The sequence below is a fragment of the Chlorocebus sabaeus genome, chromosome 2, assembly GCF_047675955.1.
Source record: "Chlorocebus sabaeus isolate Y175 chromosome 2, mChlSab1.0.hap1, whole genome shotgun sequence".
In the NCBI taxonomy this organism is placed as follows: domain Eukaryota; kingdom Metazoa; phylum Chordata; class Mammalia; order Primates; family Cercopithecidae; genus Chlorocebus; species Chlorocebus sabaeus.
The window spans coordinates 41512330-41584418 of record NC_132905.1 but is presented as its reverse complement, the minus strand read 5'-3'; the positions used below and the strand labels follow the sequence as shown (position 1 = coordinate 41584418).

At 41.4% G+C, this 72089-nt stretch overlaps 1 protein-coding gene, 1 long non-coding RNA gene and 3 pseudogenes across 2 annotated transcripts; 3 read left to right on the top strand and 2 right to left on the bottom strand.

Annotated features, from left to right (window-relative positions):
• The first annotated feature begins 23245 nt into the window (after positions 1–23245).
• On the top strand, positions 23246–43968 carry LOC119622839 (uncharacterized). Its single transcript, XR_005239375.2, has 2 exons — positions 23246–23654; positions 43919–43968. It is a non-coding gene; the product is annotated as an uncharacterized lncRNA (long non-coding RNA).
• Positions 24396–25232, top strand: LOC119623775 (complex I assembly factor TMEM126B, mitochondrial pseudogene; annotated as a pseudogene).
• Positions 32525–38709, bottom strand: LOC140709390 (mediator of RNA polymerase II transcription subunit 28 pseudogene; annotated as a pseudogene).
• On the bottom strand, positions 38809–41413 carry LOC119623791 (uncharacterized). Its single transcript, XM_037996436.2, is given in 2 exon segments — positions 38809–40807; positions 40809–41413. Coding segments are annotated over 2 exon segments (1782 nt in total). The 3' UTR covers positions 38809–39630.
• A 27269-nt stretch (positions 43969–71237) lies between the features above and the next one.
• LOC140709393 (large ribosomal subunit protein P2 pseudogene) overlaps positions 71238–72089 on the top strand; it is a 10604-nt pseudogene continuing 9752 nt past the window's right edge.

The window sequence follows — 72089 nt, the reverse complement described above, 5'->3', positions numbered from 1 at the left end:
CTAGAGAAGGGCTATGCTCTCAGGAAAGGTCGGTCTCGTGCTTCCTCTGTCCCTGAAGTGGTCAGAGAACATGCATTTGGACCTTCATCCAGGAAAGTTTATGTCCTTCCCACTCAGGGTGTGGCCCCCAGCAGCTGTAGGAATGCAGACTCTCAGGCCCGCCCCGACCTGCCCTGGGACCTGCACTTTAACCAGACCCAGGTAATTCACGCACAGGCTGAAGCTTGACAGACTCGGGAGAGGGCTTTGGACAGGCGTCGCTCAGCGTGGCTCCTTCACTCAGCTTCTTTCCCCTAGAGCACATCAGGAGCCTGGACCTCACTGTCAAACCTCCACCTCAGCAGTGAGGATGACAAACTGTCTGCTGCCTCCTTCGTTCTTTGTTCTGAGTTCAGAGTCCCTGCATCTTCTGGTCTGCACGGGCACTGGGATCATCAGCTGCCTTCCCACAGATGGGACAGTCTTCTCCAGGTGACAGCAGCCTTCCTGAGCCTGTCCAAGGAAAGCACGCTCTGACTCTGCTCCTGTGACTTGAGGCCAGGTCCTTTTCAGTGGCACTGGCACAGCTGTCATCTGATACTTTGCTCTCTTTCTCCCCCGCGGCACAGAACCTGCCAGCTTGGGCACAATGAGGCCAGGAGTGTTTCCCCAAGTCCACACGGTGACGCACTCATTCAGAAAGTCAAAATGATGGTCTTTTGGAACAAAAAGATGCAAGGCCAGATTAATTCACGAGTCACAGAGTTGAAGTCAAAGAGCTGGGCTCTGCCTGGCTATAATGTGTGGGACTCGTGGGGCCCTGACTTTCTAGTGAGTGCTATGAGTTTTCAGAGATGGGGACAGGTACTCAGTGCTCCCAAACCATTTTTCTTTCCGTGAGATGAGTGTTCCATGGAATACACTTTAAGGGATGTGTGCAGTGATTAGTGATTGCAGCCAAATGTATTCAGAACAGGCTCAGCTCTTTATACAACAAGCTGACTGCTTCAGTGATTACGACCACAGTGTACACCAGCACCTCAGACGCACGCTTCTGCAATCAGGATCACCCGCAGGACTTTATGAAAAATACTGACCCCAGAAGTTTTGATATGATTGGTTTTAGGTGGGACCTCTGCAGCAATGTGTTTAAAAAACACCAGGCTGAGGATGCGGGCTCTGGCTGCGGGCAGGGCCTAGGAGAGCAATGCGAACCTGGCCACTTGCTGCCTTTCACCTGCCCCTGTTTGTCTTCTGCTCTATTTCTTTAGGGCTCACAAAGTAAGCACTCTCTGTAGAATGATTGGGGGGTTTCTTTTTTACTAAGACAGTAATGGCAGGTCATTCATAATACTCATGTCATGCTTTTATTCCTTATTTAAAGTCTGTCTTCATTTTGTGGTTCGTGGAAAACATATTCTCCTCTTGGGTCTCAGCATGATGCTGGATGTTGCTTGGGAACAACATTAGATGTGTTAACCATGTCATCCCTGAGACAGAAGATCGATGCCTGCCACTGCACAGGCCTAAGAAGCCAACTATGTACCAGGAGGCCTGAGTTCCATTCCTGTTTCTTGCATTTCACACAAGGTGACTTTTTAAAGCATTCAGCAAATTCAAGGTCACCTAAGATTTGCACTCAGAGGACTATCAAGGGCTTGGGTGCTCACACAGAGTTTGGCTTCATTCCTATCTTTAACACATAGGAAATGTATCTTGGAGTTCTCCTCTGATAGTTTCACTTATTTCTTAGATGAATCGACCGAATATTAATTATAATTATGTGCCTACTGTGTGCGAGCTCTGGGCTAAGATCTGGAGACCCGGATAGGAGTTGACTTCTCTGTTCCTCAGGGAGTCTGTGGCTGCTCGCTGCACAGCTCCCTGGTGGTGGCAGCCAGCTGGCCTTCGACCATCACAGCCATCACCTTCACGGCAGAGTCCCCTGCAGGTCAGGCTGAGATTCCCTGTGTGGGACTCTGGCTGAGACGGCTCCCCTGCATGAATTCCCCACTCACTTGCTGCTCCTCCCTAGGAGGAATCTCTTTGCAAATCACTTGTTCATGGCTCCCACATCAGTGTCTGCTTCTGGGAAATGTGACCTAAGACAACTGTGTCCAGCAAGACAGAAAATACACACACACACACATACACACACACACACACACACACACACAAATAATGGCATTTAAATGGAAATCGGGAGGGTGATAAGAAGCCAGCCAAGTGGAGGGCAAGAGAAAGAACATTCTAGGCAGAAGGAAGGGCTGCAAGGACCCCCGAGACAGGAAAGCCCATGGAGTGGTTGAGAAGTTGAAAGAGGGGCTGAGACTCAGGGCTGTGAGGCAGGGGAAGGAGAAGGTGGGAGCTGGGGCTCCGGGAGGTCCCCTGCAGAGAGTCTGGGTTTACTGAGCTGTTGGGTGATCTGCTGCCCAGGGGCATTTTTAAAGGGCTAAAGCAAAGTATTAGAGGAAGAGATGCAACAATGGACTAATCTGTCCCAGTGACTTGCTTTTTCCTCTATTTTCTAGAAGAAACGCATTCCATAGCATCTACCACACTGAGAAACACCCAAACATCACCCAGCTTGGGCCAGAAGAATACTACATGCTTTTCTGGGAGAATGGCCGTCTGCTGGGACCTCAAGTTACAGATGCCCCGTCCCCCCGTCCCCCATGGCGTCCCAGCACCCTCCACCACCAGGCCTCCTTGAAGCACCACTGTTATCTTGGCTGAATGAGTCCTGAAGCTGTATTTTACAGTCTCGGCCTGTGTGTGTCATGTCTTATGTAAGGTTATAGGACTCCAAGCTATACATTCCATTTCTAAAGAAACTTCTTGTATTGTAACTGATGAGTGTTCCTTCCTTCACATATTCTTGTTTCAGGGTGGCAGAGACTTCCGCCATATCCCCGGTGGTTCTCACCTTTCCAAAAATGGGATTTCTAATTACTTGTCCCCTAACATATGACATCACTGAAGCTGGCTTACTTTTTGTCTACACATGAATTTGAGGTGCAATGAAAACTTACTGAAGATTCAGATGAACCGATCAAGGGGGTGTTTTTTAATGAACACCAGTGAACAACAGCAGGTACCTTTTTCTCTAAATATTTATTATTTAAGCTGGGCAGAGGCTGTTTTCATTAACACAGTCTCGTGTTCTTCCGGTGTCTGGTGCATGGGACACAATGCAGGCTTCATTATCCAGGAGGAAAACATCTTTTCTTCTGGGATCTTCAGCCAGCTGCAAGTTCCAGGACAGCACAGTAGCAGCTTTTCCTCTTTCCTCGACTTGTGAATGAGAACACATTCTTCGCTACAGATGAGCCCAGGCAAGAATCATTCAGCACGCTTTGCACAGTGGGGGCCTCCTTCTCACCTCCTTCCGCTGCTGCTTCTTCCAGATGAATCAGAGTGCCAGCCACATGTACCGTTTGTACCAAGAGCACCAAAGATCGATGTGCTTGTTCTTCATCCATAAGGACAGACTATCCTCACCCTTCTAATCATTTTTACAGCCACAACATCTCCAACAAACGATATGCCTCTTTGTATTATTTTGGAAATCTACCTTTTAACAACACAGCATGCTGAGAATCAGTACAGCCGCATGGCCTGTAACCTGTTACAGTTTCTTTCTACGTATGAGAGCTTGTGATGCACCACAAACTACCAATGGTTCAGACGTGGATTCTTATGTTTTTAGGAAATACTGTGAAACTGTTTGCTAGAGAAAAAAGAACAAAGATATTGGTTGAAATAAAGGCTGGGCTCATCTCTGGATGTTAATGATGCACTCTGCCCGCTGTGTAGCATGATTAATACATATCTGAACTGTATTGTAATACAAAGACTGTTTCTCTGTACTCTTTTAAATCAACACATTGTCATCACCAATACCTTGAATTCAAATAATGTGTTTCTTCTATTTAATTTTAATGTTTATCATCACTTTTTTCCTTATAATATTATGGTATGATAAGTAGGAGACGCTGTTTTTATCTACATTGGTCAGGTTGAAAGGAATTCTCAAGGCCTTGTTACTGAAATGCTAGAGGTTTGGTCACAGTCCTGCTGCTGGCTGCACAGAAAGTCCATCACTGAGACATGACGACTTCCAGGGAGAAGGCTTTAACTGGGTGTTGTAGCCACAGAGATGGGAGATCAGCCTCCAATCTGTCTCCCCAACCAACTAAAATTACAGATTTCTCCAGGTGCAGTGGCTCATGCCTGTAATCCCGGTACTTGGGGGAGGCCAAGACAGAAAGATCACTTGAGCCCAAAAGTGTGAGATCAGCCTGAGTAACACAGACCCTGTTTCTACAAAAAACAAACACAAAAATTAACTGGGCGTGGTGGTGAGCACCTGTAGTCTGAGCTACTCAGAAGGCTGTGGTGGAAGGACTGCTTGAGCCTGGGAGGTCAAGGCTTAAGTGAGCCAAGATTGTGCCACTGCACTCCAGCCTGGGTGACAGGGCAAGACCCTGTCTCTAAATAAATAAATTTAATTAGGAGTTTATATAACAGGAAAGAAATCTAACCATATGTGGGAAAACAAGAATTAGGGAGGGATAAGGACAAGGGGCTGGTCAACAGGCAGCATGTGGTCATTTAGGCAATTGTGATGGGTAAGGGGTCTCGTGTCTCATCCTCCAGATGTGATTTGGTGAGTTTCAGTTCCTGATGCTCTTTGGGAGGCCTGATGGTTGATTTCCTGAGAAAGGAACTCAGATAAGACAAACGTAACTTTCTCAAGTTTTAGGGTTGGGAGGATCAATTTCTCTTTATTCAAAGAAACCATAAATATCAGTTCTATGGGACAATTGGGCCAGTTTCAGCCTCAAGGCTAATCACTGCAGAAATAGACTTTAGACACATATTAGAGAGTTACCAAAGTGCTGAAGACAGAGGCAGGCCCATCAAGAGAGATGTTTTAATAAGCCCATGAGCACATCTACATTACAGGGCATTCTGAAGAATCCTTTCTATTGGTACTGGATTTTGTTTCAGTGAGTACTACTTGAGACAAGGGGGCCTTCAGCCAAGTTTGGGACAACTTTATTAAACTACAATTTCATTTAGAATCAACATTTTACTACTACTTGTTCAAAACCGAGTGTGGAAGAGGTTCATGAATTATCAGCCTCTTAACTACTCCTCAAACTACATTTGTCACAATGACCCATGTCAGAAGGTATTTCCCTCATAGCTCCATGTAAATACAGAAAGCTGGATTTCATTATAATAATTGTAGCCTTACAGTAACAAAAGATGACGATTCTTTGGCCATTGTTCCCTTTATTAAGGCAGCCACAGATGAAACAGATCTCTATTCACCCACAATTTTCCCTAGTGGCACGGAAGCCACATCAAGAGATATGATCAGCACAAGTCTGAAAGCTTTAAAAGATTTTCTTTTCTCAGCACACACATTTGGATAGATGCCCGCACCCCTTTTCTTATCACGTTGTTTTAGAGGAAAATGAAGAATGATCCCCTTGGATTATTATCTGGGAGATTCTTTCCTTCTCACAGAATGACTACATTTCACACCCCAATGCCTTTTATTGACACACAAAAGATGAGATATCTAAGATAATAATGTAAAGACACTGATTTTTATTTTTTGAGAAACATGCCTTGAGTGACACATTTAAATGAGTTATTAGTATTTTTGATATAGAAAATTAAAACATTAGATGCCATGCTACTATTCGAATCATGCTCATATTTTTTATTTTATTTTTGAAAATTGTAAGTATTTGGCATGCCCTCAATAGTGGCAAATACTTGCTTCATGAAGGAAATTCAGTTTCTAGGATCAGCCAAAGTTCTTCATGCTGGTGGCTCTTCACAGAATAAGGTGGTTGCTGCAATTTGAGCAGCACCAAACAAGATGCAACTATAAGGAGGCGAAACTGATTCCTTTTTGTGAGTGATCTACACACAGAACTGGAAGAATCTGGAATATTTAAATGCATTTATCTATTTAGGGACTGCTCCAAGGGAGGGAAATGAGTAATTTAATCTTCTAATGCCATGACTAAATATATATCATATTATTGAAAGATAATTAATTTGATTAAAATTCTCAACCTAACCACAAGCCATGTGTGGGCATCAACACATTCTTTGTCCATATTTACTGCATGTTGGGAAATGCACGTCCAGTGCTTCAGATAGTATTCTGGCACGGCTTCTGCTAGGGCAGTCAGGAGGCAGGCCGATCTCGTGCCCAGGAAACAAGTGGACAAAACTGTCAAACACAGCCATAGCCAGGCTCTCAAACTGACCAGGAGCCAACAATATATTGAAAGGTGTTATTTATTAAAAACTGCTAAATTTTGAGTAGTAACAGTGGGAGTCTGTGGTGTTCTTGCCCTGGGCTGCTCCAAGTCATTCACCAGCTTGGTCCATGAAGTGCTTCTACTAGAAGAATGGGGTTAGCCATGGAAACTAGGAACATCACTGCTGGAAAGAGTTGAGTTGCTTGACAGCAGAGGGTGGAAAACCATGCCCAGCTGCCAGTGGAGGTGCTTCTAGCTCTCCTAGTCTAAGGCTATAACTCTGGTTGGGTCAAATGGCAAACCAGAGGACAACCAGGAATTTAACGGAGAGCTCCTGGAAATGAGGGAAGCATAGAGGGGCTGGGTAAGCTCTCCTCACATCCCGAGTGGACCCGGTAGCAACGGAAATGCACAGAGGGGGCAGAAGAAAGCCAGACAGGATCAGGGGCTGGAGCAGACTGGAAAATTGCCTGAACCTTGAATGCACTGTCCAAACCACACATGGAGCTATCGGCAGATGGAGAAACCTTATCTGCTTGAGGTATCTGAGCCCAGCCTCTACCCAATAATTACCTGACTGACCTCTAAGTGATGCAGACCCCGGAGTGAATCCCAGGAAGTCAGGCTTAACAATAAAAAAAAGAGTTAAAAAAAAAAAAAAAAAGAAAAGAAAAGCTGAAGAGAGACGTCAGTGACTGAACGCTGCAGAGGAGAAAGACTCTGCATATTTAGTCCAGATAAGTCACTAGAAAAACTAAAACAAGACACCCAAAACAACAGTTTCTTTTTGTTATTTTTTGTTTTTGTTTTTGTTTTGTTTTTTTAGGAAACACCAAGTAACAATCATAACCTTAGGGGTAAAAATCAGAATCCTATGTTGCTATCCTGTATCATTCAAGTTGTCTAGTTTAGTTTTCATTCACAACAAAAATTACTAGCCAGGTATAGAAACAGGAAAGCATGATCCATACCCAGTTTTGTTTTTGTTTTTGTTTTTGTTTTTAAAAAAGCAGTCAATAGAAACTATCTTGGAGTAGGGAGCACAGTTGAAAATCAGTCAATAGAAACGATCTCGGAGTAGGGGGCACAGTTGTTGGATTTAGTAAAAAAAAAAAAAGACTTCAATGCAACAGTGACAAATATGTTCACAGACTAAAGAAATCTGTATTTAATAATAAAAGGAAAAGGTGATGACAATGACTCAATGTAAGAAAAGGCATAGAACCCATAAGAAGTCACTGGATGGAAATGAACATACAATATGAAACAAAAAGTCACAAGAGGGTCTCAACGGCAGATTTGTTATGACCAAGGGAACTACACATTTGAAAGATCAATTATCCAAGCTGAAGAACAGAAAGAAAAACGTTAAGGGAAAAGGAACAGAATCTCAAATATCTGTGGGAAAATATCAAGCATAACAATGTATTTGCAATGGGAGTTTGAAAAGGAGAGGAGAGTCCAGCCTGGCCAACATAGTGAAAGCCTGTCTCTACTAAGAAAATACAAAAATTAGCTGAGCATGGTGGCATGTGCCTGTAGTCCCAGCTACTCGGGAGGCTGAGGCAGGAGAATTATTTGAATGCAGGAGGCGGAGGATGCAGTGAGCCGAGATCGCACAAATGCACTCTAGCCTGGGTGACAGAGCGAGACTGCATTAAAAACAAAACAAAACAAAAACAACAAAAAAAAACAAAACAAACAAAAACCAAAGGAGGAGAGGAGACAAATGTTTTTTTAAAAAGTTGAAGAAATAATGGCCGAAAACTTCCCAAATATAAAGAAAAAAGTTGTAGATTCAAGCTTAGTGAACTTCAAATAGGAAAAGACCAACATCAAGACAGGGCAATTACATTATTGAAAAACAGGGAAAATCTTGAAAGCAAGAGAAAAAAACCACAGAAGACTCATCCTGAACAGGAAATCAAGACAACTGATGTCTGATTTATATGAAACAATGGAGGTTAGAAGACAACAGAGTGACATGTTACAAGTGAAAAAAACTTCCAAACAAGAATTCGATATCCAACAAAACTACCTCTCCAAAAATGAGAGCAAAAGAAAGACATTCCCAGGTAAATAAAGGCTGAATGAATTTGTTCCTATCAGACCTGTCTTATAAGAAACAGTGAAAGAAGTCTTCAGGCTGGAAGTAGATGACGTAGATGGCAATTTGAATTCACAGGAAGAGATGGAGAGCCCTGGGAACAGTAAATATGAGTGAGGGTAACTATGTAATACTGTATAAATATATTTTTATTCTCCTGTGATCCTGAGAGGTTGGTTTATTGCTTGTTTAAGGATTATAGATCTTTCTTCCTTTTTATTTGTAAACATTTATGGAGTACATGTGCAGTTTTATGCCATGCATAAATTGCATAGTGGTCAGGTCAGGGCTTTTTAGAATATCCATCACTCAAATTACATACCTTGTACGCATTAACCAATTTATCTTCACCCTCCCCACTTCTACTCTCTCACCCTTCTGACTTTCCTTATCTATCATTTCATTCTCTACATCCATATGAACACATTTTTTAGCACCCACTTATGAGGTGAACATGTGATGTTTGTCTTCCTGTGCCTGGCTTGTTTCATTCAAGATAACAGCCTCAAGTTGAATCCATGTTGCTGCAACTGACATAATTTCATTCTTTTTTAAGGATGAAGAATATTACATTGTATATATATACCACATTTTTAAATCCAATTATCCATTAATAGACACATTGATTGTGAAGTGTCACTATTCACAACAGTGCTATTGTGAATAGTGCTGCAATAAACATATGAGTGCAAGTATCATTTTGATATTGATTTCTGATATTGCTGGATCAAATGGTAGTTCTATCTTTAGTTCTTTGAGACATCTCCAAACTGTTTTTCCCTGTTATAATTTTTAAAAGACATACTTGTATAAATTAACAGTTGTTTAACACTACTGTTGGATTTATAACATGCCTATGAAATATATACACGACAGTATGAGCAAAAAATGGGGACAATCGGGCTGTACTGGAGTGTGGTTTCTATATTTTACCGGAATGAAGTTAGCACTACCTTGAAGTAACCTGGATAAATTTAGATGCTTATTGTAATTTGCAGAGACAATACTAAGGAAATAACAATACAGTTAAAAAGCAACAGAGAAACTAAGATGGTATTCTAAACATATTTACTTAACATACAAAAACAGAAGTAAGAAGAAATACAGAAACAATAACAATTACTAAGCCAGGATACATGCAGAAAACAAGAATCAAAATGGCTGACATTATTCCAATCATATCGAAATTACGGTTAATGCCAATGGGCTAAATACTCCAATCAAAAGACAGAGAGTGTAAAGTTTATTTCAAAAACGTGATTCAGGTATGTCCCTTCTATTTGAGACAAACTTTAAATTCAGAAACAAAAATCAATTGTAAGCAAAAGGATAGGAGAAGATATATCACAAAAACAATAATAGTTAAGATTGAATGACTATCTTAATATCAGACAAGACAGTTTAAGACAAAAAATATTATTAGACACAAAGAGGGACATGAAACCTACTCAATAGTCCAGCAGATTATTTTTTTGGATAAACATAGAAACTGACACTTCTGGTCTTAAAGATTGAAACTTAAAATTGTTTTATCTGAGTTCCTTCCTCAGAAAAGTGTCCCCAGGCCTCTCAAAAAGTATCAAAGAACTGAAACTCATCAAATCACTGCATCCAGACAATGAAACACCAAGGCCCTCATTCATCATGATTGCTTCCTTGTCCCTCCAGAGTTCCTGTTTTCCTACACATTGTTACACTTCCTCCCTGCTACATAAACCCCTGACTTCAGTCAGCAGGGAGATGGATTTGAGACTGAGCTCCCATATCCTTGGCTGCAGCACCTGATTAAAGCCCTCTTCCTTGGCAATAATCATCTCAGTGATTGGCTTTCTGTGACGGGAGCAGCAGGTTCTAGATGGAATCCTTGGTGTTTCAGTGACAGAAGCTTTACAATAAAATGGCCAACAGTTCAGCAAAATATAACAATTATAAAGGTATGCACACTTAACAACGGAGCCCCAAAACACATGAAGTAAACACTGACAAAAGAAAGAAATAGGCAATTCCCTAAAAGTAAGTATTTCTGATACTTTATACAAGGAGGAAGCAGATTTAGAGAGGCCAAATAACTCATCTAATATCTCATAGTAAGAATGCAAGCCCGGATTTGAACTCAGTCCCATGAATTCAAAGCCCATAATCTTTCTATAGCATGTGAAGTCATTTCTTCTTGGGTCTCTGCACTTGGTTCTCCTTCATCACTTCAGGCAGCATAAGATGCTGAGCGTCTACCAATTGCTATTTTTTTCTTCCTTTGTCTTTATTAAGGTAAATAGTATGTATATAATTTACCATCTTTACCATTTTAAGTGTCAAGTTCAGTGTAATAAATACATTTATATAATTTTTTCCATTTATCTTCCTACTTGCCTGTCTTCTTCCCAGTCTTTGGTAACAACCAATCTAATCTGTATCTTACTCATATGTAAGAGCTTTAGAGAACATGTGATATTTGTCTTTCTGTGCTTGGCTTATTTTGCTTGACATAATGCCTCTAGTTCCATCCATATTACTATAAATAACAGGATTTCATTGTTTTTATGGCTGAATAATTTTTTATTGTGTATATTTACCACATTTTCTTTATTCATCTGTTGATGAGCACTTAAGTTGATTCTGTATTAGGGCTATTTTGAATAGTGCTACAGCAAACGTGGGAGAGCAGATAGCTCTTTGGTGTGTTTATTTCCTTTTTCTTTCTTTTTAAAAATATGCCCAGTAGTGGAATTGCTGGGTCATATGATAGCTCTGTTTTTACTTTTTCGGGGAACTTCCATACTGTTCTTCATTGTAGCTGTACTAATTTACATTCTCACCAACAGTGTATGGGGGTTCCCTTTTCTCTACCTCATTGCCAGAATTTGTTATTGTCTATCTTTTTGATGCAGACTACTTTAATTGGGGTGAGACTGATGATATTGCATTGTGGTTTTGATTTGAATTTCTCTAATGATTAGTAATATTGAGTATAACTTCATATACCTGTTGACCACTTGTACATTATCTTTTTGTATGTCTTTGTATGTCAAAATGTCATTTTGTATGTCTTCTTTTGGGATGTGTCTGTTAAGATCTTTTGTCTGTTTTTAATCTTTTTACTTTTTTAAAAAAATTTTTTTAGATACAGGGCCTCACTCTGTCACCCAGAGTGGAATGTAGTGGCTCAATTATAGATCACTATAACCTCAAATTCTTGGGCCCAAGTGATCCTACTGCCTCAGTCTCCTGACTAGCTAGGACTTCATTTTTGCTTTGGTTGCCTGTGTGTTTTGAGGTCATATACAAAATTCTTTGCCCAGACCAATGTCCTGGAGCATTTCCTCAATGTTTTCTTCTGGTACTTTCATCATTCCAGGTCTTAGATTTCAGTCTTGAATCCATTTTGATTTGATTTTCATGTATGCTGAGAGATAGGGGTCTTGTTTCATTCTTCTGTAAGATAGTTACCCAGTTTTCCCAGCATCATTTACTGAAAATACTGTTTTTTTTTAATTGTATGGTCTTGGCACCTTTATCAAAGATGAGTTGGTTGTAAATATGTGGTTATATATCTGAGTGCTCTATTTTGTTCCATTGATCTACATGTCTGTTTTTATGTGAGTACCGTGCTGTTTTAGTTACTATAGCTTTGTAGTAAGTTTTGAATTCTGGTAGTGTGATGCCTCCAGGTTCGTTGTTGTTGCCAGGATTGCTTTGGCTATTTGGTATCTTTTGTGGTTCTATATAAACTTTAGAATTTTTTTCCTATTTCTGTGAAGAATATCATTGGTATTTTGAGAGGGATTGCATTAAATGTGTACATTGCTTTGAGTAGTATTGTCATTTTAACAATATTAGTTCCTCCAAACCATGAGCATGGAATATCTTTTCATTTTTGTCTTCTTCTATTTCTTTCATCAGAATTTTATCGTATTCCTTTGTTCTTTGTATGGACCCTTCCTCCCTCCCTCCCACCCTCCCTCCCTCCCTTCCTTCCTTCCTTCCTTCCTTCTTTCCTTCCTTCCTTTCTTTTTTTTTTTTTTTTTTTTTTTGATGGAGTCTCGCTCTGTTGCCAGGCTGGAGTACAGTGTCGCGATCTCAGCTCACTGCAACCTCCACCTCCCAGGTTCAAGCGATTCTCCTGCCTCAGCCTCCTGAGCAGCTGGGACTATAGGTGCATGCCACCATGCATGCCCAGCTCATTTTTTTTTTTTTTTTTGTATTTTTAGTAGAGGCGGGGGTTTCACCATGTTGGCCAGGATGGTCTCGAACTCCAGACCTTGTGATCCACCCACCTCCACCTCCCAAAGTGCTGGGATTACAGGTGTGAGCCACCGTGCCCGGCCTAGTATAGATATTTCTTCTCTGGTTAGATTGATTCCTAGGTGTCTTATATATTTTGTAACTATTGTAAATGGGATTGCTTTCTTTCTTTTGTTTTTTCTTTGAGATGGAGTTTTGATCTTGCTGCCCAGACTGGAGTGCAGTGGCCCGATTTCAGCTCACTACAACCTACGACTCCCGAGTTCAAGCCATTCTCCTGCCTCAGCCTCCCGAGTAGCTGGAATTACAGGCATGTGCCACCATGCCTGGCTAATTTAGTATTTTTAGTAGAGACGGGGTTTCTCCATGTCGGTGAGGCTGGTCCCGAACTCCTGACCTCAGGTGATTTGCCCGCTTTGGCCTCCCAAAGTGCTGGGATTACAGGCATGAGCCACCATGCCCGGCCCTGCTTTCTTGATTTCTTTTTCAGATCAGTCACTGTTGACATATATAAATGCTCCTGATTTTTGTATGTTGTTATGTACCCTGCCACTTTACTAAATTCATTTATCAATTCTAATAGTGTTCTTGGTGGAGTCTTTAGGTTTTTGTAATTATAAGATCACGTCATCTGGAAACAAGGCTAGTTTGACTTCTTCCTTTCCTATTTGGATGCCCTTCATTTCTTCTCTTGCCTAATTTCTCTGGCCAGGACTTCTGGTATTATGCTGAATAATAGCAGTGAAAGTAGGCATCCTTGTCTTGTTATAGCCTTTAGAGGAGGGGCGTTCAATTTATCTGTGTTGAGTATGCTATTAGCTATGGGTTTGTCATACATGGCCTTTATTATTTTGAGGTAGTTTCTCCTATACCCATTTTGATGAGTTTTTTTTTTTAATCATATAGGATGTTGAGTTTTATCAAATACTTTTTTGGCATCTATTGAAGTAATGGTTTTTGTTATTGACTCTGTTAATGTGATTGTATCATGTTTGTTGGTTTGCATATGTTGAACCATCTTTGTATCCCTGGAACAAATTCCACTTGATCATGGGGAATGACTTTTTCAATGTGTTGTTGAATTTTGTTTGCTGGTATTTTGTTGAGGATTTTTAAATTATGTTTATCATTGATACTGGCATGTAGTTTTCCTTTTTTGGTTGTGTCCTCCTCTCATTTTGGTATTGGGGTAACTTACGCTGGCCTTGTAGAATGAGTTTGGAAGTATTCCTTCCTCTTCGGTTTTTTTGAGGCGTTTGAGTAGGATTGGTATTAGTTCTTTAATGGTACAATTCAGCAGTAAATCCATCAGGTTCAAGGCTTTTCTTTGATGGGAGACTTTTTATTATGGCTTGGATCTTATTGGTTTGTTGAGGTTTTCTATTTCTTCATGGTTGAATCTTGGTAGGTTTTATAGGTTCAGGACTTTATCCATTTCTCTTAGGTTTTGAAATTTGTCGTATAGTTGTTCATAATAGTGTTGTAGTCTCAGCAATGCACGAAGATGTAACAGTCTCTTCTTGTCTGAGATAACACCTGGAGTTCTTTGTCCTACCTCCAAGGTGATTAAGGAGTGCAGACACAAAGGTGAGGTTAGAGCAAACGTTTAATAAGCGAAAGAAGAAAGCTATTTGCCAGCAGAGGGGGGGGCTCAAGTGAGGTGCCCACTATGAGGCTGGGCTCCCAGGTTTTATGGACTGGGAAGGGGAAGGAATGTGCTTAGTTCCTGGGCTGTCTTGGAGAACATGTGACTCAGCTTGGCCCAGGGACCCTGGCTGCGACCAGTCAGGAGCTGAAATGATGATTCATAGCTGCTGCTCAGCTTGGCCCAGGACCTATCAGAAGCTGAACTGAAAGCTTGGCCCAGGACCTTAGCCTGGGACCAATCAGGAGTTGAAGTGATAATTCATAGAAGCCGGACTTACAGTCCAAATAAAGGAAAATAGAGTGCCCACTAGAAACCACCAGAGCCCACTGTGCCCATGCCCACAAAAGGAGAAGGAACTTTTCCTGAGAACCTGCTGAGTATACAAAGGACAAAGGCATTTCTATGCCAGGCCTTGTTCTCTTATCTGAGTGAGCTGGAGGTTTGTGCAAGCTTCTTTCCAAAAGGGCCAGAGGTTTTACTATCTGTGCCACCATGGGCATGTCTCTAGGCACAGCACCCTGTGTTAGTTCCCTTATCAGCCTAAATTTTTTCTCAGGCTGCTTTTTTGCTTTTTTTCTTTCTTTCTTTCTTTCTTTCTTTTTTTTTTTTTTTTTTTTTTTTTTTTTTTTTTTTTTGAGAGGGAGTCTTGCTCTGTCGCCAGGCTGGAGTGCAGTGGCCCGATCTCAACTCACTGCAACCTCTGCCTCCCAGGTTCAAGCGGTTCTCCTGCCTCAGCCTCCAGAGTAGCTGGGATTCCAGATGCACGCCACCACGCCCAGCTAATTTTTGTATTTTAATAGAGACGGGGTTTCACCATGTTGGCCAGGATGGTCTCGATTTCTTGACCACGTGATCCACCCGCCTCCTCCTCCCAAAGTGCTGGGATTACAGGCGTGAGCCACTGCTGGCCTCTCAGGCTGCTTTTTATGTTATGTGAGAATGAGGCACTGACCCATGGGCCAGGGGCTCTCTGGCACCCTTCCCTTGTTATCTATCTAAGGCAAGCTAAATAACTCCTTTCAAATAGTATCTAATAATCCTTTCTAAAGTCTCAGTTGTTGTATCTCCTTTCTCATTTCTGATTTTATTTATTTGGATCTTCTCTTTTTCTCTTAGTCTAGATAAAGGTTTGTTGATTTTGTTTATCTTTTCAAAAAACAAGGTCAGGCACAGTGGCTCAGGCCTGTAATCCCAGCATTTTGGGAGGTTGAGATGGGCAGATTAATTGAGCTCATGAGTTCAAGACCAGCCTGGACAACATGGTGAAACCCCATCTCTATAAAAAAATGCAAAAATTAGCTGAGTGTAGAGGCACACACCTGTAGTCACAGCAATTTGGTGGGAGGATGGCTTGAGTTTGGGAGGTGGAGGTTGCATTGAGCAGGGATGGTGCCACTGCACTCCAGCCTGGGCAATAGAGTGAGATCCTGTCTAAAAAACAAAAAACAAAAACAAAAACAAAACAAAACAAAAAACAAACTATCTTTTCATTTTTTTGATTTCTTTTCATTTATTTCTGCTCTGATCTTTATTGTTTCTTTCCTTCAACTAACTTTGGGTTTGGTTTGTTCTTGCTTTTCTAGTTTCTTGAGGTGTATCGTGAGGTTGTTTTATTTGTTTTTCCTCTTTTTTGATATAGGCATTAGTTGCTATAAACTCCCCTCTTAGTATTGCTTTTCCTGTATCCCATAGACTTTGGTATGCCATATTTCCATGTTCATTTGTTTCAAGAAATTTTAAAATTTCCTTTTTCTAGGCCAGGTGTGGTGACTCACGCCTGTAATCTCAGTGCTTTGGGAGGCCAAGGTAGGTGGATCTCTTGAGTCCAGGATTTCGAGACCTGCCTGGACAACATGGCAAAAAACAGTCTTTACAAAAATAAAAATAAAAAATTAGCCAAGTGTGGTGGCGCATGCCTGTGGTCCCAGCTACTCAGGAGGCTAAGGCAGGGAGATCACTTGAGCCTGAGAGTTTGAGGCTGCAGTGAGCAGTGATCACATCACTGTACTCCAGCCTGGGCAATGGAGCAGGACCCTGTCTCAAAAGAGAAAAAAAAAATTTCTTCTTTTATTTTTTTCTTAAGAGATGATCTTGCTATGTTGCCTATTCTGTGTTGCCTGGGCATAGCTCATTACTGATCAGCATGCAAGTTTTGACCTGCTCTGTTTCCAATTTGGGTCACTTCCCAGTCTCTTTGGGCAACTTGATGATCCCCTGCTCCCAGGAGGTCGCTGTATTGATGCTGAACTTAGTGTGGACACTTAATTGACATACCACACTATAGCCCAGAACTCCTAGATACAAGTGATCCTCCAGCCTCAGCCTCTTGAGTAACTTGTACAAAGGCATGTACCACTGCACCTGGCTCACTCTTAATTTTTTCTTTGACCCATTGGTCATTCAGGAGCATGTTGCTTAATGTCCATGTGTTTGTGTATTTTTCTGAGATTCCTCTTGTTATTGATTTCTGTAGTTTTATTCCATTTTGGTCAGAAAATATACTTGATATGATTTCTATTTTTTCAAATAAAAGTCAGACTTGTTTATTTTTAATAGACATCAGACTCGATACAGACTTGGTTTGTGGCTTAAGGTATGGTCTACTCTGGAGAATGTTCTATGTGCTGGTAAAATTGCTGCATTTGATAGCAGTTGGGTGAAACTTTTTTTTTTGGTCACCCAGGCTGGAGTGCAATGGCATGATCTCAGCTCACTGCAACCTTTGCCTCCTGGGTTCAAGCAATTCTCCTGCCTCAGCCTCCCGAATAGCTGATATTACAGGCATGCACCACTACACTTGGCTAATTTTTTTTTGTATTTTTAGTAGAGATGGGGTTTCACCATTTTGGCCAAGCTGGTCTCAAACTCCTGACATGAGGTGATCCTCCCACCTTGGCCTCCCGAAGTGCTGAGATTACAGGAGTGACTCACCATGCCCAGCCAAAATTTTCTTTAAATGTCAGTTAGACCTATTAGATCTTGTGTAGTTTAACTGCCATTTCTTTGTTAATTTTCCATGTGGATGATCTGTCCATTACTGAGAGTGAGGTGTTAAAAGCCTCTACTATTATTGTATTATAGTCTAACTTTCTCTTTGGAGCTATTAATGTTTGCTTTATATACTTGGGAGCTCTGGTGTTGGGTGCACAAATTTATTTATTTATTCATTTTTATTTTTTTTGAGATGGAGTCTTGCTCTGTCGCCCAGGCTGGAGTGCAGTGGTGCGATCTCTGCTCACTGCCATCTCTGCTCACTGCAAGCTCCGCCTCCCAGGTTCACACCATTCTCCTACCTCAGCCTCCCAAGTAGCTGGCACTACAGGCACCCACTAACATGCCCAGCTAATTTTTTGTATTTTTAGTAGAGACGGGGTTTCACCGTGTTATCCAGGATGGTCTGGATTTCCTGACCTCGTGATCCGCCCACCTCGGCCTCCCAAAGTGCTGGGATTACAGGTGTGAGCCACCGCGCCTGTCCAGGTGCACAGATATTTATAATTGTTATATTCTCTTCCTGAATTGATGCCTTTATCATTACATAGTGACCCTCCTTTTCTTTTTTATAGTCTTTGATTTGTAGCGTATTTTATTTTATGTAAGTATAGATAGTCCTGCTTTTTAAAATTTTCCATTTGCATGGAATATCTTTTTCCACTCCTTCACTTTCAGTCTACATGTGTCTTTAGAGGTGAAATGGGTTTCCTGAAGGTAGCATATGGTTGGTTTTCGCTTCTTTATCCATTCAGCCACTCATGTCTTCTAGCTGGAGAAGTGAGAACATTTACATTCAGTGTTATTATTGATTAGTAAGGACTTACTACTGCTATTTTGTTGCTTGTTTTCTGGTTGCTTTGAGACTTGTCTCTTTCTTCCTTTCTTACTGTCTTCCTTTGTGATTAAGTGATTATCTCTTGGCATGTTTTAATTTGTTGCTTTTTACTTGTAGTGGATCTATTATAAAAACTGTGCTGTGATTACCATGAAGCTTACAAAACAGTTTTTATAGATATGAGTTATTTAAAAGAGATGACAACTTATCTTAGATCCCAAATAACAGAAACAAACAAAGCCCAAACCCCCACAAAAGTTTTACAGTTTAATTCCTACCCCCACGTTTTAACTTTTAGTTGTCTCAATTTATACTTTTTTTTTGAGATGGAGTCTCACTCTGTCTCCCAGGCTGGAGTGCCGCGGTGCTATCTCAGCTCACTGCAATCTCTGCCTCCCTGGTTAGAGCAATATTTCTGCATCAGCCTCCTGAGTAGCTGGGATTACAGTTGCCCGCCACCACACTCAGCTAATTTTTGTACTTTTAGTAGAGACGGGGTTTTGCCATGTTGGCCAGGCTAGTCTCAAACTTGTGACTTCAGATGATCTGCCAGCCTCAACCTCCCAAGCTGCTTGGATTACAGGCATGAGCCAATGCTCCCGGCCAATTTATACATTTTTATGTAAAATAATAAGTTTTCTTTTGCATGTTAGTGTTTTTTTCTTTCAGGCTGAAGAACTGTCTTTAGCATTTCTTGCAAGAAGGGTCTGATGGTGGTGAATTCTATCTGGGAAATACTTTATTTCCCCTTAATATTTTAATGACAGTTCAGTTGGATACGATATCCTTGGATGACAGTTTTTATTTCTTTGAGTACTGAAAATATCATTCCACTCCCTCCTGTCCAGTATGATTTCCATTGAGAAGTCTGTTGCCAGACATATTGGAGGTCTTTTATATGTTGTTCCTTATTTCTCACTGGTTTTAGGATCTTCTCTTTGTCCTTGACCCTTGAGGTTTGCTTATTAGATGACTTGGGATAGTCTTGTTGGGTTGAATCTGCTTGATGTTCTAATGCCTTCTTGCACCTGGATATTTATCTCTTTCTCCTGTTTTTGACATTTTCTGTTATCACTTCTTTGAAGATTTCTACCCCTTGCTCTTGGTCAGCTTCCTCTTGAATATCATTCTTAGATTTGGTCTTTGGAGGTAATTTTCTCTATCTTCTTTCTTTCTTTTATTGAGGCAGAGTTTTGCGCTGTTGTCCAGGGTGGACAACACATGGCACAATCATGGTTCACTGCAGCCTCAACCTCCTGGGGTCAAGCAATCCTCCCACCTACAGGCACCAGCCACCACCCCAGCTGAATTATTGTATTTTTAGTAGAGATGGGTTTTCGCTGTGTTGGCCAGGCTAGTCTCAAACTCCTGACCTCAAGTGATCCGCCCACCTCGGCATCCCAAAGCATGGGGATTACAGGGTTGAGTCACCACTTGCCCAGCCAAAACTGCCATTTTGAATTCCTGGTCAGAGAGCTCACAGAAGTCTAATTCTCCTGTCCTTTGCTTGAAGTTTTTCCCCTTCTCTGTGGCCCTGGGAACGGACTCGCCCTTGTACCTGAGCTCTGGGTTGTTGCTGGTGAGGATTTTGGAGGTGGATATTTGGTTTTGGTTTTCTGTGGTGGGGATTGACGCCAACTTGGAACTTCTTGTCATGTGTTTTTAAACACATCTATTTATAAGTGTAATATAAATAGTAAAAAAAAAAAAAAAAAAAGTCGCCATCTAGATAGGGTCACTCTCTGAATTTTTACTTTGTCCTTTTGGGGAGGTCATATTCCTCTGTTTGCTGTTGTTTCTTGTGGGTATATATCTATGTTTTTGCAATAGAGGATTATTTATTTATTCTAGTTTTCTCTGACTTGTTTTGCTTTTTATTGAACATACTTGCTTAGTGAATCGTCACTGCCTTCTGTGGCTCTAGGTGGCGCGTTAAGCCCAGGTTTAACTCTTCTAAGTGATCAGAGTTCTGCCTGTCTTAAATGGAGGAGGTCCTAAAGAGATTACCCCAGCAGTGAGGAAAGATTGGCTAGGTGTTCATGTCCGGGGGACCTGGGGAACTCCCTCCTGCAGCATGGTGCTGGTGAACAGACACCCTGATTTGGCATCTCCTTTGGCTGAGTTACAAAGAGGTTTCTGAGGCTGGGGATGGTAGTCCTGCCTACCCTGTTTGTTTCTGCCTGTCCTTAGGGTTAGTTCTCCGTTCAGGCAGTCACGATGGTACCCATGGGTTAAAGCATGGAGAGGTCTCCTGCCTGGGAATCCAAGAAGTTGGAGGAGTGGTTGACCACCTCAATTTCACTTTTTCCACTGTAGAAACCATGAGCTGTGGGGAGACTGGTGCCAGTTGTAATAGGGGGAGGGGCATCATGGATATGGAAGTCTAATTCTCCTGTCCTTTGCTTGAAGTTTTTCCCTTTCTCTGTGGCCCTGGGAATGGTCTCGCCCTTGTACCTGAGCTCTGGGTTGTTGCTGGTGAGGATTTTGGAGGTGCATATTTGGTTTTGGTTTTCTGTGGTGGGGATTGACGCCAACTTGGAACTTCTTGTCATGTGTTTTTAAACACATCTATTTATAAGTGTAATATAAATAGTAAAAAAAAACGTATATTTTGTATGTTTTCTTTACATATATAATTTAGTAGATGTTTTAAAATAAAAATGAGACAATATTAAAGAGTATGAAACAATAGAAAAATTAAAATGAGATGAAATATGAACAGTTGATTTCTGTGTATGTGTATATACATACACACACTTTCCTTTTAGATACTACAGTTTACTCTAAAATATGAAAAACCAGAAGACCTTATCAGGTACTTGGTTTCAAAAATAAACTATAAATTTGAAAAGGCAGAAGTAATGCCTTCCAAATGACATTGACCATAATGCAGAAATTTAAAAATGAAAGATAACAAAAAATGTATCCATTTGGACATTGAAAACATACATTGGAGTCTTAGCTTAAAGAAGAAGTAAAAGTAAAAATTGCAGCATAAAGAAAGGAAATGACATTCAGCGTACAGTTTAGAAACTTAAAGGTATTTTGATAGAAACAAGAAGAAGCAAATAAATGAGTTTAATACAAATGTAAGAAGCTGGAAAAGGACCAAAAGGCCAGGCATGGTGGTTCATACCTGTAATTCCAGCATTATGGGAGCCTAAAGTGGGAAGATCACGTGGGGCAAGGAGTTCAGGACCAGCTTGGGCAACAGAGTGAGACCCTGTCTCTACAAAAAGCACAAAAATTAGCCAAGCGTGGTGGTGCTTGCTTGTAGTCCCAGCTACTTGGGAGGTTGAGGCAGGAAAGGATCATTAGAGCCCATAAGTTCGAGGCTGCAGTGAGTTGTGATCACACCATTGCATTCCAGCCTAGGTGACAGAGCAGGACCAAAAAAAAAAAAAAAAAAAGAAAAAATAAGAAAGAAAGGGAAAACAATAAAATAGCTCAAAGAAGTTACCAAGAAAATAAGTAAACATAAAAATGCAGGTTAACAAACTACAAAACAAAGAAGAGAAGTGAATTAGTGATCAAGGAAAGCTAGTTATTTGATGAAAATGAAAATAGAAAAATATTTGGCAAGAATAGTCATAAAATAACATAAGAAACAAAAATGGCTGGGCATGGTGGCTTACACCTGTAATTCTAGCACTTTGGGAGGCCAAGGCAGGAGGATCACTTGGAACAGCCTGGGCAACATAGCAAGCCCCATCTCTTAAAAAAAGAGAAAAAGAAAAAGAAAACCAAAAGTAAGACATAAACACAGGTGTGGAGGTGAGTATGTAATTGTAAAGAAATACAATATAATCTTTGGTAAGAATAAAATTAGGAGAAAGGTATGTGCTTCTCTAGGAAGGACATGCCTGTTATTAAAAAATGTTTAAAGAATAAGGAAAACCTTTGATTCATTAAACTGCAAGTCACTTCTCGGTAGTTTTAAACAGCATTTACTTTTTTGTGTCGGTATTGTTTATTTGGAATTTTCCTCTATAGTTTGTTTAAATATCAGTAAAGATCTGAATGGCACTGTGTTTTCACTTCATCATTTGTACATAGGATGTTCACTCATTGTTAAGAAAGCATTTTGTTTAGGAGAGAGTGTCTGTGTACTGTGGTGTACAATGGTAGATGTAATTATCACTGAAGGTCACCGAAATGTGAAAATCCCTGGTAATGTCTTGACAGCTGCGTGAAAATAAAGACAACTCAAATGGGAACAGTCAGGGCCTACTTAGAAAGTGCTTGCTAAAGCAAGAGAGTCAGCCACTTTTGACAAAGTGGGAAAGCTTTGTAGTGAACAAAAGGGAAGGCGTCAGATGTGCTGTTGACTGCAGGCTATTGACATGGGACACTGGAAGTGTCTAATAAGCATTGAGGCATCTCATATGACTGGTTATGGGGGTACATTTGGCTTTCTTTGCTTGGTTCTGAGTTCGAAGCTAGGGCACAAATTAGAGAAGCTGCATCACTGCCATGTCCTGACTGGTGTGGGTTGGTTACTACAACAGTTTCTGGTTTGCCTTTCTGAGCTGGTTGCTGCAGAGGGTGTGGGTCAGACCCTGCTCAGATTCCCACTGACAAATGCAGGCTTGGGAGTGAATGGAGAGGAAGCCATTTAATCGTGGGGCCAATGAGTCTCTGCCTTAATCATGGGATTTGACATTCAGTGTTCTATACACTGATTGACTGATTTCTTTCTTTACTGAAGTCAGATTTATATAATATAAAACTAACCATTGTAAAGAGAACGACTCAGTGGCAGTTGGTAGATTCACAATGTTGCTCAATTATCACTTCCATCTAGTTCCAAACAATTCCATGTCAAAATACGGCTCTGTACCTACCTGTTAAGCAGCTCCTTCTTATTTCTCCCTCCTCCTAGCCCCGGACAACTACCAGTGTTCTTTTCATCCGTCTGTATTTACTTACTCTGAATGTTTTAAATGGAATCATACAATATGTGACCTTTTGTGTCTGTCTCTTTTCCCTAAGCATAATGCCTTCAAGGTTCATCCACGTTGTAACAGATGTTATGATTACTTTCTTGTAATTTTCTTTTTCTTTCTATTTTCTTTTCTTTCTTTCTTTCTTTCTTTCTTTCTTTCTTTCTTTCTTTCTTTTTTTTTTTTTTTTTTTTTTTTGACACAGGATCTCACTGTGTTACTCAAGCTGGAGTGCAGTGGTGCAATCTTGGCTCACTGCAGCCTTGACCTCCCAGGCTCAAGAAATCCTCCCACCTCAACCTCAACCTCCTGAGTAACTGGGACTACAGGTACATACCACTACACTTGACTAATTTTTTTTGTTGTTTTGTAGGGACAAGGTTTCACGATGTTGCCTAGGCTGGTCTCGAACTCCTGAGCCCAAGTGATCCTCCTACCTTGAGCTCCCAAAGTGCTGGGATTACAAGCACAATAAGCCACTGTGGCTGACCACTCTCTTGTAATTTCCTTTCAACCTTTAAGTGTATTTTTCTCATGGGAGTATGGGAAGAACAGTATGGTGATCTGGGCACTCTTTTTATTTGGAAACATCTGGAATTATCCAAAGACATGAAAGGTAAGGCACTGGTTCCAAGCTTTCTAGGTACAGACTGGAAACTAGTCAAAGCGTTAAGGCATACGGGACTTAATGACCCTACTATTAATGCTTTTGCTTTTGGAGCCATTCCCAATCCTGCATACATTTGTTAGTGACAAGTCTGGTGGGTTGCCCAGGATATGTCTATTTTGAGAGATTCTGCAGTGGGCCTGGGACAGAGAGGGAAGCACTGAGCCTTGGGAGGGTGAACCAGAGGGTGCAGTCTGCTCTCCTGTCCTTTCAGGGAACTTTCAAGTTCTATCTGTTGCATCCCTCCCATTTAGAATCTAATGTTCCAGAATTCATATTTATTTAAGTACTTACCATTTGAGTTCTCATGTAGTATGGCAGTTTTATGTCTCCTGTAAAGCATTCAAAAATTTAAAGACCACTAAATCAAACTTTAAAACTTCTGTGTATCACCGGATATGGTGGCTCACGCCTGTAATCACTTGAGGTAGATCACCTGAGGTCAGGAGTTCAAGACCAGCCTGGCCAACATAGTGAAACCCTGTCTCTACTAAAAATACAAAAAATTAGCTGGATGTGGTGGCACATGCCTGTAATCCCAGCTACTCAGAAGGCTGAGGCAGGAGAAATGCTTGAACCTGGGAGGCAGAGGTTGCAGTGAGCCAAGATTGCACCACTGTACTCCAGTCTGGGCAACAGAGTGAGGTTGTCTCAAAAAATAATAAATAAATAAATAAAACCACTGTGTATCAAAGAATATAATTTATAAAGTGAAAAGGCAACATACAGTATAGGAGAAAATATTTACAAATCGTATCTCTGATAAGGGGTTTATGTGCAGAATGTATAAAGAATACCAAAATGGCGGTGTTCAGGTATGAGGCTGGGGCTAAGCTGAGGGATTCAGGTGTGGTGCGGGTGGGAACTGAGGAAGCGCCCAAGGATGTCAAGATGACAGCATCTATGCATGGTCAACCTAGTCCTTCTCTAGAAGATGCAAAACTCAGAAGACCAGTGATCATATAAATCATAGAAAAAAATTTTGAGTACCTTAGAAAAGAAATGACACCAAATATATATCAAACGGCATCATTTGGGACAACAACTGGTTTCTCTGGAATATTCTCAAACTTCCTGTTCAGACGCTGCTTCAAGATAATATAAGCAAGGAAAACTGTGTTTTCAGAAGCTCACTGATTGGCATAGTTTGTGGTGGTTTCTACCCCAGTTATTTGGTGTTTACTAAAAATGGACATCTGGCAACCAAGTATCATACCGTTCCACTGCCACCAAAAGGAAGGGTTTTACTCCATTGGATGATGCTTTGTCAAACGCAAATGAAATTAATGGCGATTCCTCTAGTCTTTCAGATCATGTTTGGAATATTAAATGGTCTACACCATTATGCAGTATTTGAACGGACACTTGGGAAAACTATACATGAAGAGTAACCAAAAAAATGAATGGTTGCTAACTTAGCAGAATGAAGTTTTTATAAAAAGGACTCAGGCATTGCTGAAAGAGGTAAAAGTAACTGTGAACAGATAATTTGTTTCTGTGCCTTTTGCCTGGTATATAGCAAATACTCAAAAAATATTCAATAATTCAATCAATAAATATAAGTTTCATCTTACATATAAGATATAGGTTTTATCTCCTGATAGTGTGTCCATTTTGCTTGGTACATAACAGATAATAAATATTCAGTATCAATAAATGTAATAATAATTTAAAAAAAGAATTACAACTCAACAACAAATAACATTAAAAATAGCAAAGGACTTGAATAGACATTTCATCAAAGATGATATACAAATGGCCCAGAAGCATATGTAAAGATGCTCACCATCACTGATCATTAAAGACATGCAAGCCAAAATTCTGTTGGGATACCACCTCATACCTATTAGGATAGCTACTATAAGAAAAACAGAAAATAACAAGTGTTGGTGAGGACGTGAACATATTATAACCCCGTGCACCTTTTTGGGGATTGTAAATGGTGCCACTGCTTTGGAAAGCAACATGGAAATTCCTCAAATAATTAAAACTGCCATATGATCCAACAATCCCACTTCTGGGTGTATACCCAAAATAATTGAAAGCGGGGTATTGAAGGGATGTTTACACACCCATGTTATAGCAGCACTATTCAGAACAGCTAAGAGAGAGAAGCAACCCAAATGTCTATCAACAGATGAATGGATAAGCAAAATGTGACTTTTCCCTCAGTATCTATAGGGGATTAATTCCAGGATACTCTGCAGATACCAAAATCCACAAATGCTCCAGTCCCTTATATAGTGTGGCATAGTATTTGCATATAATCTAGGCACATTTTCCCATATACTATAACAGCAGTCCCTAACTGTTTGGCACCAGGGACCGGTTTTGTGGAAGACAATTTTTCCACAGACAGGGTCAGGGGGATGGTTTTCAGATGAAACTGTTCCACCTTAGATCATCAGGAATTAGTCTGATTCTCATAAGGAGTGTGCAGCCTAGATCCCTTGCATGTGCAGTTCAGAATAGGGTTCATGTTCCTATGAGAATCTAATGCCACTGCTGATGTGACAGTGGCATTACCGCTCAGGCGGTAATACTTGCTGGCTTCTTTGTTCATCTCCTGCTCTGCGGCCCAGTTCCTAGCAGGTTAAGAACTGGTACCCATCCACGGCCTGGGGCTTGGAACCACTGCATTGAATCCTAGGTTACTTATAATACCTAGATTCCTAGGTTACTTATAATACCTAGTACAGTGCCTACATATAACTTTATTGGTGTGGATTTGACTTAGTATTTGACTCAGGGAAAATTCAAGTTTTGCTTTTTGGAACTTTGTGAAATTTAACGTATTTTTGAATATTTTAAATCTGAGTTTGGTTAAATCCACAGACACAGAACCCATGGATATGGAAGGCCCATAATATATACACAATGGAATATTATACAGACTTAAAAAGGAAGGTAATCCTGTCTCATGCTCCAACATGGATGAATCTTGAGTGCTAAGTGAAAGAAGCCAGTCACAAAATGACTGTGTGATTTCACTTACATGAGTAATCTAAAGTAGAAAAATTCATAGAAACAGAAAATGGAATGGTATTTACTAGGGTGTGGAGGGAAGGGGAAAAATGGAGAGTTGTTTAATGGCTATAGAGATTCCATTTTGCATGATGCAAAAGTTCTGGGGATCTGTTCCACAACATTGTGAATATATTTAATTGTACTAAAATATATGCTTAAAAATGACCAAGTTGGTAAATTTTGTTGTGTGTTTTAATATAATTTTTTTTTTTGAAACAGGGTCTCACTCTGTTGCCCAGGCTGGAGGACAGTGGCACCATCTTGGCTGACTGCAACCTCAGCCTCTTGGGCTCAGGCGACCCTCCCACTTCAGCCTCCCAAGTAGCTGGGACTACAGGCATGCACTACCACACCCAGCTAATTTTTATATTTTTTTGTAGAGATGAGGTTTTGCTATGTTGCCCAGGCTGGTCTTGAATTCTTAGGCTCAAGCAATCCTCCTGCCTCAGCTGGGATTACAGGCATGAGCTACTGCATCCAGCCTGCAATTTTTAAAACATCAAAATAAATGTAAAGGCTACATCTTAGATTTTTTTTTAACTAATTAAAAATAGTAAAATTTTCTCTTATAGCACAGTGGTCATGCCTGTGATCCTAACACTTTCGGAGGCTGAAGTGGGAGGATCACTTGAGCCCAGGAGTTTGAGACCAGCTTGGGCAACATAAGGAGACCCTCGTCTCTACAAAAAAATGCAAAAATTAGCCAGGCATGGTGGCATGTGCCTGTAGTCTCAGCTACTCAGGAGGCTGAGGAGGGAGGATCACCTGAGTTTAGGAGGTCAAGGCTGCAGTGAGCCATGATTGCACCACTGCACTCCAGCCTGGGTGACAGAGCAAGTCCCTGTCTCAAAAAAATAAAATAGTTTAAAAAGCGTAAGCCAGGCCGGGCGTGGTGGCTCAAGCCTGTAATCCCAGCACTTTGGGAGGCCGAGACGGGTGGATCACGAGGTCAGGAGATCGAGACCATCCTGGCTAACACGGTGAAACCCCATCTCTACTAAAAACTACAAAATCTAGCCGGGTGAGGTGGCGGGCGCCTGTAATCCCAGCTACTCGGGAGGCTGAGGCAGGAGAATAGCATGTACCCGGGAGGCAGAGCTTGCAGTGAGCTGAGATCTGGCCACTGCACTCCAGCCTGGGTGACAGAGCAAGACTCTGTCTCAAAAAAAAAAAAAAAAAAAAAAGTGTAAGCCAAATTGTGAGTGAATGAGAGAGAGAGAAGTGGGGGTGGGGTGGGAGGTGTGTGTGTGTGTCTAGATAAATATTTGATCAGTTTGTGGAGGCAAATGAATTTCATCATCAGGGCAGATTTATTGGAGAAAGTTTTGCCATGGTGAGGGTATTTCCTTGGGATAGGAATGAAGTAGGAAATACTAATTTGTGACTCTGGTTATTTAAATTATTCAATGACTATCTGCTTAGATGTCTTTGCATAGATAATGCAAATTAGATTGGGAATTGCCAGAATTTGGTGCCTGAACTATATAATTTTTAAACTTTTTAGATGAGAACATAATTTCTATTTCCAGCTCTATTCAGACACTGAAGACTTAGGTTGGCCAATTCAAGGTCACCTCTTTTTTTTTTTTTTTTTTTTTTTGAGACGGAGTCTTACTCTGTCACCCCGCTCTGTCACCCAGGCTGGAGTGCAGAGTGCAGTGGCACAATCTTGGCTCACTGCAAGCTCCGCCTCCTGGGTTCACACCATTCTCCTGGCTCAGCCTCCCAAGTAGCTGGGACTACAGGCGCCCGTCACCACACCTGGATAATTTTTTGTATTTTTAGTAGAGACGGGGTTTCACCATATTAGCCAGGATGGTCTCGATCTCCTGACCTTGTGATCCGCCCACCTCGGTGTCCCAAAGTGCTGGGATTACAGGCGTGAGCTACTGCACCTGGCCACCTCTTTTTTTTGTATTTGTATTTTGCAACTTTGTTGAATTTATTTATTAGTTCTAACAGTTTTTTTTGTGTGGAATCTTCTACATATAACATCATAATTACAAACAGAGATGATTTTTCTTCCTTTCAAAATTGGATACCTTTTCTTTTTCTTGCCTAATTGCTCTGGCTAGAAATTCCAGTACTATGTTGAATAGAAGTGATAAAAGTGAACATTCCTGCCTTGTTCCTCCTCTTAGAGGAAACACTTTCGACTTTCACCATTAAGAATGATGTGAGCTGTGGGTTTTTATAGATGGCCTTTATTATGTTTCCTTTACAGAAACTACCTTCCCATAACATAGTTTCCTTTTATTCCTAGTTTGTTGAATTTTTTTAATCATAAAGAGGTGTTGAATTTTGTCAAATGATTTTCTTGCATCAATGGAGATGTTTATGTGGTTTTCTCCCTTCAATTTGTTAATGTAGTATATTGCCTTGATTGATTTTTGTATACTCAATTATCCTTGCATTCCAGGAATAAGTCCCACTTGGTCATGGAGTATAATCCTTTTAAATTAAATTAATTAACTTATTTATTTGAGACAGGGTCTTGCTTTGTCAAACAGGCTGGAGTGCAGTGGCACCATCTTGGCTCACTGCAACCTCCATCTTCCAAGTTCAAGCGATTCTCATACCTCAGCCTCCCAAGTAGCTAGAACTATAGGCGTGCACCACCATGCCCAGCTAATTTTTGTATTTTTAGTAGAGATAGGGTTTCACCATGTTGACCAGGCTGGTCTTGAACTCCTGAGCTCAAGTGATTCGCCCGCACTGGCCTCCCAAAGTGCTGGGATTACAGGCGTGAGCCACTGCGCCTGGCCTAATCCTTTTTTAAAAATAACATTTTATTGAGGTATAATTTATATACTTTGAAATTTAACCATGGAAAGTATTCAGTTTGATGAGTTTTAGTTCATACAGTTGTGCAGTGATCATCATAATTTAGTTTAGAGCACTTCCTTCACTCCCAAAAGTTCACTTTGTAGTCATTCTTCATCTGACCTTCCCACCCCTAGGCAACAACTAATATACTTTCTATTTTTAAGATTTGCCTTTCTGGAAATTTAATAAGTAAACTCATACAATTTGAGGTATTTTATGTCTGGTTTCTTTGTTTAGCATAATAGTTTCCTTTAAAAGTTTTATTGATACATAATAACGATACATATTTATGAAGTACATGTGATATTTGAATGTATACATACAATACAAAATGATTAAATCAGAGTACTTAGTCTATCCATCACCTCAAACGTTTACTGTTTTTGTGTTGGGAACATTTCAAATCTTCTTTTTTAGCTATTATGACATATACAATATATTGGTGTTAACTATAGCCAACCTACTGTGCTATCAAACACTAGAACATATTCCTTCCATTTAACTCTTATGTTCCTACGCATTAACCAGTGACTTTTCATTCCCCTAGGCCTGCCCTGTTCCCAACCTCTGGTAACCATCATTTTACTTTCTACCTCCATGAGATCAACTTTCTTGTCTCCCACATATGAGTAAGAATATGTGATGCTTGTGTTTCTGTCCCTAGCTTATTTCACTTAACATAATGACCTTCAGTTCCATCCATTTTGGTGTAGAATAACAGGATTTAATTATGTTTTTATGGCTGAATAATATTCCACTGTGTATATATAGGATATTTTATTCATTCATCCACTGATGGATACTTAGGTTGATTCCAGGTTTTGGCTGTTGTGAACAGTGCTACTACAATAAACATTAGGGCACATGTATTCCTTTGGTATACTGATTTCTTTTTTTTTTTCTTGAGAAGGAGTCTTGCTCTATCACTCAGACTGGAGTGCAGTGGCACGATCTTGGCTCACTGCAACCTCAGCCTCCCAGGTTCAAATGATTTTCCTGCCTCAGCCTCCCAAGTAGCTGGGATTACAGGTGTGCGTCACTACATCTGGCTAAGTTTTGTATTTTTAGTAGAGACAGGGTTTCACCATGTTGGCCAGGCTGGTCTCGAACTCTTGACCTCAAGTGTTCCACCAGCCTCAGCCTCCCAAAGTGCTGGGATTATAGGCATGAGCCACCACACCCCGCCTGATTTCCTTTCCTTTGGATAGATACCAAGTTGTAGGATTACTTCATTGTATGGCAGTTCGATTTGTAGTTTTAAAAAGAACCTCCGTATCATTTTCCATAATTGCTGTACTAATTTACATTGCCAGCAGCAGTGTATAAGAACTGCCTTTTCTCCACATCTTGCCTTTTTTTTTTTTTTTTTGTCACTTTATTGAATTTGTTTATTCTAAGTTTTTTGGTGAAGTCTTTAGAATGTTCTATATTTAAGATCATCTTGTCTGTAAAGAGGGATAATTTGCCTTTCTGTTTTCCAATTTGGATGCCTATTTCTTTATCTTGCCTGATTCTAAGACTTCCACTACTATGTTAATAAGAGAGGTGAAAGTAGGCATTTGATTCATGTTTCAGTTCTTAGAGGAAAGACTTTCAGCTTTCCCCTGTTCATTATGATGTTAGCTGTGGGTTTGTAATATGTGGCCTATATTATGTTGAGGTATGTTTTTTCTGTGCCTAATTTGTTGACAGTTTTTATCAGGATGGGATGTTAACTTATATCAAATGCTTTTCCTGCATCTATTGAGAGGATCATAGTTTTTGTCTTTCAATCTGTTGATGTGATATATCACATTTATTGATTTGCATATGTTCAACCTCTTTTGCATCCCTGAGGTAGAGCCCATTGATCACGGTATCTTTTTGATGTGTTGCTAAGTTCAGTTTGCTAGTACTCTTGAAGATTTTTACTGTATGTTCATAAGGGACTTTTTGGCTGTTGTTTCCTTGGTATCAGAGTAATGCTGGTCTCATAGATTAAGTTTGAAATAATTCCTGCCTCTTCATGTTTTTGGAATAATTTGAGAATTAATGTTAGTTGTTCTTTTGAAGTTGAATGTAGCAGCAATGCCATCTGGTCCTAGATTTTTCACTCTTGGGAGACTTTTTATTATGGATTCAATCTCGTTACTTATTAGTCTGTTCAGGTTTTGTATTCCTTTTTTTTTGAAGATTGAAAAATTGCTTATTTATTTAATAAAACTTCTGAATTAAATAGGGAAATGGCAATAACTGGTATATACATTAATTCAAAATATTTTCACTGAGCACTAAATAGAATAGTTTCCAATCTTTTCACTAAAAACCCCTTTTAAAGAATGCCTAAAACTGGCCAGGCGCGATGGCTCAGGCCTGTAATCCCAACACTTTGGGAGGCTGAGATGAGCAGATCACGAGGTCAGGAGTTTGAGACCAGCCTGGCCAACACAGTGAAACCCCATCTCTACTAAAAAATAAAAAAAAAAATTAAAAAAAAATTAGCTGGGCATGGTGGCAGGCACCTGTAATCCCAGATACTCAGGAGGTTGAGGCAGAATTGCTTGAACCTGGGAGGCTGAGGTTGCAATGAGCCGAGATGGCATCATTGCACTCCAGCCCTGGCAACCGTGTGAGACTCTGTCTCAAAAAAAAAAAAAAAAAAAAAAAAAAAAAAAGAAGGGCCGAGTGCGGTGGCTCATGCCTGTAATCCTAGCACTTTGGGAGGCCAAGTTGGCTGGATCACAAGGTCAGGATTTCAAGATCAGCCTAGCTAAGATGTTGAAACCCCATCTCTACTAAAAATACAAAAAATTAGCCGGGCGTGGTGGCACGTGCCTGTAATCCCAGCTACTCTGGAGGCTGAGGCAGAGAATTGCTTAAACCTGGAGGGGCGGAGGTTGCAATGAGCCAAGATCGCGCCACTGCACTCCAGCCTGGGCAACAGAGTGAGACTCTGTCTCAAAAAAAAAAAAAAAAAAGAAAAGAAAGAAAAAGAAAAAAAAAAGAATGCCTAAAACTCAGTTTATTTCGGTCTTTAATCAAGAAATCTAAAGCTGCTAATCAGAGTTTTTGAATCACCATTAGATGACTAGGCTAACAACCTTGAGGTAATATAGTGTGGGTTTTAAAAGCTTTGTTTAAACTATACATTCTAACAGAGGGGATTCATTGGTCTCAGGCAATTAATCACAGGTTCAATGCCAGATACTGTATATACACAGACAAAACAGAGTAATAGGTATCATTTATAAGGATAAATAACATATGGTCCTGGTATATTCAAAGGGAATAATGTCTAATATTTATGAGTGTACAATTAGTGATGGGCAGGGAGACAGATACAAATGACTAACCCACAAGGGAGAACCTAACAAGGACAATAGAAGAGATAAAAGTCCTGTGCCCTAGGGATGCAGCAGAAAAGGTGCTGGGAGACTTTAGGGACCAGGTGGCATCTAGGTCAGATCAAGATATGAATGGATGTCAGTGTGTGTGGGAGGGACCTTCAAGGCTGGAGAAAACAAAGCGAGCCAAAACACTGAGCCACAGGAGTACTCCCTGCTCAGATGACAGTGAAGCATTTGTTCTCAGTAAAAAGATGTAATCTAATAAAAGACTGCATAAAACACTGGAAAACCTCACGCAATGAGAGCTGGAAACAATGCTTGTATTTCTTAACAGCAATTCAACAGAGTATCTGAGGTGGCCTGTGGAAGGAACAAGAGAGCAAAATATCTTCCCAAAGGCAGAGGCGCCGCATGCTCTTGGTGGAGGTTAAGTAGCCAAGGATCACACCCGCAAGCCCACCTCCACCCTGAGACCCCAGTCCCTTGGAGTCAAATCCACAGCAAAAATCTTCCCTAATGGAAAATCTCTCTCTTTCCAAAATGTAAAATAAAAACAATATAAGCAAACAAAACTGAAAACAAAAAAAGATAATCAGAGCAAGCTTTAGCCTCTCATACTTCACGTATGCCCCGACTGCCATGTTACTGAGAACAGGGTCTGCTCCATTACTTAAATGGATTCCTTATTGCAGAACATGACAAAATTTAGCATATCACTGATCCTACTATGTCCCTCCCTATATATAAAAAAAGTAAACAAACACTACACAAAATATAACCTTACCCTGAATAAAAGTCAGCATCAACCTAAGGATCCTACTGTAATGTGACTACCCTAACCCAGGAAACAATCCTATTCTGACCTATTCACACAAAAAATCCCTATTCTAAGAGCTTTGGAAGCATTACAAACATTGTTGCATTAGATTCCTCTTCTGAAGTATTCTGAAGTCTTGAAACACAGCAAATTTACATATTTTTCTATACTACCACTGAAGGGTAATTATCATAAAAGGCCTACAACCAAAATCCTAATCCCCTGATTCTCAGGCTATTGCATTTTTTTCCCCCTCAGATCAAATAATAGGAAATACACACAAAAAAATGAAAAGCCATACAAACATAAAAACACAGAATCTATAAGTGTCACCACACTAACAGTCTTAACTATGCTAAAGAGAAAAAGAATTTGGTTTACTCAAGCTCTGGGCATTTCATAAAGTACTTAAGACATTAACAGCTTATAAAAATAGTGAAAAAAATTTAGGTGGGAGCATAAAACTAACTCGTTCATTCAAAATCCCAAGTTCACAAGAAGGGATTTGTGGCAAACTGTCTGCACAGGGCGGCCTCAGACACTAGCCCAATCTTGGGCTAATGGCCTTGACCTTTGTGCTCAGGTCAGCTTCTGGGGTGCAGGGATGTTGGCAGATGCCTGCTTGAGGTATGCGGAGGAGCCCTGAGGGCTGCTGGCTGGTGTTCTGTGCTGCACATTTGATGCCCTTCGGCCCCTGTTGCCAATGCCTCAGCTTTGTCAAGTGCTTCTGGACAGTGTGTGTTTCTGTTGTAATTCATTCCTTAGTTCTGAGACATCCTCTTTGGTAACTTGCTCTGGTGTCTGGACAAATAATTGCAATCGTTTTCTGTAGGAAAACATTCTGCCTGTGTTGCAATATCCAGAAACTCCTAGATATACTGATCAACACCAGTTTAAATGTTTTCCTGATCATTGCCATTGACAGTCCTGACTCACCAGAGAAGCTAAGCAAGCTTTGAAAGATGACTCCAACTCATTCACCTGGTACTGTTAGTAGGTCTCAGAGTATCTGGTGCTGCCTGAAGAAGTGAAGCCTGGCCCTGGAGCTCCAATGTGGATGGTGGGATCCCTGGTAGCTGCTAAGAGAACATACCACCTAGTGGAGCCACCATGTCTAGAATAGCCTGTATTTCTTTATGATTCAATCTTGTTATATAAAATGCATCTAGGAATTTATTCATTTCCTCTAGGTTTTCCACTTTGTTAGTGTGTAGTTGCTCATAAGAGTCTCTAATGATCCTTTGCATTTTTGTGGAATCAGTTGTAATGTTTTCTTTTTCATTTCTATTTATTTGAGCTTCCTCTTTGTATTGTTGGTTAGTCTGGCTACTGGTTTATTGATTTTCTTTATTTAAAAAAACAAAACAAAACAAAACAAAAAAAACACATAACTTTCCCTGTGATTGTTTCCTTGTAGATTTTGTCTCTATTTTGTTTTATTCTGCTCTGATCTTTATGATGTCTTCCTTTTACTAATTTGGGGTTTGGTTTTTCTTTCCTTGAGGTGTCTCATTAGGTTATTTGAAGTCTTTCTGCTTTTTGACTCTAGTTATTGTTACAAATTTCCCTCATGGCAATGCTTTTGTTGTATCCCATAGGTTTTGAGATGTGTGTTTCCAACATTTTTTACTTGAAGAAATGTTTTTATTTCCTTCTTAATTTCTTCATTGACCATCATTCAGGAATATGTTAATTTCCATGTATTTGTAGTTTCTAAAGTTCCTCTTGTTATTGATATGTAGTTTTATTCCACTGTTGTCTGAGAAGATACTAGATGTGATTTAAATTTTTTTTTTTTTTTTGAGATGGAGTCTCGCTCTATCGCCCACACTGGAGTGCAGTGGCGGATCTTGGCTCACTGCAAGCTCCACCTCGTGGGTTCACGCCGTTCTCCTGCCTCAGCCTCCTGAGTAGCTGGGACTACAGGTGCCCGCCACCACGCCCAGCTAATTTTTTGTATTTTTACTAGAGACGGGGTTTCACCATATTAGCCAGGACAGTCTTGAACTCCTGACCTTGTGATCTGCCCGCCTCAGCGTCCCAAAGTTCTGGGATTACAGGCCTCAATTTTTAAAAATTTGTTGAGGCCAGGCTTGGTGACTCACGCCTGTAATCCCAGTGTTTTGGGAATCTGAAGCTCCTTAAGTGGGAGGATTGTTTGAGGCCCAGAGTTTGAGACAAGACTGGGCAACATAGTGAGACACTGTCTCTACAAAACATTGAAAACTAACTAGGCATTGTGGTGTGCACCTGTAGTCCTTATTACTTGGGAGGCTGAAGAGGGGATCATTTGAGCTCAAGAGTTCAAGGCTGCAGTGAGCTATGATAACAGCACTTCACTCCTGCCTGGATGACAGAGCGAGACCCTGTCTTAAAAAAAAAAAAAGTTGAGACTTGTTTTGTGGCCTAATGTATTAGGTTTACCCTGGAGAATGTTCCATGTGCTGATGAGAAGAATGTGTGTTCTACAGCTGTTAGATAAAAGATTCTGAATATCTGTTAGGTCCATTTGGTCTAAAGTGCAGTTTAAATCCAAAGTTTGTTGATTTTTCTGTTTAGATGATCCAATGCTGACGGTGGAGTGAAGTTCTCAATAGTTATTGTCTTGGAATCTTTATTTTTTATAGTATTTGCTTTATGTAGCTGAGTGCTCTGTTGTTGGATACATATATATTTAGAGTTGTTATCTACTCTTACACTCCGATAGCATTTTTGCTATGAAGTGAATCTCCTGGGTTGGATGTTATATTACTTGGTATTTCATGTCTTTGGATCAGGCATGAGTAATAGTGCTGGCTGAGCCTTACAGGACTAGAAAGACAAATCCATGTTTGGAATAAATCCAGGTATTTATCCCTGTGAGGTTGAATCACGGTTTTTTAGAGGCTGGCAGGTGGCTGATGTAGTCAGTTTGTCCCCAGGTAAATAATTTATTTTCTTGAGGAATACTGTCATATTAGGGACTCAACTTTCTGCTGATACATGCTGGGTAGTTCTTGGCAATTTTTTTTTTTTTTTTTTTTTTTTTTTTTTTTGAGATGGAGTCTCGCTGTCACCCAGGCTGGAGTGCAGTGGCGCGATCTTGGCTCACTGCAAGCTCCGCCTCCCGGGTTCACACCATTCTCCTGCCTCAGCTTCCCGAGTAGCTGGGACTACAGGCACCCGCCACCACACCTGGCTAATTTTTTGTATTTTTAGTAGAGACTAGGTTTCACCGTGTTAGCCAGGATGGTCTCGATCTCCTGACCTCGTGATCCACTTGCCTCGGCCTCCCAAAGTGCTGGGCTTACAAGTGTAATCCCAAATATAATTATGTATTTATATAATTATATTATATATATGTGTGTGTGTGTGTGTGCATATGTATTTGTCGAGCTTTCCTGTTCATTATATTGTGCATTGCCCATTTAATCAGCACAATCAGTGAAATGACAGTTTCTACTTTGTTGCTCCTATTAGGATGTGTTTTTTTTAGAATGTTAGTAATGTTGCAGAAACTAATTCAACCTTTTTGTTTTTGTTTTTGTTTAGACAAGGTCTCACTCTGTTGCCCAGACTTGAGTGCAGTGGTGTGGTCACAGCTCACTGCAGCCTCAACTTCCCCGCCTCAGGTGATCCTCCCATCTGAACCTCCCAAGTAGTTTGGACTACAGGCATGTGCTGCCACACCTGGCTAGTTTTCTGTAGAGATGGGATTTTGCCACTTTGGCCAGGCTGGTCTTGAACTCCTGCACTTAAGCGATCCACTCAACTTGGCATCAGAAAGTGTTGGGATTATAGGCATGAACTGCTGTGTCTACTCTCTAATTCAACTGTTTTACTTCACTTCTCCATATGCACATTCTACCAGTGCACTAACTTCATGTTGAGTAAGAAACAGGGAAGTAGTAGCTATGAATTGCCTTATGTTTCCAATCCCATCTGTGTGATCATTTTCCTGCTCAAAAGGAACTTGAGCAGGAAATGCGTTGACCAGGTTCCTTGGCTGTTTATGCTAAGATGTTGTCTTCTGAATTCAAATCAAATTCTGGGTCCAAATGGACAGTGGTCTCTTGAGGCTGTCAGTGTCCCTGATTACTCAGATGTAAATGTGCTTAATATGGAAGAGAAGCACAGAATTCTGGTGAACCCACAATGTGCAGTGAAACTCAAAATGAGTATGAGGAAAGTTATGGAAGTTGAAGGGCAAGCATCACAAATACCATTTACAAAAGGATAGGCATATTGCATGTATCTTCCCTGTGCTGGACAGGCGTTGTGTACAGCTATGTAGGGCACATGTGCATTAAGCTGGCCTTAATTGTGAAGGTTCTGTGGTAATGAATGGTGGAAATGCTATTCATAAGGAAGGATGAGCCATTTCTACACACTCAGATGGTCTGTGGCTGGGAGCATGGCAGAGGCAATCTTGGGCATCCATGGAGATGTTCCTGTATCATTTTTCAGGATCCCAGATTTTCTTCACAAAGGGTCTGACCTCTACAAAATAGACATGCATTGACTAAGCATTCCAACATCTGTAGAGCTCTGCCACTGTAACTACAAGGCCTTCAGCCCACATATTTGGGCAATGATTCTGCCTTCTATCCAAGAAGATAAAGGTCTTGTAAGCACTCTCCAAGGAGTCCTGGTTTACTTAACCATTCACTGTTTGCTAATGGCTGAATGACGTCTTCAATTTCTCAAGGTCCTTCTGCAGGTGGTAATGCAGATCAGCGATAATCAGTCTACTCCGCTCTTTGTAGGCACTTTCCCTACATTTTCCAAGGCCTGCATCATCACACATGCCATAGCATTCTCTATCATTGAAGCATTTTCTCAGGAAATCACCTGTGAAATATTTTGCAGCTAACCACCTACCTGTGCCCCACTAGTCAACCTGCTTTACTCCTGCCAGGCAGGTGAGTGGTCCCCAGATGCCTATTTTACCACCTGTTTTGTCAGACTGTTCTTGGTATCAGTGTGTTGGAGGGAGTTCTCTGCAAAGACCAAGATGGGACTGCATGTACAGAGATTTTATTTCAAGATATGATTGTGAGAGAATGATGAGGGGAGCAGTTACTTAGTCTATTTGAGCTGTTATAACAAAATACCACTGGCTAGGAAATGTATAAAGAGGACTTTATTTTCCCAGAGTTCTGGAGGCTGTGAAGTTCAACATCAAAATATCAGTAGGTTCAATTGTCTGTTGAGGGCTCATGTCTGTTTCTAAGATGCCTTCATGCTGCATCATTTGGAAGGGAGGAGCATTGTGTCCTCACAGAGCAGAAAATAGAAGGGCCACAGGACAAACTCCCTCTATCAAGCCTTTTCATAAGGGCACCTGATCCCATTCACAAAAACTCTATCTTCATGACTTGACTTAATCACTTCCCAAAGGTCCCACCTCCTAATACTGTCACACTGTTTCAACAGTAAACAGTTTATGTAGCGTTTCAACATGAATTAAGGAGGGGACAAAACATTCAAACCAAGGAAGGCTGGGAGGGCAACCAGAGGGAAGGAAAGTGCAAGAAGAGGTTTGGTGGAGGTGTCCTAGGTTGCCTGCAGTCCAAGGAGGTTGGGGAGATTGTCAGTAACAGACCTCCCTTGGGATCCCTGCTCTGCAGTCACTGGCTAAGAGCAGTCCTTAGAAAGCACAGCCTGGCACAAATACAAGAACATGTGCTCAGTAAGAAAGAGACCATATTTCCCCAATAGCCCAGATAATGCCCTCCCCTCAACTGGCATCTCTGTTCCTTAAACATTGACCTCTTTTCTCCGAATCTCTTGGGGACACATGGGTTGAATTCAGGTTCTCTGTGGCCCTCTGGATTCTGTCTGCCTTTGTTATATCTTCACAAACAAGTTATGCAGCCTCAACTCAAGCTCGTAACAAAGCAAAGTTACTCTCCTGTGTGTGTCCTCTGATGGCTGGTGAGATATGGCTTCAAGATGAAGCCTCACCCACACTCCCTGTACAAAAACCCTTCTCACGTGTGTGTCTCTTTAAGTGCTTACTGTAGTATGACTTATTGCTAAACTTTCATCCACACTCTTGGCATTCATAAGGCCTCTCTCCTGTGTGTATTCTTTCATGTACAGTGAGGTCTGACTTACTGGTATAGCCTCGCTTACACTCCTGGCACACAAAAGGCTTCTCCTTTGAGTGTATCCGCCAGTGGTGTCTGGTGAGACTTCTCTTCCAGCTGAAGCCTTGCCCACACACATTACACACGAAGGGCTTCTCCCCTGAGTGTGTCCTCTGGTGTGTGAGGAGATTTCCCTTCCAGTTGAAGCCTCGCCCACACTCCTTGCATACAAAAGGCTGCTTGCCAGAATGTGCAAGCTGGTGTTTCACAAGGTTTGACTTCCAGATAAATCCTTGCCCACATTCACTACAGATGAAAGGCTTCTCCCCCGAGTGTGTCTTCTGGTGGAAGAGGAGAGTTGACTTTAGGATGAAGCCTCGCCCACAATCCTTGCAATTAAATGGCCTTTCCCCTGAGTGTGTCCACTGATGTCTAAGAAGATTTGCCTTCAAACTAAAACTTTTCTCACACTGCTTGCACACGAAGGGTTTCTCTCCTGAGTGTGTTCTCTGATGTATGGTGAGATTTGGCTTCAAGGTAAAGCCTCACCCACAATCCCTGCAGAAAAAACGTTTCTCTCCCAAGTGTGCCCTCAGGTGCTTGTTATACGAGGACTTATCCTGAAACCTTCGCCCACACTCCCGACATCCATAAGGCTTCTCCTCTGAGTGTGTCCTCTGGTGTAAAGTGAAGGTTGACTTTTGGATAAAGCCTCGTCCACAGTCCTTACACACAAAAGGCTTCTCCTCTGAGTGTGTGATCTGATGTTTCACGAGGGTTGACTTCTGAATAAACCCTTGCCCACATTCTCTACAAACGAAAGGTTTCTCCCCTGAGTGTGTTCTCTGGTGTCTGAGGAGACTTCCTTTCAGGCTAAAACTTTGCTCACACTGCCTGCACGTGAAGGGCTTCTCCCCTGAGTGTGTCCTCTAGTGTGTGATGAGGTGTGACTTATTGCTAAAGCCTCGGCCACACTCCTGGCATCTGTAAGGCTTCTCTCCTGAGTGTCTTCTCTTGTGCACAATGAAGTATGACATTAGTATAGCCTCGCCCACACTCCTTGCACACAAAAGGCTTCTCCCCTGAATGTGCCTTCAAGTGCTTGTTGTATGAGGACTTATCATTAAACCTTCGCCCACACTCCTGGCATTCATAAGGCTTCTCTCCTGTGTGTGTTCTCTCATGCACAGTGAGGTATGACTTACTGGTGTAGCCTCGTCCACACACCTTGCACAGAAAAGGCTTCTCTCCTGAGTGTGTCCTCTGGTGTCTGAGGAGATTTGCCTTGAGGCTGAAGCCTCGCCCACACTCACTGCATACATAGGACTTCTCTCCCGTGTGTGTCTTCTGGTGCAAGAGCAATGCTGATTCATTTCTAAAGCCCTGGTGACACTCCCTGCATGTAAAAAGTTTCTGCCTGGAATGTGCTTTTTTGTGTATGATTACTATCGTCTTCTGGCTGAAGTCTTGCCCACGCTCTGCACACCTGAATGCTCCCCATCTTGAATTTTCTATTCCTTTCAATACTTTGTCTATTTCTGTAGGATTTTCCCTCTGGCCTTGACTAGACTCTATTTCCACTACACTGTTCCTCCTCCTTGAGCTTACTGCATGTCTTAGGGGTGGGCTGGAAAATGCCATGGGCTTAGAGCTTTTTTCTTTCTCTTGGCCTTCAGCTGTGTCACTCTGGAAGCTTTGATCAGAAAATTGTAGTTGCTGTTGCCTCTGATGTGCAAGTCCAAGATTCTTGGGCCGCAGGACATGTTCTGCATATATTCCTGGAGAACAGACCAACGATGAGACTGAATCAGTAATGAAAAGTCTTCTATCAAAGAAAAACCTAGGACCCAATTGCTTTACTGCTTAATTCTAGTAAACTCATAAAGAACAACAAACATCAATTCTTGTCAAACTATTCCAAAAACCTGAAGCGGGGCGGGGAGGAATTCTTCCTAACTCATTCTACAAGACCAGCATTATCCTGATACCAAAAACAGACGAGAACACAACAAAAACAGAGAACTACAGGCCAATATCCCTGATGACGCTAAATGGAAAAATCCTCAACAAAATACTAGCAAACCCAATCCAGTAACACAGAAAAGATAATACACCATGACCAAATGAGATTTATCCCAGGTATGCAATCATGATTCAACATACACAAATCAATACTTGTGATACATCACATCAACAGAGTGAAGGACCAAAAGACATATGATCATCTCAACAGATACAGAAAAGGATTTGATATAATTCAAAATCCCATTATGATAAAAACTTTTGTTTCTTTGAGACAGGGTCTCACTCTGTTGCCCAGGCTGGAGTGCAGTGGCATGATCATGGTTCACTGCAGCCTCGACCTCCCAGGCTTACACGATCCTCTCACCTTAACTTCCCGAATAGCTGAACTCCAGGTGCCTGCCTGTAGTCAAGCCACAGGTGCCACTGCCTGGCTAATTTCTGTATTTTTTGTAGAGATGGGATTTCGCCATGTTGTCCAGGAAAAGTACTCCAAAACTTGTCGGATATATGATTATATGAGCTTTCCCACATCATCTGTATAATTTCTAATTTTTCTGATCACTCAGATAATGAGAGTTAAGTTTGCTGATTCTGTAAAGTTACAGGGTAACTTACAATGGTGTTATTTTGGCACTACCCACATACACCCCACCTTCTCATACCTGTACTGAACCAGCTTTGTCATTCTGCCAGTAACCTCACTTATGAGTTAAATAAAATCCTAACATGTACTCCCATTACATTAAACATTCACACTTTCAGAAGTCAGTGGTAGACAAGAAGCCTTTTATTTTAATTAACTGACAGACAAATCAGCAAGCAATTAATATGGGGGCGAGAGAAGGGAGTTGATAATGGACTGAACGTTAGCATCCCCCCCAAATTCATATGTTGATGCCTTAACCTCCAATGTGATGGTATTTGGAGGTGGAGTTGTTGGGAGATAAACAGGTTTAGTTGAGATCATGGGGTGAGCCCATGAGAGGACACAGCAAGAAGGTGGCAGCCTGCGAGCCAGGATGGGGACCCTCACAATGAAGCAAAGGTGCCAGCACCTTCATCTTGGAATTCCCAGATTCTAGAACTGTAAGAAATAAATGTCTGTTGTTTAAGCCTCCCAGTCTATGTATTTTGTCATTTCTATGATATTTGAGATGACTAAGAAAGGAGTCTCTTCCCACCTATGCAAACTGAGGGAGTGGCACCGATCATAAATCCAAAAGCAGAGACCTCATACCCATGAAAATTCAGACCGGCTCCAAATTTCTCAGTGGATGCCCCCACATTTTTTATGGGGTGGTGGGAAGCAAGGAATGGGAAAGAACTCCACAGTCTGTATGAACCTGCTTTTTTGGAAACAACAAGACAAAGTCAACAACAATAACCATAAAAAAAAATCAACCTGCTAATTTTCTGACAGAGAGTATACTGTGTAATTCCACTTACAAGAAGTTCTAAGATAGGTGAAACTAAGGCATATTGAACAAAATCCAAATAGTGATTTTCTCTGGTGGATGTGGGGGCAGGAAATGACTGGAAAAAGGCATAAGAGTACTTCTGGGGTGAAAGTAATTGTTATGTGTTGTCATAGGGGTCCAGATTACATAAAGTTATGCATATGTCAAAGCTCACTGAATGTTACACTTAAGATTTATGCATCTTACATGAGTCCTAAGAAGAACCACAAAGAAACATTATAATATTACTTATTGATATGCATGCTGAAGTGTTTATCAGTAAAGGATAATGATGTCTCCAATATTAAAGAGCATCAAAAGGAAGATGGACTTATGGATGGAGAGAGCAATGTACAGCTGGATAAGTAAGTGATAAAGAATATGGAGCACAGAGCTAAATGCTGACTGTAGGTGGGGGACTGACAGGTGTTCATTCTATAAGCCTTTCAACTTTTTAGTATCCACCAAAATATAATTGTTTAACATTTGCTTCACAAAAAAATGCTGGAAGAAAGAAAGTATTATAGGATGTAAACTCAAAATATACATGCCATGAAATAAGGAAAGTTAAATGACCATTACAGTCACCAAAAATATCTTAAGAACTAATATTAATATTAAATGAAATAGATAACAATATAGTAACTATTATTATGTTTTACAGATGAAATATGATGACCAGGATTTGCTTCAAAATAATCCAGGAATGGGAGATGAGGGTGAAAGTACAGAGGACACAAGATTCCCTGTAAGCCAATAAAATTATAATAATTCTAACCCTGCATGTATTTAATAGTAGGCTAAAATATATAAAGTCAGTCCTACAAAACTTAATAGATATAGAACAATCCACTATGAATATAGAAGATGTAAAAACCATCTTTTCAAGTATTGCATAGTTCAAACTGCCCTCCCTAAAAAAAATCTGTAAAGACACAGAAGAGTTAAGCTAACAACAACAAAAATCTTTATATATAATTGGCCAAGCATGGTGGCTCACGTCTGTAATCCCAGCACTTTGGGAGGCCGAGGCGGGTGGATCACCTGAGGTCAGGAGTTCAAAACCAGCCTGGCCAACATGATGAAACCCATCTCTAGTAAAAATACAAAAAAAAAAATTAACCAGGGGTGGTGGTGAGCACATGTAATCCCAGCTACTCAGAAACCTAAGAGAGGAGAATTGCTTGAACCTGGGAGGCGGAGGTTCCAGGGAGCCAAGATCGCGTCACTGCACTCCAGTCTGGGTTACAAGAGTGAAACTCCGTCTCAAAACAAAACAAAACAAAACTTTATATCTTTAAATCTTTGTATCTTTATAAACTGGATCTACGAAGCGTTTCTTAAACAAGACATAAAAGAGACTTCTAAGTACTCGAGGAGAACTGCAGCTAAGTAAGGCTAAATCTGTCCACACATTCACTAAATAGGATATAAAGGTCAAGAGAAACAGATGACCCTGAAACTGACACATAACAAGACAGAGAAAACTAAATTTATCATTGTCATAAGCAGAAAATTCAACATCACTTTTTAGCAGTCTCCTGTGGTCCCACTGTGAGGAGTGAGGGAAGCCAGTAAAATAGCATGAAAAGAGAAGAGAGGAACACAGGGCCTAACTGTGAACTAAAACTGCTCCAAGAGAGAACAAGTCCACCCTAGAGGCAAGAATCATCATCATCACCGTCGTCGAGGCAAGAATCATCATCATCATCATCATCATGAGTCCTGATCATCATCATCATGAGTCCTGATCATCATCATCATGAGTCCTGATCATCATCATCATCATCATGAGTCCTGATCATTATCATCATCGAGTCCTGATCATCATCATCAGGAGTCCTGATCATCATCATCATCATCATCATGAGTCCTGATCATCATCATCATGAGTCCTGATAATCATCATGAGTCCAGATCATCATCATCGACTCCTGATCATCATCAACATCATCATCATGAATCCTGATCATCATCATCATCATGAGTCCTGATCATCATCATCATCATCATGGTGCTGGTCATCATCATTATCATCGAGTACTGATCATCATCATCGTCATCATGAGTCCTGATCATCATCATCATCATTGAGTCCTGATCATCATCATCATTGAGTCCTGATCATCATCATCATCATGAGTCCTGATCATCATCATCATCATGAGTCCTGATCATCATCATCATCATCGAGTCCTGATCATCACCATCATCAGGAGTCCTGATCATCATCATGAGTCCTGATCATCATCATATCATCAAGAGTCCTGATCATCATCATCATCGAGTCCTGATCATCATCATGAGTCCTGATCATCATCATCATCATGAGTCCTGATCATCATCATCATGAGTCCTGATCATCATCATCGAGTCCTGATCATCATCATGATCATCATCATGAGTCCTGATCATCATCATCTTCATCATGAGTCCTGATCATCATCATCATCATGAGTCCTGATCATCATCATCATCATGAGTCCTGATCATCATCATCGAGTCCTGATCATCATCATCATGAGTCCTGATCATCATCATCATCATCATGAGTCCTGATCATCATCATCATGAGTCCTGATAATCATCATGAGTCCAGATCATCATCATCGACTCCTGATCATCATCATCATCGTCTTCATCATCATCAAGTCCTGATCATCATCATGAGTCCTGATCATCATCATCATCATGAGTCCTGATCATCATCATCATAGAGTCCTGTTCATCACCATCATCGAGTCCTGATCATCATCATCATCATCATGAGTCCTGATCATCATCATCATCATGAGTCCTCATCATCATCATCATCATCATCATCATCATCATGAGTCCTGATCATCCTCATTATCATCATGAGTCCTGATCATCCTCATTATCATCATCAAGTACTGATCATCATCATCATCATGAGTCCTGATCATAATCATCATTATCACCATGAGTCCCGATCATAATCATCATTATCATCATGAGTCCCGATCATCATCATCATCATCATGGTCCTGATCATCATCATCATCATCATCATCATCATCATGGGTCCTGATCATCATCATCATCATGAGTCCTGATCATCATCATCATCATGAGTCCTGATCATCATCATCATCATCATGGTCCTGATCAACATCATCATCATCATCATCATCATCATGGTCCCGATCATCATCATCATCATCATCATCATGAGTCCTGATCATCATCATCTTTATCATCATGAGTCCTGATCATCATCATCATGAGCCCTGATCATCATCATCATGATCATGAGTCCTGATCATCATCATCGAGTCCTGATCATCATCATCATGAGTCCTGATCATCATCATCATCATGAGTCCTGATCATCATCATCATCATGAGTCCTGATCATCATCATCATCATCATGAGTCCTGATCATCATCATCTTTATCATCATGAGTCCTGATCATCATCATCATGAGCCCTGATCATCATCATCATGATCATGAGTCCTGATCATCATCATCGAGTCCTGATCATCATCATCATGAGTCCTGATCATCATCATCATCATGAGTCCTGATCATCATCATCATCATGAGTCCTGATCATCATCGTCATCATCATGAGTCCTGATCATCATCATCATCATCATCGAGTCCTGATCATCATCATCATCATCATCATCGAGTCCTGATCATCATCATCATCATCATGGTCCTGATCATCATCATCATAATCATCATGAGTCCTGATCATCATCATCATGAGCCCTGATCATCATTATCATGAGTCCTGATCATCATTATCATCATGAGTCCTGATCATCATCATCATGAGTCCTGATCATCATCATCATGAGCCCTGATCATCATCATGAGTCCTGATCATCATTATCATCATGAGTCCTGATCATCATCATCATCATCATCATGACTCCTGATCATCATCATCATCATCATCATCATGAGTCCTGATCATCATCATCATCATCATGGTCCTGATCAACATCATCATCATCATCATGAGTCCTGATCATCATCATCTTTATCATCATGAGCCCTGATCATCATCATCATGAGCCCTGATCATCATCATCATGAGTCCTGATCATGATCATGAGTCCTGATCATCATCATCAACATCATGAGTCCTGATCATCATCATCATCATGAGTCCTGATCATCATCATATCATCAAGAGTCCTGATCATCATCATCATGAGTCCTGATCATCATCATCATGAGTCCTGATCATCATCATCATGATCATCATGAGTCCTGATCATCATCATCATCATGATTCCTGATCATCATCATCGAGTCCTGATCATCATCATCATGATCATCATGAGTCCTCATCATCATCATCATCATCATCATCGAGTCCTGATCATCATCATCATCATGAGACCTGATCATTATCATCATCGAGTCCTGATCATCATCATCATGAGTCCTGATCATCATCATCATCATGAGTCCTGATCATCATCATGAGTCCGATCATCATCATCATCATGAGTCCTGATAATCATCATGAGTCCAGATCATCATCGACTCCTGATCATCATCATCATCAAGAGTCTTGATCATCATCATCATCGAGTCCTGATCATCAGCATCATTATGAGTCCTGATCATCATCATCATCATCATGAGTCCTGATCATCATCATCGAGTCCTGTTCATCACCATCATCGAGTCCTGATCATCATCATCATCATCATGAGTCCTGATCATCATCATCATCATCATGAGTCCTGATCATCCTCATCATCATCATCGAGTCCTGATCATCATCATCATGTCCTGATCATCATCATCATTATCATCATGAGTCCCGATCATCATCATCATCGAGTCCCGATCATCATCTTCATCATCATGGTCCTGATCATCATCATCATCATCATCATCATGAGTCCTGATCATCATCATCATCATCATGAGTCCTGATCATCATCATCATCATCACCATGAGTCCTGATCATCATCAACATCATGAGTCCTGATCATCATCATGAGTCCTGATCATCATCATCATCATGAGTCCTGATCATCATCGTCATGAGTCCTGATCATCATCATCGACTCCTGATCATCATCATCATCAAAAGTCCTGATCATCATCATCATCATGAGTCCTGATCATCATCATGATCATGATCATGAGTCCTGATCATCATCGTCATCATCATCATGAGTCCTGATCATCATCATCATCATGAGTCCTGATCATCATCATCATCATCATGGTCCTGATCATCATCGTCATCATCATGAGTACTGATCATCACCATCATCATGAGTCCTGATCATCATCATCATCATCATCATGAGTCCTGATCATCATCATCATCATCATGGTCCTGATCATCATCATCATGAGTCCTGATCATCATCATCATGAGTCCTGCTCATCATCATCATTATCAAGAGTCCTGATCATCATCATCATCGAGTCCTGATCATCATCATCATCATGAGACCTGATCATCATCATCGAGTCCTGATCATCATCATCATCATCATGAGTCCTGATCGTCATCAACATGAGTCCTGATCATCATCATCATCATGAGTCCTGCTCATCATCATCATGATCATGAGTCCTGATCATCATCATCGAGTACTGATCATCATCATCATCATCATGAGTCCTGATCATCATCATCATCAAGAGTCCTGATCATCATCATCGAGTCCTGATCATCATCATCATGAGTCCTGATCATCATCATCATGAGTCCTGCTCATCATCATATCAAGAGTCCTGATCATCATCATCATCGAGTCCTGATCATCATCATCATCATGAGACCTGATCATCATCATCGAGTCCTGATCATCATCATCATCATCATGAGTCCTGATCGTCATCATCAACATGAGTCCTGATCATCATCATCATGAGTCCTGCTCATCATCATCATGATCATGAGTCCTGATCATCATCATCGAGTACTGATCATCATCATCATCATCATGAGTCCTGATCATCATCATCATCAAGAGTCCTGATCATCATCGAGTCCTGATCATCATCATGAGTCCTGATCATCATCATCATCATCATGAGTCCTGCTCATCATCATCATCATGAGTCCTGATCATCATCATCATCATCATGAGTCCTGATCATCATCATCATCATGAGTCCTGATCATCATCGTCATGAGTCCTGATCATCATCATCGACTCCTGATCATCATCATCAAAAGTCCTGATCGTCATCAACATGAGTCCTGATCATCATCATCATCATCATCATGAGTCCTGATCATCATCATCAACATCATGAGTCCTGATCATCATCATCATCATCATGGTCCTGATCATCATCATCATGAGTCCTGATCATCATCATCATGAGTCCTGCTCATCATCATCATTATCAAGAGTCCTGATCATCATCATCACCGAGTCCTGATCATCATCATCATCATGAGACCTGATCATCATCATCGAGTCCTGATCATCATCATCATCATCATGAGTCCTGATCGTCATCATCAACATGAGTCCTGATCATCATCATCATCATGAGTCCTGCTCATCATCATCATGATCATGAGTCCTGATCATCATCATCGAGTACTGATCATCATCATCATCATGAGTCCTGATCATCATCATCATCAAGAGTCCTGATCATCATCATCGAGTCCTGATCATCATCATCATGAGTCCTGATCATCATCATCATGAGTCCTGCTCATCATCATATCAAGAGTCCTGATCATCATCATCATCGAGTCCTGATCATCATCATCATCATGAGACCTGATCATCATCATCGAGTCCTGATCATCATCATCATCATCATGAGTCCTGATCGTCATCATCAACATGAGTCCTGATCATCATCATCATCATGAGTCCTGCTCATCATCATCATGATCATGAGTCCTGATCATCATCATCGAGTACTGATCATCATCATCATCATCATGAGTCCTGATCATCATCATCATCAAGAGTCCTGATCATCATCGAGTCCTGATCATCATCATGAGTCCTGATCATCATCATCATCATCATGAGTCCTGCTCATCATCATCATCATGAGTCCTGATCATCATCATCATCATCATGAGTCCTGATCATCATCATCATCATGAGTCCTGATCATCATCGTCATGAGTCCTGATCATCATCATCGACTCCTGATCATCATCATCAAAAGTCCTGATCGTCATCAACATGAGTCCTGATCATCATCATCATCATCATCATGAGTCCTGATCATCATCATCAACATCATGAGTCCTGATCATCATCATCATCATCATGGTCCTGATCATCATCATCATGAGTCCTGATCATCATCATGAGTCCTGATCATCATCATCATCATCATGAGTCCTGCTCATCATCATCATCATGAGTCCTGCTCATCATCATCATCATCATGAGTCCTGATCATCATCATCATCATGAGTCCTGATCATCATCGTCATGAGTCCTGATCATCATCATCGACTCCTGATCATCATCATCAAAAGTCCTGATCGTCATCAACATGAGTCCTGATCATCATCATCATCATCATGAGTCCTGCTCATCATCATCATGATCATGAGTCCTGATCATCATCATCGAGTACTGATCATCATCATCATCATGAGTCCTGATCATCATCATCATCAAGAGTCCTGATCATCATCATCGAGTCCTGATCATCATCATGAGTCCTGATCATCATCATCATCATCATCATGAGTCCTGATCATCATCATCAACATCATGAGTCCTGATCATCATCATCATCATCATGGTCCTGATCATCATCATCATGAGCCCTGATCATCATCATCATGAGTCCTGATCATCATCATCATCATCATGAGTCCTGATAATCATCATCATTATAATGAGTCCTGAACGTCATCATCATCATCATCATGAGTCCTGATAATCATCATCATCACCACGAATCCTGATCATCACCATCATGATCATGAGTCCTAATCATCATCATCATCATCATGAATCCTGATCATCATCATATCATCAAGAGTCCTGATCATCATCATCATCGAGTCCTGATCATCATCATCATCATCGAGTCCTGATCATCATCATCATCATGAGGTCTGATCATCATCATCATCATCATGGTCCTGATCATCATCATCATAAGTCCTGATCATCATCATCAAAAGTCCTGATCATCATCATCATCATGATGAGTCCTGATCATCATCATGAGTCCTGATCATCATCATGAGTCCTGATCACCATCATCATCACTGAGTCCTCATAATCAATCATCATCATCATGAGTCCTGATCATAAACACCATGATCATGAGTCCTGATCATCATCATCATCATCATGAGTCCTGATCATCATCATGATTCCTGATCATCATCATCATCGAGTCCTGATAATCATCATGAGTCCTGATCATCATCGACTCCTGATCATCATCATCATCAAGAGTCTTGATCATCATCATCATCGAGTCCTGATCATCATCGAGTCCTGATCATCATCATCATCATCATGAGTCCTGATCATCATCATCATCATCATCATGAGTCCTGATCATCATCATCATCATCATGAGTCCTGATCATTATCATCATCGAGTCCTGATCATCATCATGAGGAGTCCTGATCATCATCATCATCATCATGAGTCCTGATCATCATCATCATCGAGTCCTGATCATCATCATCATGAGTCCTGATCATCATCATCATCATCATCATGAGTCCTGATCATCGTCATCATCATCATCATGGGTCCTGATCATCATCATCATCATCATCATAGAGTCCTGTTCATCACCATCATCGAGTCCTGATCATCATCATCATCATCATGAGTCCTGATCATCATCATCATCATCATGAGTCCTGGTCATCATCATCATCATCATCATGAGTCCTGATCATCCTCATTATTATCATGGTCCTGATCATTCTCATTATCATCAAGTACTGATCATCATCATCATGAGTCCTGATCATAATCATCATTATCATCATGAGTCCCGATCATCATCATCATGAGTCCTGAACATCATCATCATCATCATGGTCCCGATCATCATCATCATCATCATGAGTCCTGATCATCATCATCTTCATCGAGTCCCGATCATCATCATCATGAGCCCTGATCATCATCATCATGATCATGAGTCCTGATCATCATCATCGAGTCCTGATCATCATCATCATGAGTCCTGATCATCATCATCATCATGAGTCCTGATCATCATCATCATCATCATCGAGTCCTGATCATCATCATCATCATCATCGAGTCCTGATCATCATCATCATCATGGTCCTGATCATCATCATCATAATCATCATGAGTCCTGATCATCATCATCATCATGAGTCCTGATCATCATCATCATCGAGTCCTGATCATCATCATCATCATCATGGTCCTGATCATCATCATCATCATCATCATCATGAGTCCTGATCATCATCATCATCATGAGCCCTGATCATCATCATCATGTCCTGATCATCATGAGACCTGATCATCATCATCATGATTCCTGATCATCATCATCATTATCATGAGTCCTGATCATCATCACCATGATTCCTGATCATCATCATCATCATGAGTCCTGATCATTATAATCATCATCATCATGAGTCCTGATCATCATCGAGTCCTGATCATCATCATCATCGACTACTGATCATCATCATCATCATCATCATCATGAATCCTGATCATCATCATCATTATCATGAGTCCTGATCATCATCATGATCATCATCATGAGTCCTGATCATCATGATCATCATCATGAGTCCTGATCATCATCATCATCATCATGGTCCTGGTCATCATCATCATCATCGAGTACTGATCATCATCATCGTCATCATGAGTCTTGATATCATCATCATCATGAGACCTGATCATCATCATCATCATCATGAGTCCTGATCATCATCATCACTGAGTCCTAATCATCATCATCATGAGTCCTGATCATCATCATGATCATCATGAGTCCTGATCATCATCATCATCATCATGAGTCCTGATCATCACCATCATCATGAGTCCTGATCATCATCATCATCGAGTCCTGATCATCATCATCATCATGAGTCCTGATCATCATTATCTTCATCATCATGAGTCCTGATCATCATCATGAGCCCTGATCATCATCATCATGATCATGAGTCCTGATCATCATCATGAGTCCTGATCATCATCATCATCATGAGTCCTGATCATCATCATCATCATCATGAGTCCTGATTATCATCATCATCATCATCGAGTCCTGATCATCATCATCATCATCATCGAGTCCTGATCATCATCATCATCATGGTCCTGATCATCATCATCATAATCATCATGAGTCCTGATCATCATCATCATGAGCCCTGATCATCATCATCATCATCATCATCATGAGTCCTGATGATCATCATCATGTCCTGATCATCATGAGACCTGATCATCATCATCATCATGATTCCTGATCATCATCATCATTATCATGAGTCCTGATCATCATCACCATGATTCCTGATCATCATCATCATCATGAGTCCTGATCATTATAATCATCATCATGAGTCCTGATCATCATCGAGTCCTGATCATCATCATCATCGACTACTGATCATCATCATCATCATTATCATGAGTCCTGATCATCATCATCATGATCATCACCATGAGTCCTGATCATCATGATCATCATCATGAGTCCTGATCATCATCATCATCATCATGGTCCTGGTCATCATCATCATTATCATCGAGTACTGATCATCATCATCGTCATCATGAGTCCTGATATCATCATCATCATGAGACCTGATCATCATCATCATCATCATGAGTCCTGATCATCATCATCATTGAGTCCTAATCATCATCATCATCATGAGTCCTGATCATCATCATCATCATCATGAGTCCTGATCATCATCATCATCGAGTCCTGATCATCATCATCATGAGTCCTGACCATCATCATCATCATCATCATGAGTCCTGATCATCATCATCATCATCATGAGTCCTAATCATCATCATCATCATCATGAGTCCTGATCATCATCATCATCATCATCATGAGTCCTGATCATCATCATCATCATGAGTCCTGATCATCATCATCATCGAGTCCTGATCATCATGATCATCATGAGTCCTGATCATCATCATCATGATCATCATGAGTCCTGATCATCATCATCATCATCATGGTCCTGATCATCATCATCATCATCATCATGAGTCCTGATCATCATCATCATCATCATGAGTCCTGATCATCATCATCATCATGAGTCCTCATCATCATCATCATCGAGTCCTGATCATCATGATCATCATGAGTCCTGATCATCATCATGAGTCCTAATCATCATCATCATCATGAGTCCTGATCATCATCATCATCATGAGTCCTCATCATCATCGAGTCCTGATCATCATCGAGTCCTGATCATCATCATGAGTCCTGATCATCATCATCATCGAGTCCTGATCATCATCATCATCATCATGAGTCCTGATAATCATCATGAGTCCAGATCATCATCATCATCATCTTCATCATCGAGTCCTGATCATCATCATGAGTCCTGATCATCATCATCATCATGAGTCCTGATCATCATCATCATCGAGTCCTGATCATCATCATCATCATGAGTCCTGATCATCATCATCATGAGCCCTGATCATCATCATCATGATCATGAGTCCTGATCATCATCATCGAGTCCTGATCATCATCATCATGAGTCCTGATCATCATCATCATCATGAGTCCTGATCATCATCATCATCATGAGTCCTGATCATCATCATCATCATCATGAGTCCTGATCATCATCATCTTTATCATCATGAGTCCTGATCATCATCATCATGAGCCCTGATCATCATCATCATGATCATGAGTCCTGATCATCATCATCGAGTCCTGATCATCATCATCATGAGTCCTGATCATCATCATCATCATGAGTCCTGATCATCATCATCATCATGAGTCCTGATCATCATCGTCATCATCATGAGTCCTGATCATCATCATCATCATCATCGAGTCCTGATCATCATCATCATCATCATCATCGAGTCCTGATCATCATCATCATCATCATGGTCCTGATCATCATCATCATAATCATCATGAGTCCTGATCATCATCATCATGAGCCCTGATCATCATTATCATGAGTCCTGATCATCATTATCATCATGAGTCCTGATCATCATCATCATGAGTCCTGATCATCATCATCATGAGTCCTGATCATCATCATCATGAGCCCTGATCATCATCATGAGTCCTGATCATCATTATCATCATGAGTCCTGATCATCATCATCATCATCATCATGACTCCTGATCATCATCATCATCATCATCATCATCATGAGTCCTGATCATCATCATCATCATCATGGTCCTGATCAACATCATCATCATCATCATGAGTCCTGATCATCATCATCTTTATCATCATGAGCCCTGATCATCATCATCATGAGCCCTGATCATCATCATCATGAGTCCTGATCATGATCATGAGTCCTGATCATCATCATCAACATCATGAGTCCTGATCATCATCATCATCATGAGTCCTGATCATCATCATATCATCAAGAGTCCTGATCATCATCATCATGAGTCCTGATCATCATCATCATGAGTCCTGATCATCATCATCATGATCATCATGAGTCCTGATCATCATCATCATCATGATTCCTGATCATCATCATCGAGTCCTGATCATCATCATCATGATCATCATGAGTCCTCATCATCATCATCATCATCATCATCGAGTCCTGATCATCATCATCGAGACCTGATCATTATCATCATCGAGTCCTGATCATCATCATCATGAGTCCTGATCATCATCATGAGTCCGATCATCATCATCATCATGAGTCCTGATAATCATCATGAGTCCAGATCATCATCGACTCCTGATCATCATCATCATCAAGAGTCTTGATCATCATCATCATCGAGTCCTGATCATCAGCATCATTATGAGTCCTGATCATCATCATCATCATCATGAGTCCTGATCATCATCATCGAGTCCTGTTCATCACCATCATCGAGTCCTGATCATCATCATCATCATCATGAGTCCTGATCATCATCATCATCATCATGAGTCCTGATCATCCTCATCATCATCATCGAGTCCTGATCATCATCATCATGTCCTGATCATCATCATCATTATCATCATGAGTCCCGATCATCATCATCATCGAGTCCCGATCATCATCTTCATCATCATGGTCCTGATCATCATCATCATCATCATCATCATGAGTCCTGATCATCATCATCATCATCATGAGTCCTGATCATCATCATCATCATCACCATGAGTCCTGATCATCATCAACATCATGAGTCCTGATCATCATCATGAGTCCTGATCATCATCATCATCATGAGTCCTGATCATCATCGTCATGAGTCCTGATCATCATCATCGACTCCTGATCATCATCATCATCAAAAGTCCTGATCATCATCATCATCATGAGTCCTGATCATCATCATGATCATGATCATGAGTCCTGATCATCATCGTCATCATCATCATGAGTCCTGATCATCATCATCATCATGAGTCCTGATCATCATCATCATCATCATGGTCCTGATCATCATCGTCATCATCATGAGTACTGATCATCACCATCATCATGAGTCCTGATCATCATCATCATCATCATCATGAGTCCTGATCATCATCATCATCATCATGGTCCTGATCATCATCATCATGAGTCCTGATCATCATCATCATGAGTCCTGCTCATCATCATCATTATCAAGAGTCCTGATCATCATCATCGAGTCCTGATCATCATCATCATGAGTCCTGATCATCATCATCATGAGTCCTGCTCATCATCATATCAAGAGTCCTGATCATCATCATCATCGAGTCCTGATCATCATCATCATCATGAGACCTGATCATCATCATCGAGTCCTGATCATCATCATCATCATCATGAGTCCTGATCGTCATCATCAACATGAGTCCTGATCATCATCATCATCATGAGTCCTGCTCATCATCATCATGATCATGAGTCCTGATCATCATCATCGAGTACTGATCATCATCATCATCATCATGAGTCCTGATCATCATCATCATCAAGAGTCCTGATCATCATCGAGTCCTGATCATCATCATGAGTCCTGATCATCATCATCATCATCATGAGTCCTGCTCATCATCATCATCATGAGTCCTGATCATCATCATCATCATCATGAGTCCTGATCATCATCATCATCATGAGTCCTGATCATCATCGTCATGAGTCCTGATCATCATCATCGACTCCTGATCATCATCATCAAAAGTCCTGATCGTCATCAACATGAGTCCTGATCATCATCATCATCATCATCATGAGTCCTGATCATCATCATCATCATCATGAGTCCTGATCATCATCATCATCATCATGGTCCTGATCATCATCATCATGAGTCCTGATCATCATCATCATGAGTCCTGCTCATCATCATCATTATCAAGAGTCCTGATCATCATCATCATCGAGTCCTGATCATCATCATCATCATGAGACCTGATCATCATCATCGAGTCCTGATCATCATCATCATCATCATGAGTCCTGATCGTCATCATCAACATGAGTCCTGATCATCATCATCATCATGAGTCCTGCTCATCATCATCATGATCATGAGTCCTGATCATCATCATCGAGTACTGATCATCATCATCATCATCATGAGTCCTGATCATCATCATCATCAAGAGTCCTGATCATCATCATCGAGTCCTGATCATCATCATCATGAGTCCTGATCATCATCATCATGAGTCCTGCTCATCATCATATCAAGAGTCCTGATCATCATCATCATCGAGTCCTGATCATCATCATCATCATGAGACCTGATCATCATCATCGAGTCCTGATCATCATCATCATCATCATGAGTCCTGATCGTCATCATCAACATGAGTCCTGATCATCATCATCATCATGAGTCCTGCTCATCATCATCATGATCATGAGTCCTGATCATCATCATCGAGTACTGATCATCATCATCATCATCATGAGTCCTGATCATCATCATCATCAAGAGTCCTGATCATCATCATCGAGTCCTGATCATCATCATGAGTCCTGATCATCATCATCATCATGAGTCCTGCTCATCATCATCATCATGAGTCCTGATCATCATCATCATCATCATGAGTCCTGATCATCATCATCATCATGAGTCCTGATCATCATCGTCATGAGTCCTGATCATCATCATCGACTCCTGATCATCATCATCAAAAGTCCTGATCGTCATCAACATGAGTCCTGATCATCATCATCATCATCATCATGAGTCCTGATCATCATCATCAACATCATGAGTCCTGATCATCATCATCATCATCATGGTCCTGATCATCATCATCATGAGTCCTGATCATCATCATGAGTCCTGATCATCATCATCATCATCATGAGTCCTGCTCATCATCATCATCATGAGTCCTGCTCATCATCATCATCATCATGAGTCCTGATCATCATCATCATCATGAGTCCTGATCATCATCGTCATGAGTCCTGATCATCATCATCGACTCCTGATCATCATCATCAAAAGTCCTGATCGTCATCAACATGAGTCCTGATCATCATCATCATCATCATGAGTCCTGCTCATCATCATCATGATCATGAGTCCTGATCATCATCATCGAGTACTGATCATCATCATCATCATGAGTCCTGATCATCATCATCATCAAGAGTCCTGATCATCATCATCGAGTCCTGATCATCATCATGAGTCCTGATCATCATCATCATCATCATCATGAGTCCTGATCATCATCATCAACATCATGAGTCCTGATCATCATCATCATCATCATGGTCCTGATCATCATCATCATGAGCCCTGATCATCATCATCATGAGTCCTGATCATCATCATCATCATCATGAGTCCTGATAATCATCATCATTATAATGAGTCCTGAACGTCATCATCATCATCATCATGAGTCCTGATAATCATCATCATCACCACGAATCCTGATCATCACCATCATGATCATGAGTCCTAATCATCATCATCATCATCATGAATCCTGATCATCATCATATCATCAAGAGTCCTGATCATCATCATCATCGAGTCCTGATCATCATCATCATCATCGAGTCCTGATCATCATCATCATCATGAGGTCTGATCATCATCATCATCATCATGGTCCTGATCATCATCATCATAAGTCCTGATCATCATCATCAAAAGTCCTGATCATCATCATCATCATGATGAGTCCTGATCATCATCATGAGTCCTGATCATCATCATGAGTCCTGATCACCATCATCATCCCTGAGTCCTCATAATCAATCATCATCATCATGAGTCCTGATCATAAACACCATGATCATGAGTCCTGATCATCATCATCATCATCATGAGTCCTGATCATCATCATGATTCCTGATCATCATCATCATCGAGTCCTGATAATCATCATGAGTCCTGATCATCATCGACTCCTGATCATCATCATCATCAAGAGTCTTGATCATCATCATCATCGAGTCCTGATCATCATCGAGTCCTGATCATCATCATCATCATCATGAGTCCTGATCATCATCATCATCATCATCATGAGTCCTGATCATCATCATCATCATCATGAGTCCTGATCATTATCATCATCGAGTCCTGATCATCATCATGAGGAGTCCTGATCATCATCATCATCATCATGAGTCCTGATCATCATCATCATCGAGTCCTGATCATCATCATCATGAGTCCTGATCATCATCATCATCATCATCATGAGTCCTGATCATCGTCATCATCATCATCATGGGTCCTGATCATCATCATCATCATCATCATAGAGTCCTGTTCATCACCATCATCGAGTCCTGATCATCATCATCATCATCATGAGTCCTGATCATCATCATCATCATCATGAGTCCTGGTCATCATCATCATCATCATCATGAGTCCTGATCATCCTCATTATTATCATGGTCCTGATCATTCTCATTATCATCAAGTACTGATCATCATCATCATGAGTCCTGATCATAATCATCATTATCATCATGAGTCCCGATCATCATCATCATGAGTCCTGAACATCATCATCATCATCATGGTCCCGATCATCATCATCATCATCATGAGTCCTGATCATCATCATCTTCATCAAGTCCCGATCATCATCATCATGAGCCCTGATCATCATCATCATGATCATGAGTCCTGATCATCATCATCGAGTCCTGATCATCATCATCATGAGTCCTGATCATCATCATCATCATGAGTCCTGATCATCATCATCATCATCATCGAGTCCTGATCATCATCATCATCATCATCGAGTCCTGATCATCATCATCATCATGGTCCTGATCATCATCATCATAATCATCATGAGTCCTGATCATCATCATCATCATGAGTCCTGATCATCATCATCATCGAGTCCTGATCATCATCATCATCATCATGGTCCTGATCATCATCATCATCATCATCATCATGAGTCCTGATCATCATCATCATCATGAGCCCTGATCATCATCATCATGTCCTGATCATCATGAGACCTGATCATCATCATCATGATTCCTGATCATCATCATCATTATCATGAGTCCTGATCATCATCACCATGATTCCTGATCATCATCATCATCATGAGTCCTGATCATTATAATCATCATCATCATGAGTCCTGATCATCATCGAGTCCTGATCATCATCATCATCGACTACTGATCATCATCATCATCATCATCATCATGAATCCTGATCATCATCATCATTATCATGAGTCCTGATCATCATCATGATCATCATCATGAGTCCTGATCATCATGATCATCATCATGAGTCCTGATCATCATCATCATCATCATGGTCCTGGTCATCATCATCATCATCGAGTACTGATCATCATCATCGTCATCATGAGTCTTGATATCATCATCATCATGAGACCTGATCATCATCATCATCATCATGAGTCCTGATCATCATCATCACTGAGTCCTAATCATCATCATCATGAGTCCTGATCATCATCATGATCATCATGAGTCCTGATCATCATCACCATCATCATGAGTCCTGATCATCATCATCATCGAGTCCTGATCATCATCATCATCATGAGTCCTGATCATCATTATCTTCATCATCATGAGTCCTGATCATCATCATGAGCCCTGATCATCATCATCATGATCATGAGTCCTGATCATCATGAGTCCTGATCATCTTCATCATCATGAGTCCTGATCATCATCATCATCATCATGAGTCCTGATTATCATCATCATCATCATCGAGTCCTGATCATCATCATCATCATCATCGAGTCCTGATCATCATCATCATCATGGTCCTGATCATCATCATCATAATCATCATGAGTCCTGATCATCATCATCATGAGCCCTGATCATCATCATCATCATCATCATCATGAGTCCTGATGATCATCATCATGTCCTGATCATCATGAGACCTGATCATCATCATCATCATGATTCCTGATCATCATCATCATTATCATGAGTCCTGATCATCATCACCATGATTCCTGATCATCATCATCATGAGTCCTGATCATTATAATCATCATCATGAGTCCTGATCATCATCGAGTCCTGATCATCATCATCATCGACTACTGATCATCATCATCATCATTATCATGAGTCCTGATCATCATCATCATGATCATCACCATGAGTCCTGATCATCATGATCATCATCATGAGTCCTGATCATCATCATCATCATCATGGTCCTGGTCATCATCATCATTATCATCGAGTACTGATCATCATCATCGTCATCATGAGTCCTGATATCATCATCATCATGAGACCTGATCATCATCATCATCATCATGAGTCCTGATCATCATCATCATTGAGTCCTAATCATCATCATCATCATGAGTCCTGATCATCATCATCATCATCATGAGTCCTGATCATCATCATCATCGAGTCCTGATCATCATCATCATGAGTCCTGACCATCATCATCATCATCATCATGAGTCCTGATCATCATCATCATCATCATGAGTCCTAATCATCATCATCATCATCATGAGTCCTGATCATCATCATCATCATCATCATGAGTCCTGATCATCATCATCATCATGAGTCCTGATCATCATCATCATCGAGTCCTGATCATCATGATCATCATGAGTCCTGATCATCATCATCATGATCATCATGAGTCCTGATCATCATCATCATCATCATGGTCCTGATCATCATCATCATCATCATCATGAGTCCTGATCATCATCATCATGAGTCCTGATCATCATCATCATCATGAGTCCTAATCATCATCATCATCGAGTCCTGATCATCATGATCATCATGAGTCCTGATCATCATCATGAGTCCTAATCATCATCATCATCATGAGTCCTGATCATCATCATCATCATGAGTCCTCATCATCATCGAGTCCTGATCATCATCGAGTCCTGATCATCATCATGAGTCCTGATCATCATCATCATCGAGTCCTGATCATCATCATCATCATCATGAGTCCTGATAATCATCATGAGTCCAGATCATCATCATCATCATCATCTTCATCATCGAGTCCTGATCATCATCATGAGTCCTGATCATCATCATCATCATGAGTCCTGATCATCATCATCATCGAGTCCTGATCATCATCATCATCATGAGTCCTGATCATCATCATCATCATGAGTCCTCATCATCATCGAGTCCTGATCATCATCGAGTCCTGATCATCATCATGAGTCCTGATCATCATCATCATCATCATGAGTCCTGATCATCATCATCATCATCATGAGTCCTGATAATCATCATGAGTCCAGATCATCATCATCATCATCATCTTCATCATCGAGTCCTGATCATCATCATGAGTCCTGATCATCATCATCATCATGAGTCCTGATCATCATCATCATCGAGTCCTGATCATCATCATCATCATGAGTCCTGATCATCATCATCATAGAGTCCTGTTCATCACCATCATCGAGTCCTGAACATCATCATCATCATCATGAGTCCTGATCATCATCATCATCGAGTCCTGATCATCATCATCATCATCATGAGTCCTGATCATCCTCTTTATCATCATGGTCCTGATCATCCTCATTATCATCAAGTACTGATCATCATCTTCATGAGTCCTGATCATAATCATCATTATCATCATGAGTACCGATCATCATTATCATGAGTCCTGATCATCATCATCATCATGGTCCTGATCATCATCATCATCATCATCATCATGAGTCCTGATCATCATCATCATGAGTCCTGATTATCATCATCATGGGTCCTGATCATCATCATCTTCATCATCATGAGTCCTGATCATCATCATCATCATCATGAGTCCTGATCATCATCATCATGGTCCTGATCAACATCATCATCATCACCATCATGACTCCTGATCATCATCATCATCATCATCATCATGGTCCCGATCATCATCATCATCATCATGAGTCATGATCATCATCATCTTTATCATCATGAGTCCTGATCATCATCATCTTTATCATCATGAGTCCTGATCATCATCATCATGAGCCCTGATCATCATCATCATGATCATGAGTCCTGATCATCATCGAGTCCTGATCATCATCATCATGAGTCCTGATCATCATCGAGTCCTGATCATCATCATCATCATGAGTCCTGATCATCATCGTCATCATCATGAGTCCTGATCATCATCATCATCATGGTCCTGATCATCATCATCATAATCATCATGAGTCCTGATCATCATCTTCATCATGAGTCCTGATCATCATCATCATGAGCCCTGATCATCATCATCATGAGTCCTGATCATCATCATCATCATGAGTCCTGATCATCATCATCATCATCATCATCATGGTCCTGATCATCATCATCATCATGAGTCCTTATCATCGTCATCATGAGTCCCGACCATCATCATCATCATGAGTCCTGATCATCATCATCATCATGAGTCCTGATCATCATCATCATGGGTCCTGATCATCATCATCATGAGTCCTGATCATCATCATCATCATCATGACTCCTGATCATCATCATCATCATCATCATGAGTCCTGATCAACATCATCATCATCATCATGAGTCCTGATCATCATCATCTTTATCATCATGAGCCCTGATCATCATCATCATGAGTCCTGATCATCATCATCATCATCAAGTCCTGATCATCATCATCATCATCAAGTCCTGATCATCATCATATCATCAAGAGTCCTGATCATCGAGTCCTGATCATCATCATCATGAGTCCTGATCATCATCATCATCATCATCATGAGTCCTGATCATCATCATCATCATCATGAGTCCTGATAATCATCATGAGTCCAGATCATCGACTCCTGATCATCATCATCATCAAGAGTCTTGATCATCATCATCATCGAGTCCTGATCATCATCATCATGAGTCCTGATCATCATCATCATGAGTCCTGATCATCCTCATCATCATCATCGAGTCCTGATCATCATCATCATCATCATCGAGTCCTGATCATCATCATCATTATCATCATGAGTCCCGATCATCATCATCATCATCATGGTCCTGATCATCATCATCATCATCATCATCATCGAGTCCTGATCATCATCATCTTTATCATCATGAGCCCGGATCATCATCATCATGAGTCCTGATCATCATCATCATCATCATGAGTCCTGATCATCATCATCATCATCATCATGAGTCCTGATCATCATCATCGAGTCCTGATCATCATCATGAGTCCTGATCATCATCATCATCATGAGTCCTGATCATCATCGTCATGAGTCCTGATCATCATCATCGACTCCTGATCATCATCAAGAGTCCTGATCATCATCATCATGAGTCCTGATCATCATCATCATCATCATCATGAGTCCTGATCATCATCATGAGTCCTGATCATCATCATCATCATCATGAGTCCTGATCATCATCGAATCCTGATCATCATCATCGTCATGAGTCCTGATCATCATCATCATGAGTCCTGATCATCATCGTAATCATAAGTCCTGATCATCATCATCATCATGAGTCCTGACCATCATCATCATCATCATGAGTCCTGATCATCATCGAGTCCTGATCATCATCATCAAGAGTACTGATCATCATCGAGTCTTGATTATCATCATCATCATGAGTCCTGATCATCATCATCATCATCATCATGAGTCGTGATCATCAACATCATGCTCATGAGTCCTGATCATCATCATCATCATCATGAGTCCTGATCATCATGGTCATCATCATGAGTCCTGATTATCATCATCATGATCATGAGTCCTGATCATCATCATCATCATCATCAGTCCTGATCATCATGGTCATCATCATGAGTCCTGATTATCATCATCATGATCATGAGTCCTGATCATCATCATCATCATCATCAGTCCTGATCATCATCATCATCATGAGTCGTGAACATCATCATCGAGTCCTGATCATCATCATCATCATCATGAGTCCTGACCATCATCATCATCATGAGTCCTGATCATCATCATCATCAGGAGTCCTGATCATCATCATCATCATGGTCCTGGTCATCATCATCATCATCAGCCCTGATCATCATCATCATCATCATCAGTCCTGATCATCATCATCATCATCATCATCATCATGAGTCCTGATGAACCACTGCAGTGACTACGGGGACTTAAGAGGGTGCACAATTCTAGACGACAGCCCCACTCAGGTAGTACTTCTGCGGGAAATGGGGGAAGGAGGAAGGTGAAGTGACCTCTGGCAACAGTAGTACTGCTTAAAACATTAAAAGACAAGGAAAAAAGCTATGGGAATTGAAGAAGAATAACGGACAGAGGTTTTAAGAAGCTAAAATAGAACTTAAACAAATTTACAAAAAAAAAAAAAACCCATCAAAAAATGGTCAAAGGATATGAACAGACACTTCTCAAAAGAAGACATTTATGCAGCCAACAAACTTAGAAAAAATGCTCATCATCACCGGTCATTAGAGAAATGCAAATCAAAACCACAATGAGATACCATCTCATGCAAGTTAGAATGGCAATCATTAAAAAGTCAGGAAACAACAGGTGCTGGAGAGGATGTGGAGAAATAGGAACGCTTTTACACTGTCAGTGGGAGTGTAAATTAGTTCAACCATTGTGGAAGACAGTGTGGCGATCCCTCAAGGATACTAGAAATATCATTTGACCCAGCAATCCCATTACTGGGTATATACCCAAAGCATTATAAATCATTCTAGTATAAAGACACAGGCACATGTATGTTTATTGCAGCACTGTTCACAATAGCAAAGTCTTGGAACTAACCCAAATGCCTATCAATGATAGACCAGATAAAGACAATGTGGCACATATATACCATGGAATACTATGTGGCTATAAAAAACGATGAGTTCATGTCCTTTGCAGGAACATGGATGAAACTGGAAACCATCTTTCTCAGCAGAGTCACATAAGAAGAGAAAAATCAAACACTATATGTTCCCACTCATAAGTGGGAGTTGAACCATGAGAACACATGGACACAGGGATGGGAACATTATACACTGGGGAATGTTGGGGGTTGGGGGGCAGGGGGAGGGATAGCATTAGGAGAAATACCTAATGTAAATGAGTTGATGGGTGTAGCAAACCAATATGGCACATGTATACCTATGTAACAAACCTGCATGTTGTGCACATGTACCCCAGAACTTAAATTAAAAAAACAAAGAAAATCAGTATATAGAAGAATGAGATCCAAATTATGTCAAAAATTTATATTTACTTATACGGAAAAATAAATAAAAAACAAAACAAAACAAAAAGAAGCTAACATAGGAATACCCTGACAGTATCAGGAAGGGGCGACAGACTTAGGCTTGCAGTTGGGCAGTCACGAGGAAAGTCACAAATGAGGAGACTGAGTGGGAGAAAGAAGCCTAGCAAGTAGGGGGAAAGGAGGCTTCCTGGGAGAAGGAGTCCAGGGGCCCCAAGAGAACCCCTCACTCAGCAAGGACTGAAAGGAAGGCAGGGCCAGGTGGTCTGAAGAGCAGCCAAGGAGGCCAGAACAGCTTCCAGGTCCCCTGGCCTCAGAGAAGCCTCCTCCCTCCTGAAAGGCTGAGTGCCTTGTGCTCTGTCTGCCCTGTCTATCCCCTCACCTGCACGGGGGCCTGGCCGGCATCTTCTCTCTTCTCCCCAGGGCGCTTCTCCTTGCTCTAGCCGCCTGATGAGTTCTGGTTTAGAATGGAGAATTCCTGCTCACAGGGAAAAAAACCATAAGGTGACTCCTGGTTGTAGGCTCCAGGGGCCATTTGCTGGAGCCACCCAGGGCAGGAAGGGAGGGAGACTCAGAGGGGGAAGGCTCAGGAGGACCCTGTCTACCATGCTCAGAGTACAAACCCCCAGGGGGAGCCGCAAGGTGGGGAAAGAGGCCTGCAGGTGCCCAGTGGCAGTCAGTATGAAACTTTACCAAAGGTAGACCTTCCTCAGGGGAATAGAGAAAACAACATTCTTGTCTCTGAACCTAACCCTATGGCAACATCAGAGGCGTCACAGGTCAAATGTTAGGCTCGAGGGAAGCCACGCTTACCTAGTGAGACCAGGTGGCTGTAGTTCTCCAGTGTCACCTCCCTGTACAGGGCTCTCTGAGCAGGATTCAGCAGCCTCCATTCCTTCTGGGTGAAATCCACAGTGACATCCCCAAATGCCAAGAAAGCCTGTAACACAAAACCCAGGCATGCTCACCAGGGACAGTGTTGCACTCAGGCAGTTGGAGGATTCCAGGTTCTGCCACCTGTGCCTGGAGTTCCAAGACCTCCGTCTCTGCCTGGCCCCAGTATTTATGGAGCTAGGTAGTCTTAATGGGGCTTCCTAGAAGCACAGAGAGTTTCAACTGCGTGGAGCTTTAAACCTAGGCAGGGAGAAGAGGAAAACTCAAATTACCCACCAATTTCAGATGATGAAACAGGCACAAAACATTTAAATACCTTTCTCAAAGCAACACAGTCAAGAAAGTGATAGAGCCTGGGTTTCAGCTCTCACTGTAAAGGGTTATGTCTTAACCAGTAGGCAGGGCTCTGACATTTCTCAATGAATCTGCACAAGTTAGGAGGGGTTCTGGGTCAAGCTAGATTAGCTTGCAAGGTCATGAGGTATATCTTGACTGATGGGTCTCTCTACCTTGGGGTTCTGCTTACAATTTTTCCATAATGAAATGATTAAAATCAGTTATTTGGCCAGTCCACAGCCCCAGAGGCATTTAAAAAAACTGCTGGGCCCAATGGTTGCTGTTACTCCCACTCCAATAACCAAGGAAGCTCTACCAACCTGGTGAGGATGAAACTCACCTTTTTTCCCTTGCCCAAATGCGTATATATGGGGCTTGGGGAGTCCTGCCCTAGAAACCATAAAATCTAATCAGACGAGTTTTATTACTCTTATATAATGTGGCTCACTTTCCAACCTGACTCTGGTACAGCATCACATGACAGCAGATGCTGAAGGAAGTTATTTTAGCCCAAAATATACTTCTTTGACAAGTTTTGAAGTGGCTGCCACAGGCGCAACATACTGAAATGGATAGCCCCGCAAAGCTGCCTTTAGTGGGAAAATTTGCATCTGTAGCAAATCTCCACTAATGTAGCCAGATCTCCTTCGTTCTAAGCCTTTCCTAGGTCTGGAAGAGACAGCCAGTTTGACGCATGGTGGCTCACACCTGCAATCCCAGCACTCTGGGAGGCCAAGGCAGGTGGATCACCTGAGGTCAGGAGGTCAAGACCAGCCTGAGCAACATGGTGAAACCCCATCTCTACTAAAAATACAAAAATCAGCCAGGCGTGGTGGTGGTCACCTGTAGTCCCAGCTACTCAGGAGGCTGAGGCAGGAGAACTGCTCAAACCGGGGAGGTGGTAGTGGCAGTGAGCTGAGATCACGCCACTGCACTCTAGCCTGGGCGACAGAGCAAGACTCTCTCTCAAAAAAACAAAAACAAATAAAGAAACAAAAATAACTGAAAACATACATTTACCATCTATTCTGTGGGCTGCCAACTAAGAGGCTTCATCTACATAACAAGAACTTTGATCTATGCAATCCCCTTAACTCTGGCATACTTCTGATTCCAGGCTTTAGGCAACAGCTTAAGTCTCTCAACCAATTGTCCACTAAAGAATACCTAAGTGCCCCCATGAGGTATAAACCCGTTTGGAGATACTGGATTTTTGGGAGGAACCCATGTGTATCTTCCTCATATTGATTTATGATTTTCTGAGGCAGGATCTCGCTGTGTTGCCCAGGCTGGCATGCAGGGCAGCCAACATAGCTCGTTACAGCCTCCACCTCCCGGACTCAACTGACTGGGCCACCGAAGTAGCTGAGACCACAGGCATGGGACACCATGCTCGGCTAATTTTTTATTTTTCTAATTTCAGGTAGAGACAGGGTGTCTCGCTGTGCCGCCCAGGCTGCTCTGGAACTCCTGACCTCCCACAGTGCTCAGCCTGATTTATGATTTTACCTGAAATTCCTGTCTCCCTGGATTGTATAAAATTAACCTGCAAGCCGACCACCTCGGGCACTTTCTCAGGACCTCTTGAGACTGAATAACCTGGGCCACAGTCACTCACACTGACTCAGAATAAACCTCTTTAAATATATTTTGCCATCATTAGTAGGGCTCCAGGGAAGAGACCACCTGGGTCCCCACAGCTACCTCACCTCCCGCGGACGCTGCCCCACGCAGAGGCCCCCACACATGTCTACAAGTGCCCGTGCCAGGACATCTGGTCCCGGCCTACCCTCCCATCCAAGGAAGATAGTCCCAAGGCGGCCTGCCCCCAACCCAAAGCAGCGACCCTTCCCCAAAACACGCGGGCGAAGTCCTCCCCGGTCCCGCCTCCCACAACAAAGTCTGGAGCACCAAGAGTCGGAGGGAACCCGAGTCGGACCTAGTCCATCAGTCTCTGGGCTATAACCCCCACCCAACCCAGTCTGTGGCCAGTCCCCCTCCACCTCCAGCCAAACGACCCGCGTGGCAGCTACCTAGGCCGCTGGCCCGTCCCCACCCGAGGAGCGGCGACACTGGCACACGGAGACCTGGGTTGCTCGGCGCCCCTGTGAAATCCGGGCTGCCTAACCGCCACTACACGCAACCGGGACGGAGACCGAGTAGCGGCCCAGACCCGGGACGCTTGGCGAGTCGCAGTGCCACAGTCCACTCCAAGGCGCGGCCTGGGTCTCCGCCCCTCCCCAGAACATGGAGACGCCGGGCCTGAGGCAGGGCGCGCTACGGCCCCAGCAGCGCCCTGGCGTCCCAGGCCTTCCCGGCCCTTCTTCCTGCGCAGGAAGGGCGCTGGAGAAAGGGACCCGGAGGAGCGCGACTCACCAAGGCGGCTGACGGCGAAACGAGGCGCTGAGGTCACCGACGGTGGACTACCCACCTCACGGTTCGCTGACGCCCAGGGATCTGGACCGCTCGGTCTCCGCCCCTCCCCAGAACATGGAGACGCCGGGCCTGAGGCAGGGCGCGCTACGGCCCCAGCAGCGCCCTGGCGTCCCAGGCCTTCCCGCCCTTCTTCCTGCGCAGGAAGGGCGCTGGAGAAAGGGACCCGGAGGAGCGCGACTCACCAGGGCGGCTGACGGCGAAACGAGGCGCTGAGGTCACCGACGGTGGACTACCCACCTCACGGTTCGCTGCCGCCCAGGGATCTGGACCGCTCGGCGCCGCCCGGGACTACGCTACGCAGAATCCTCAGCGCGGCCGGGACTACGCTACCCAGAATCCTCGGCACGGCCCGTGGCTATGCGACCCTGCGCTTCGCATCCCCTCGGTAGACTACACTCCCCAGGGTTCTCCGCCCCAGAATGTTGGTCAAAGCCGTTCACCGGGGACTGCGCGACCCGGAATCCTTGGAAGGACTCTTGTCTGACAGGCGCCGCGACCCTGTGGTCTTTTGGACACGGAGGGATCCTTTCAGAACCGGTGATTTCTTTTGTTTATGTAGCCCTATACATACAATAAGAATATTTTTCCATTTCTATGATATAGGTAAATAATTTTCTGTCCTTTGATTATGGTTATATCTTTTTTTCTTTTCTTTCTTTTTCTTTTTTTCTTTTTTTTTTTTTTTTTTTTTTTTTTGCTATGTAGTCCTTTTGATCTCTGAGAGATTTTCCTACGGATTTTGTGGTTTTATCATTCTCATTTAGATCTCTCAATGGTTTAATTTTTCTCCAGGTATACACTGTGAATATATACTTATTTTTAAAATTTTCCAATATTTTATTTTCCCATTAAATTTATTAAAAATATAGTCTTTTACCACATAATTTAAGGTTTCAGCTACATCATTGAGTATACTCACAATTTACATTTGCATTTCAATTTCTAATTTTCCCCCATATATCTAATTATGCATCAGTGCCACAATTCTTTCATTATGTAGGGTGTATAATATGCTGCTATCTTTTGTGGCTTGCCAAACCACATAGACTTTATATTTCAGGCCTTTACTAGGTATACTTTCTGTTTGCTTTTTCTCTTTTGGTTTTTAAATTTTTAATTATTCTGGATAAATATTAGTTGTACATATTTATAGGTTACGTTATATTTTGATACAGGCATACAGTGTTTAATGGTCAAATTAGGGTTATTGGGGTAACCATCCCCTCAAGCATTTAGCATTTCTTTGTTTTAGGAACTTTCCAGT